Genomic DNA, 66,822 nt, shown 5'->3' on the forward strand with positions numbered 1-66,822 from the left:
AAAAACTCTTCCCTTCCAATTGAGGTCCAACGATATTTATGGATTTTTTTTTTTTAACGTGCGGATGATGGGGGTGGAAATAGTGGGACGTGGTTAGTTACGCTGGGATTGTGGGATATGGGTTGTTACGATAGTATCGTAGGATGTGGGAGTTTTTTTTTTTTTTTTTTTTTGACAATCGTGGGATGACAGGTGGGATTGTAGGATGATGGGTGGTTACGATGGGATTGTAAGAATATTACGAATTAATCCTTTCTCTTTGCTCATATTATATTTTAGTTAAAATAATAAAGTATTATATAATTAAAGCGGAGCATCTTGTAAATACATGAAAGGGAAAGGACTAATATGCTATTTGTAATACACGTTCGCACCTACGAGAGCGTCCCACTTTTTGTAACCTATGCATCTGGTGCATGGGACCACGTTCAAAATTTGAACTTAAATTTTATCCGTACACCTGGTGCATAGATCATCTCATACACCATCTTTTTATTATTATTATTATTATTATTTTTTTTTCTTTCTTCTTCCTCTTTCATTCCTCTCTCTTTTTTTTTTATGCTTCAACACCCGCGTACCGGTACAACCATCACCGCGTACCGGTACAGCCATCAAGCCCGTACCGGTACACTGCCCTCTGAAGGCTACCCGAGAGCTAGCCAAAAATCCAACTTTTTTGATTTTGACGCAAGATTTTAAACCACAATTCTCGAGACTCGAACCATAGGTCGGAACACAGTCAACGACCTACCAGAAAGTCTGGAAAAGTTTAGAACACACTCAATTACTCGAACCCAGCAATTTGTAAGGTCCAGTGCGTTACATTCACCCCTCCTAAAAAGGAGTTTCGTCCGCAAAACTCAAAAAAGGCAAAGTACCTCAAGCCTCCATCTGAAAAAGATGGGGATAACGCTCCAGCAGCGCGCTCTCTAGCTCCCTCGTGGCCTCCCGCTCCCCGTGGTTGCTCCAAAGGACCTTCACATACGAAATATCCCGATTCCGCAGCTTCTTCACCTCGCGAGCCAAAATCTTCACTGGTTGCTCCTCGAAGCTCAAATCCTTGCGCAGCTCCACTGGTACAGCTTCCAAAACATGAGCTGGATCATGAATGTACCTCCGAAGGACCGATACGTGAAAGACGTTGTGCACGTCCGATAGGTTCGGCGGTAGAGCAAGTCTATACGCTACCGGGTCTATACGCTCCAAAACCTCATACGGTTTAATGAAACGGGGACTTAACTTCCCCCGAATCCCAAATTTCTTTATTCCTCTAGTCGGCGAGACCCTTAAGAAAAAACATGGTCTCCAACTTGGAACTCCAAGTCTCGCCGCCGTCGATCAGCATAGCTCCTCTGCCTGCTCTGCGCTACCAAAAGTCGCTCCCGAGCAATGCGAACTTTGTCCTCAGCTTCTCGGAGCACATCGGGGCCTAAAGCCAATCTCTCGCCAACTTCACTCCAATGAAGTGGCGATCTACACTTCCGTCCATAGAGGGCCTCAAACGGTGCCATCTTGATGCTTGCTTGATAATTGTTGTTATAAGCAACCTCCGCCATAGGTAGATGCTGTGACCATCCTCCCTAGAAGTCTATCACGCATGCCCGGAGCATATCCTCTAAGGTTTGTATAGTGCGCTCCGACTGCCCATCGCTCTGCGGGTGGAAAGCAGTGCTGAAGTCCAATCGAGTGCCAAGGGCGTCCTGCAGACTCCTCCAAAAGTGAGACACAAACCGGGTGTCTTGATCTGATACAATCGATGTAGGCACTCCATGAAGCCGCACAATCTCATCAAGGTACACTTGTGCGAGCTTCTGCCCGGTCCAAGTAGTATGAATAGACACGAAGTGCGCCGACTTCGTCAACCTATCCACGATCACCCAAATAGCATCATGCCCTGCTTGAGAGCGAGGCAACCCTGTCACAAAGTCCATGATGATCTTCTCCCATTTCCAGACGGGAATAGGGAACTCTGAAGTTTTCGCGCGGGAACTCGATGCTCAGCCTTTACTTGTTGGCAAGTTAAACAACGAGCTACAAACTCGCCAGCGTCCTTTTTTATCCTGGGCCACCAATAGAGTAATCTTAAATCCTTGCACATCTTGGTGCCTCCCGGATGTATAACATACGGCGCTCGGTGCGCTTCTTGAAGAACATCCTCTTTAATCCCCGAATCCGCGGGTACACAAATCCGCCCACGAAAACGCATTAATCCCTGATCATCCAAAAGGAAGTCGCCGGTGCAACCATCAACCACTTTACCTCAAATCTTTTGCAATTCCAAATCGGAAACTTGTTTCTCTTTGATTCCCTCCAACAAGGTAGGTTGCACTACCAATGTCATCAATCTCAAGGGTGTGTCAGGAGTCACTATCTCCAATTCCAACTGCTTCATCTGCTCGATCAACTGCGGTTGAGTCACAACATGCATCGCTAAGTTTTCCATTGATTTCCTACTTAGCGCATCCGCCACCACGTTAGCCTTGCCCGGGTGGTAAAGGATCGTCAGATCATAGTCCTTGAGTAGCTCCAACCATCGGCGCTGCCTCAAGTTCAACTCCTTCTGAGTGAATAAATATTTTAAGCTCTTGTGATCCGTATATACTTCACATCGCTCGCCATAGAGATAGTGGCACCATAGCTTCAAAGCAAAGACTACGGCTGCAAACTCCAAGTCATGCGTCGGGTAGTTCTTTTCATATTCCTTTAGTTGGCGAGAAGCATACGCGATCACCTTACCATCCTGCATCAATACACAGCCCAATCCATTAAGTGAAGCATCACTATAAACCACATACCCTGCTCCAGCTACTGGTAGGGTCAGGATCGGAGCGGTAGTCAATCGTTGCTTCAACTTTTGGAAGCTTCTCTCGCACGTATCATTCCAAATGAACTTGACTCCTTTATGCGTGAGGCTCGTGAGGGGAGTAGACAGTTTAGCAAATCCCTCGACAAATCTCCGGTAGTATCCGGCCAATCCAAGGAAACTCCGTATCTCCGTGACGCTCGTCGGTCTCGGCCAATCCTTGATTGCTTCAATTTTCTTAGGGTCCACGGCTATACCCGATCCAAAAATCAAGTGTCCAAGGAAGACTACCTCTCGAAGCCAAAATTCACATTTCTTCAACTTGGTATAAAGCTCCTTTTCCCGAAGTACTTGGAGTACAATCCTCAAGTGTTCCTCGTGATCCACATCGCTTCGGGAGTAGACCAAAATGTCGTCGATGAACACTACGACGAACCTGTCTAGATAAGGCTTGAAAACACGGTTCATTAGATCCATAAAAGCTGCCGGGGCATTAGTAAGCCCGAACGGCATGACTGTAAACTCGTAGTGTCCATACCGTGTTCTAAAAGCCGTCTTCGATACATCCTCGGGCTTGATCTTCAATTGGTGGTATCCCGACTGCAAGTCTATCTTGGAATACACACACGATCCCTGAAGTTGATCAAACAAGTCGTCGATCTTCGGTAACGGATACTTATTCTTAATCGTGACCTTATTGAGTTCACGATAATCCACGCAAAGGCGAAGTGATCCATCATTTTTCTTGACGAACAAAACGGGTGCTCCCCAAGGTGAAACGCTCGGTCGAATGAAGCCTTTGTCCAACAAATCCTGTAGCTGTGCCCTCAGCTCCCTCAGCTCTGCCGGTGCCATCCTATAGGGTGCCTTTGAGATTGGGGTAGTCCCAGGGACGAGATCTACCACAAACTCAATCTCCCTATCAGGAGGCATACCCGGTAGCTCAGCTGGAAACACATCCTGAAACTCCCGCACCACCGGGATATCCTCAATCCTAGGGGTGTCATCTTCGCCCCTCAGCACAACACTAGCCAAATAGGCTACACAACCTCTGCTGATCAGCTGCCTAGCTCGAGACGAGCTGATCGTCATCGCAAACAGCGAACTCCGGCATCCACTAAATACCACCTCAGTCTGCCCAGGTTCTCTAAAAGTAACCGTGCGATTCTTGCAATCAATCGTGGCATAATACTTGGTCAACCAATCCATGCCCAAGACCACATCAAAATCCCCCAGCTTGCGCAAAGCTAGCAAATCTATAGGCATGATCCAATCTCCTACCCGAATAGGGCAACTGGGGCTAAACTCTCTAATGTCCAAGATGTGGTCGGGTACTACAACATGTCCCGTATGCAACAAAGAAACCAAAGGGATGCCATGCAACTCGGCAAACAGCCGATCTATAAATGAATGCGATGCACCGGTATCAAATAAAGCACGAACTCTAATGCCATCAAGTAAAATGATACCTGCAACCACATCCTCGGCTGCTGCCGCCTCCTCGGTCTGAGCGGCGTACATGCGCCCACTCGGGGCCTGTCGAGATCCCTCGCTCTGGCGCTGGACGGGTGGCCGCCCAGGCTGGTACTGTGTCGACGGAGTCCCGTGGCTGACGGCTGGTAGAGCCGGTGCCGATGCAGTCGACGGTGCCGGTGAAGAACCTCTCGGGCACTCGGTACGCACGTGGCCCTCCTGGCCACACTGGAAACACCTGCCCGCCCGCTGTGGACACTGCGGTGGGTAATGGGGACCACCGCAGATCACACACGGGGAAGGCCGGCGCCGATCGGATCCTCCTCGATGCGCTGCTGAGCCGCGTCCACGCTGCTGGCTCCTCGGATGCTTCGGCGGCCTCCTAGAGTGCGTCTGGCTCGCACCCTCAGCCGCAGGCCTCTTGGCCTTACCCTTGTCCCTAGCCTCTCGCTGCTCCTGGACCTCTGCCGCGCCGCTCTCCACGATGAGCGCGCGATCCACCACCTCCCGGTAGGTTTGGAGGTTAGAGGATTGCACAAACCGGAAGATCGACGGTCGCAACCCTCGCTCGAAGATGCGGGCCTTGTCCTCGTCGTCCCGCACGACGAAGGGCACGCAATGCAGAAGCCGAGAAAACTCTCTCTCGTACTCGGCTACAGTCCTGTCACCCTGGCGCAAGCTGCGCAGATCCTGCTCCATCTTCCTCTTGACGCTGGTCGGGAAGTAGTGCGCCAAAAGAAGCTCCTTGAACCTCGTCCCAGTGATAGCTGCCAAGTCTGTGTGGGGGTTCTCCTGGAGATCCAACCACCAGCGGTAGGCCTCGCAGTCCAAATGGTGAGTGGCGAGCCAAACTCTATCCCTCTCCTCCACGAAGGTGTCGCGGAAGAGCTTCTCCATATGCATCAACCACTTCTCCACGATCCAGTGGTCGACCTTCTCGCCATCGAAGACTCGGGGACTGCACCTCCTGAACTCATTGAGGCGCTCCATCAGTCTGTCTCGCTCCGCCCCCTCAACCAAAGTAGGGAATGCTGCTCCAACCGGGGGCCTCTGCACAGGTGGTGCCACCAAAACCTCCTCCTGGGGTGCGGCCACAGACGCCGCACGCGAAGAACTAGGCGCGGGGGACAGCGCTCTCGGTGCGACGTCCACAACTAACGCTGGCGGTGTAGGGGCCTGCGTCTCCCTAGAAGCTGCTGCCTGCTACAAGAGTAAGTCCTCCAGGCGCTTCATCCGCGCCTCCTGTCGGTGCGCCACCTCAGTCTGCTGTCGGGCCGCCTCCGCCTGCTGAGTGACTAAATCAGTGAGGGCCGCAAGCTGGCCCCTCAACTCACGGACCTCGCTGGATCCGGAGGTAGCGGAGGTCTCGACCTCCTCAAAGTTCGCCGCATCGTCCGCCCCGGCAGATTGGGAGCGAGTAATCGGCATCGTCGCTACAACATCACAAAAGCGTAAGTTAGTAAAACCCACGCTATCGCATCCCCGCTCAAAATAGACAATACCCAAATCATGCGAAAGTAAGGAAGTGTTATCCACAACTAACTCTCGATGTTACGTTGTCGGCCGCCAACGTAACCCTCCGCGAAGTTAGAAGCCAAACACTCCAATCAACTCTAACTTTTTAGAGTTATCATAATACCCAATCATGATACTTTCGCTCACAAGTCGAATAGACCTCGTCTCTCACGAGCCTATTTCCTATAGTCCAACCGGCCTAAGGTTTGCTAGGTCCACTAAGACTCAACCCTAGGCTCTGATACCAATTTAATCTGTCACGTCCCGAGACGTAGCGGAAGCCCGCCCGGGACGTGCCCAGACCCGCCATACGTCTAAAACATATAAGGCGTCTAAAAACAACAATAAATAAAGCGGTAATAAAAGACAACTAGGGGTATCAGAGTATGATATAATACTAAGTTCTACAATAGAGAAAGGAGCATAAAGCTGGAATCCACTAATAAAAGCATAAAGTAATACAAAGAAAATCCCAAATACAAGTGCTAAAAGTAGGTACATAGGTGGTCTCTATACGTGGCTACAAAATCTTTCGCTCTCTCTCTCAACTACAAAAAGAAAGAGTAAACCACCTAGGCAAAGAACCGCTCCTCGCTAGCTAGCTATGCGATCCCTTTGCCACGATCCCGTGCCTCCGCCGATGCAGAAGGTTCTGAAAGAAACCACGAAAAAGAGGGCGTAAGAACTATTAAAAATAGTTCCCAGTGAGCAATTACTGACTTCAGTGAATGCACCACAAGGCCCAAAGCTACAAAGAAAGTGGTCAGTAGCTATAAAAGCAATAAGGCGTAAGGTAAGTAAAAGTGTACCTTACTATAACCAGATGTCTCTACTTAGCATGATAGGCATAAGAATAAGCAACTATAACATAAATGTACATGGATGTGTATACATGAATACCCATAGGTATGCAACCAATACGATGTCCTCAATGCAATTAGTAAAGATGTCATTGTTTACTATTCTAGTTGATGTCCAGTCAATATACTAAGTCATCATCTGTCCACATGTCATAGTGAATACTCAAAGTCAAATCTGAAGAGACCCATCCGAAGACTGTCTATGGCCCTGAGACCCACCCGTAGGCTGTCTGGCCGATGCCGAGCCTAGTGGCCCCGTGGTAGTCATCATCCCCACCCTATGAATGAGCCTGTCCCACAGCAATCCACTTCGGCGCCCAATCCCGCACGGCGAATATAAATCGCGATGGCCATCTCCGGAGTGCCGGCTTGTAGGGAGCGACCCTCACAAGCATTAGTGCGAATGAGCACAATTGGCAAGTAGTCATATGTCCTATCACAAGTACCAAGTCCTCATGTCTAATAACATGGAATGTAATCGAATGTCCAAAGTCTATCTCTATGTCATCATGTCTCTACATTGGAGTATATAGCAGATGTACAATGGCCTAACATTATATCTCTTTAAGTTGCTTCATAGTTTACTAATTCCAAGTGCCCTTTTTTGCACACTTTGTTCTCTATGTCACAGCATGGCAAACTATGATTCCAAGGTACATGTTCCAAGTCTCATATTTCTAAGAGATTATGTTCTCAACTTGCACAAACAAACACTTTACCGCATGCATGCTGCCCTGACATTTAGCTCTCTATATAGAGTACAATTTTCATGATACATAGCACATGCATTTTAAGTGTTCTAAAATTCACTATAAATTCTATTAGTATAAAATGCATTCAAAAAATACTTTACAATAGAGTATTAGAGCATAGGGGCCATTTTGCCATTTCCACGAAGTCAACCACCAAAATCGCTTTTTTCTTGTTTAGCCGAACGAAGGTATCCAAAGCTTCCTAGTACCCTAGAAACAGCAAAAGTAGGGTCACCGAACGAAAACGAAGACCAGTTTAGCTCAATCATTAAGTTTCTCAAGCTAGGGTTTAAGGAAAACTCAACGATGTGCGAAGCCGAAGCTTATTCGATCTTAAATGGGAGTTACGGTCCTTCCATCTACCATAAACAAGGTTTCTAAACCCATCAATTGGGTTCCAAAGCCCTCAAAACGAAAATCCCCAAATCTAACCCTAATTTTCAAAATCTAGGGTTTCCATCAAAAGAATCACCACAAACTAGATCTAAAGGAAAGGATCTAGTTACTAACCTCTTAGAAGTTTCAAACCAAGCTCCAAAGTCCTCTAGGGTTGGAGGTTGATCCTCAAACAAGCTCCAATCAAGGTCCCAAGCTTCTCCAATGGTGGAAAACCCACAAAAGCAAGAAGGAGAAGGAAAAAGAGATCAAAACCCACAAAGAAAACCATCAAAAATGGAGAAGAATCCAAAGGGGAGGAGTTCTCACCTGTTCTCCACTGGTCTAGGGCTCAAAAGAGCTCACAAGGGGGCTGGAGGTAGTAATATAGGTGTTGTAATAATTGCAAACACCCCCCTGCCCGAACACTGCCCAGACTGCACTGTGTACCGGTACACGGGTTTGTGTACCGGTACACCACCCACGAAAAGCCAACCCGAGCCTCGGGTTTGCTGGGAAAAAGCCTGTGTACCGGTACACGGGCCCGCGTACCGGTACAACCATCACCGCGTACCGGTACGGCCATCAAGCCCGTACCGGTACATTGCCCTCTGAAGGCTACCCGAGAGCTAGCCAAAAATCCAACTTTTTGGATTTTGACGCAAGGTTTTAAACCACAATTCTCGGGACTCGAACCATAGGTCGGAACACAGTCAACGACCTACCAGAAAGTCTGGAAAAGTTCAGAACACACTCAATCACTCGAACCCAGCAATTTGCAAGGTCTAGTGCGTTACACTTGTTTACACAATTACCTCTATGTTAGCACCAAATACAGAGAAAAATTTATACTGGTTCTACCAATCAACACTTAGTGAAGCTGAAGAGAACATATGCCAAGCTGAAAAACACTAAGGGAAGAGTTTTTTTTGCACTTATTATAGACTTGTTGCACTACTTGCAAAAAACCATTGCACTAATTTGGTCAATGTTACACCATTTAGAGTCTGTTTTTTGCAATACTATATTCACGTTTGCACAAAATACAGATAATAATTTGCCATTTTTAGACATGATTGCACCGTTGTCGCCAAAGTTGCACTACTTGCTTGGCCATGTGGTATCTCTTCTAAAAAATAAATTTTAAAAGGAGGTAAAGGCGAAGTTGCAGAGTTGCACTGGTTAGGAACTAATTACACTATTTAGCAAAGAATGCTGCAGTGTTTTTGTTGTGTTACACTATTTACAGACTTTGCACTGCTTATAGACTCGTTATATCATTTGCTTTAAAACATTGCACTAATTAAGTTAATATTAAACCACTTACAGAGTTTTTTTTGTACTGGTTATAGGCTTGTTGCAACATTTGCGTTCAACCATTGTACTAATTAGGTCAATGTTATACCATTTACAGCCTGTTTTGCACTGCTACATTCGCGTTTGCACAAAATACAAATAACAATTTGCTCTTTTTCAGACATGATTGCACCTTTGCCGCCAAAGTTGTACTACTTTCTTGGCCCTGTGGCACTTCTTTGCAGATGAATGACTTGTCCCCCTCTTCCTTCCTCCACTTTCCAACCCTAAAGTCATGCATCTCCCTCCCCTACGCTTCTTCCACTTCTCTGCAAATGCCAAACGCGGTGGAGAGTGCTGGAACAAACTGCCAAGCTTGCATGGAGGAGATTGTTGGAATAAACTATCCTACACTTCTTACGGTTTAGGAAGAAAACTGCCTAACTATCACGGGTCGATCGCTGGGACTCGACCGTGACACCTTTGGAGGCCACATTTGGTAGGCACTTGCGTTGATGAAGTTATGGAGTTGCGGAGTTAAGACGTTCCGTCAGAATGGAGTCGCTGTCAAGTCAACAGAGGCAATTCCCTAGCAATGGCCCGTGCCATGACATGGAAATAGGTGCCGCATGCGGGGGCTCAAAACGTACCCGTCGGTGAGCACGTTTGTTCCCCCGAGGTACCAAAGGGGTGGATGCCTCGTTGGGTATATAGAGAAGGGGTGGACACTTCGTAAGGGGCCGCGACTCCCCCGTCGGCCCATAGGACATGGGTCATCCCTTGGCTAGCGGAGCGGCCAAGCCTAGCGTTCTGTGTGACCGGGTATTGGACGGTTGGAGGGACATGGGCCTAGGGTAATGTCGAGACGCGAGAGGTCGACAACATTACGGAGCGGGGTATACCGGGAGGCTTTCTCCTAGGATCGCTTGCGCTACCTTATGCCGGCTTGGATCTCTGTAGTGGAGCGTACGAGCGGATGAGGGATAGTCTAGAGACAGATGGTCCTCTGTAAAGGACAAGGCTCGTGAAGGCAAGTGTGCTTAGCGGGGATTCGTGGGGCGCGGCACTGTAACACACTAGACCCATGCAATTAGCGAGGTTCGAGTGTTTGGTTGGTGTTCCGAACTTTTCCACACTTGGTGGAAGGTCGTAGACTGTATTCCGACATAAAAAGTTCGAAATTCGGATTTTTGGCTGAGTCCTGAGAGTTTCTACTCTCGGGGACTGGTCCCTCGTGGGAGAGACGGGTTCCCCCCGGAATAGTGATGCGACAGGCTTGAGGCAACCAGTCCCTGGCTGATGAGATCGGCCCCCGAGCACGTCTTCGCGGGAAGAGACCGGTCCCATGCGGAGAGAGACCGGTCCTCGAGAGCCAGTTTTGCGGGATGGTCCTGAGGGACCGGTCCCAGCTGGGAGAGACTGGTCCCTCTGGGCGAAAATTGCCCAGACCCGGACAGTGCACAGATTGCACAGTTGAGGGACCTATGTGGATTTTGTTACCTTAGATGGCTTATAGGCCATTTCCTCTATCTCTTTCCCTCACTTCTCACTCTCTCATACTCTCTAGAAAGAGAAGAGGAAGGAGAAGAAGAAGGAAGGGAAGAAGAAGGAGAGGAGGAAGGAGAGCAACTTAGTGACCTTGAGCATCTTCTCTTCCCCTTTTTTCTCTCCATTGGAGACTTGGAGCTTGGCCTTGGAGCTTTGTGGTGGATCAATCTTCAAACTTTGAGGATTTTGAGCTCAGTTTGGAGCATCATAGAGGTAAGTGGCTAGTTCCCTCCCTCTAGATCCTAATTTTGGAGCTTTAAACTAAATGAAATCCTAGAGTTGGATTTTAGGGTTTATTTTGGGGATTTTCGATTTGAGGGCTTTGGAACCCATTTGATGGGTTTAGAACCTTTGTTTAGATTGGTACGGAAGGACTCTAACTCTCATTTGGAGATCGAGAGAGCTTCCTCCGCATTTGGTGAGTTTTCTCCACCTTAGCCTTTGTTGTTTGTTGTTTGAGCTTAGAGATGATCGTAAGGTTCGTTTAACCCTTGTTCCTACATTTTTACGGTGCTAGGAGAGTAATGGGCAACTTTGTCGGAGGTTACGAAGAGTTGCGACGACTTCGGTGGGTTTCGCTTCATGAAAATGGGGCAAAATGGCCCCTATGCTTTCTATACTTGTCATAAAGTCTTTTCGAATGCAAATTCATGCTAAATAGGATTTATGTGAATTTTAGAGCACTTAAAATGTATGCATTATGTATAATAAAAATTTCGCTCTATATGATAGGGCTCTATGGGTAAGCTGCATGCATATGGAAGTGTTTATTTTTGCGAGTTGGTTATATGTCTCATGCAAGGGAGATTATTAGAATTATGTATTCATGCACATAATTATCATACTTGGACTCGTTGAACAAAAGCGCCATAAAGGGGCACTTGAAACTAGTAAACTATGAAATTTCAATATAGAGACATAGTGATAGGCCATCGGACATCGACTATATTTCATGTTTTAGACATGATGATATAGTGATAGGCCATTGACACAGTTGCTATATATATATTCCATATTTTAGACATGAGGACGTGAGACTTGAGACAGACTTATATGCATGCTTGCCATTGTGCTCATTTGCACATGCTTGTGAGGCTCGCTCCCTACAAGCCGGCACTCCGGAGATGGCCGTCGCGATACTTATTCGCCATGCGGGATTGGGCGGCGAAATGGATTGCCGTGGGAAAGGCTCATTCCTAGAGTGGGGATGTTGACTACCACGGGGCCATTAGGCACGGTACCGGCTAGACAGCCTACGGGTGGGTCTCGCAGGCTAGACAGCCTTCGGGTTGGTCTTCATGCCAGACAGCCTTCGGGTGGGTCTTACAAGATTTAAACTTTAAACAGTTAATGTGACAAGTGGACATTGACTAGAATAGTAAACAATGACATCCTTACAATTTGCATTGTGGACATTGGGTTGGTTGTACATTCATGCTTCTACATGTTAGCTACACTCATGTACATACCTGTTATAGTTGCTTTATTACTTATGTAGATCATGCTAAGTAGAGACACCATAGTTGGGTAGAATTCTTGGTTACATACTTGTTCTTGGGCCTAGTGGTGCATTCACTGAAGCCAGTAATTGCCCACTGGGAACTATTATTTAATAGTTCTCACGCCCCCTGTTTTATGATTTCTTTTCAGAGCCTTCGGCACCGGCGGAGGCACGGGATCGCGGTAAGGGAGTCGCATAGCTAGATAGCGGAGCTTGCTTTTGCTTCTAGGTAGTCTACTCTCTTTATGTTTTTGGTGAGAGAGTGTTTTGGTACCATGTATAGAGAGACCACTCATGTATTCAGTTTAGCACTTGTTATGGGATTCTTATTGTTTTACCTTATGCTTTTGCTTAGTGGATTTACAGTTTTATGTTTATCCCTTTATTGTAGAACTTAGTTGTATTTTGCTCTGAGATCTATAGACTTTGTTGTTCTTCTGCTTTATCCATCATTTTGTTTTAGACGTCCTGTATGTTTTAGACATATGGGTGGGTCTGTGCACGCGCCAAGCGGGCTTCCGCTGGGCCCCGGGGCATGACAGATTAGTTTGGTATCAGAGCCTAGGGTTGAGTCTTACGGGACCTAGCGAACCTTAGGCTGGTTGGACTATAGGAAATAGGCTCGTGAGAGACGAGGTCTATTGGACTTGTAAGCGAAAGTATCATGCTTGGGTCTCCTTGAATAACTCTAGAAAGTGGAGTTAAATTGAAGTGCATAGCTCCTAACTTCGCGGAGGGTTGCGTTGGCGGCCGACAACGTAACATCGGGAGTTAGTAGTGATGCACACTTCTTTACTTTCGCACGATTTGGGTATTATCTTCTTGAGTGGGGCTGCGTTAGCATGGGTTGTCTTAACCCATGCTTGTTATGTTTGCTACAGCTTGTGACGTCGGCGACACCCACGATGGCAGCCGAGGCGACCGAGCCGAGAAGGCCTGCATCCCCCCGATTCGGCGAGATTCGAGAGTTGAGGGAACAATTGGCCACTTTAGTTGGCATGGTGGAGCGACAAACGAGTGTAGTGCTACTTCTGGCCGAAACCTTGCGCCGACAGGACGAGGGATTCAGGCGATTGGAGGGCCTGTTGGTCCAGCAGACAGCTGACCTTAGGGGGCCCCAGGAGGGTTTGGATCAAGCCTTACCCACAGGGAGAGGCATGAAGGTTACCGGAGTGGCAAAGGAGACGTCCAAGAGCGATATGTTGCATGTCGGCGAATCGTCAAGGAAGGTAAAGAAGAACCGATTTCGAGGACGCGGTTCTTTCGCCGGGAGAAGGCCGCCAAGACATTCCAAGAGTCGAAGCGAGTCGCGAGGATGTGGCTCGTCTATACAGCACAGAGGACCGGATCATTACCAGGCCCCGAGCTGTGTGGTCTGCGGTGGACGTCATTACCCACGGCAGTGCTCGCAAAATCGGGGCAGGCGCTACTCGTGTGGCCAGGCGGGCCATTTTCAGCTTGAATGCCCGATGAATGGCGGGACCATTGGGGCATCGGTGCCCACCTCGATCCGAGAGGTACCCAGTGGATGTATGCCTGCGGATTTGCTGGAGCGGGATGTGGCGACTGATAGGGTTACTGCAGGTAGCAAGTTTTGTAGTGCTTTTTGAATTTCTTCATGATTGAGATGATTGCGTCAGTTGCATCCATTCTTTGATCGGCTATTTGCCGAATTGCATGGCACCCCGTTAGTTCACTGTTTGCGACGACGATTGACTCCCCTCCAGCTAGGCGGTTGATTTGTGGGTTGTGGGTAGCATGTTTTGCTGTGATTTATGGGTCTCTCGATGATCGCCTTAGTTGCATCCCTGGGACGGCTGTTTGCCGGATAGTGCTTAGGGACGGCCGTGCCTGGATCGTTGTGGACCGTGGAGCCTGAGCCCTTTGGGCAGGCGTAGACGGCTGTGAGTGACAGCGACTCGGTACCTACGGGTAGGGCAGAGTTTTGGTCGGGACGGTAGTCCGAGTTTAGACCCGGGAGCATGAAATGCCACGTGATGGATCGTGGAATCGAGAATACACCGAGTGTGTAGTGACCCAACCCGAGGATTTGCTAGCGTTGATCTTTTTTGATGCGCGTAGGATGATCGGGTGTGTCGTTTAGAACACCCTACCCTGTGAGGGGGTTTTGCGCGCCAACAAATGGATTGGCCCTACTTGGTGTGGAATTATTGTGGGTACCTGGTACCCTTGGTCTTGCGAGCTGACTTGACTCGCCTTGAGGTTCTGAGCACGAAATAGTACGATTTGAGGATCTAGTTCCGCTCGTTGCAACGACTGTCTCCTTACCCAAAATCGGGTAATTAGGGAAGATTTGGGGCCTAGTTGGTCGTTAGCATCTGTTGATCGAGAATTCTCGTAATAGAGGATATCTCTCGAGCTGTTGTTGTTTTCCCGATTGAGACACGAAGTGTGAGCTCAGTTGGCTGGGAGGTTCTTGTGCCTAGTGATCCACTTCGTGGAGAAGCGCCCTCACTTGTTGTGAGACCGGATGGGTTGCTTCGACTGTATGTCGATTATCGTGATCTAAATTGAACCACGATTAGGCGTTTGGATCGTTGTAGAGGCTGATTGATCTGTTCGATTAGCCTTGAGTTGTGGGGGTACTCGATAAGATTGTGATGCAATCTGAGTAGTGCCGTTTCATGTTGGAGTTGAGGCTGTACCTCAAATGGATTTTGATGCTAGGTTGGGACATCGCAAGAATTATTGTGATGTTGCCTAAGCCTGTGGTACGCTACCAGTGTTAGGGACTTGCGGTATGAGAATTCCAAGCCCTCTAGATGGATTTGTGGAACTGGTTGCGGATAGCCATGAGTATTCCGATGAGGATTTGCGAGGATCTACTGCAGAGGCAGATTGATGTGATCAAGGCGAGAAACTCTCACTGTTGGATCGAGTAGTTGGGAAAACTTGAGAGGGAAAGATACCAAGTTGCCATTTTCCCTTGTCTGATTTATGCACCGAGAATTAAGATATTGAGAATGGGAACTGCGTGAAAGAGTTGTTTGGATGGGCGTTTTGGCTACTGGTCACGTTATGGTGACGTTGATAGAGAGCTATTACTGAATTGTGGATGAACCCTCTCTATCACTTGAGTTAAGCTCGGTGACTGTGGACACCTGGAGCATCCTGTGCTAAGGAAAGCGTTGAGGATGAGAATTTTGAATAATTCTTCAAGAGCAACTGAACGGTTAATGTGTGAGACATTCTATCCAAGATAAGCCCTTGGCTTAGGCTTACGAAGAGTTTATTTGAGGCATCGAGTTGAGACTAAGGGAAGGGCCTTAGTGGATTGAGGATATTACTGAGTGTTGGTCCACGACCATACTTATAGTAGGAGAATTGAGAGTACTTTCCAAGCGGTGAAAGTGAGATTGAAGTGGAGGCATTGTGGTGCAATGCCGATTGAGGAATCGAGTAATCACCTTTGGCGAGCGGTGTGAAGTGTACACGGATCACAAGAGCTTGAAGTATCTGTTCACTCAAAAGGAGTTGAACTTGAGACAGCGCAGATGGTTGGAGCTGCTTAAAGATTATGATCTGATGATTCTCTACCACCCGGGCAAGGCTAACGTGGTGGCGGATGCGCTAAGTAGGAAAACGACGGAAAACTTAGCGATGAATATGGTTACTCAACCGCAGTTGATCGAGCAGATGAAGCGGTTAGAATTGGAGGTAGTGACTCCGGACACACCTTTGTGGTTGATGACTTTGGTAGTGCAACCTACACTTTTGGATAGAATTAAAGAAAAGTAAGCTTCCGATGCGGAGTTGCAAAAGATTAAAGGTAAAATGGTTGACGGTTGCACCGGCGATTTCCTTGTGGATGACCAAGGATCGATGCGATTTCGTGGACGGCTATGTGTGCCAGCGGATTCTGGGATTAAAGAAGATATCCTTCAAGAAGCGCACCGGGCGCCCTATGATATTCATCCGGGTGGCACCAAGATGTATAAGGACTTAAAATTACTTTATTGGTGGCCGGGATGAAAAAGGATGTTGGTGAATTCGTTGCTAGATGTTTGACTTGCCAACAAGTAAAGGCTGAGCACCGAATTTTCGCGGGGAAGCTTCAAAGCCTACCGATTCCAGTGTGGAAGTGGGAGATGATCACCATGGACTTCGTGACAGGATTGCCTCGCTCTCAGGCCGGGCATGCTGTTTTGGTGATCGTGGATAGGTTGTCGAAGTCGGCGCACTTCCTACCTATTCATACGACTTGGACTGGAGAGAAGCTCGCACAAGTGTACCTGGATGAAATTGTGCGACTTCACGGAATGCCTACCTCGATTGTATCTGATAGAGACACCCGGTTTGTGTTTCACTTTTGGAGGAGTCTGCATGACGCCTTAGGCACTCGATTGGATTTAGTACTGCTTTCCACCCTCAGAGTGATGGGCAGTTGGAGCGCACTATTCAGATTTTAGAGGATATGCTTCGAGCATGTGTGATAGACTTTCGGGGAGGATGGGCGCAGCATCTACCTATGGCGGAGTTTACTTATAACAACAGTTATCAAGTAAGCATCAAGATGGCGCTCTTCGAAGCACTTTATGGACGGAAGTGTAGATCGCCACTTCATTGGAGTGAAATTGGCGAGAGGCTGGCTTTAGGCCCTGATGTGCTCCAGGAAGCTGAGGACAAGGTTCGTATTGCTCGGGAGCGACTTTTGACGGCACAGAGTAGACAGAGGAGCTACGCCGATCGACGACGGCGAGACTTGGAGTTCCAAGTTCGAGCTCATGTTTTCTTAAAGGTCTCGCCGACAAGAGGGATCAAGAGATTTGGAATCTGGGGTAAACTAAGCCCCCGGTTTATTGGACCTTATGAGATTTTGGAGCGTGTAAGTCTGGTAGCGTATCGACTTGCTCTACCACCGAACCTATCGGACGTACACAACGTCTTTCATGTATCGGTCCTTCGGAAGTACATATTCGACCCGACTCATGTGCTGGATGCTACGCCTATAGAGTTGCCGGAGGATTTGAGTTTCGAGGAGCAACCCGTGAGGATCTTGGCTCGCGAGGTGTGGAAGCTGCGGAATCGGGATATTCCGTATGTGAAGGTTCATTCGAGCAACTACGGGGAGCGAGAGGCCACGTGGGAGCTGGAGAGCGCTTTGCAGGAGCGCTATCCCGATCTTTTTCAGATGGATTGAGGTATGTTGTTGCTTTCAAGTTTCGCGGACGAAACTCCTTTTTAGGAGGGGTGAATGTAACACACTGGACCCGTGCAATTAGCGAGGTTCGAGTGTTTGGTTGGTGTTCCGAACTTTTCCACACTTGGTGGAAGGTCGTAGACTGTATTCTGACCTAAAAAGTTTGAAATCTTGATTTTTGGCTGAGTCCTGAGAGTTTCTACTCTCGGGGACCGGTCCCTGGTGGGAGAGACCGGTCCCCCTCGGAACAGTGTTGCGGCAGGCTTGAGGCAACCGGTCCCTGGCTGATGAGACCGGTCCCCGAGCACGTCTTCGCGGGGAGAGATTGGTCCCATGCGGAGAGAGACCGGTCCTCGAGAGCCAGTTTTGCGGGATGGTCCTGAGGGACCGGTCCCAGCTGGGAGAGACTGGTCTCTCTGGGCGAAAATTGCCCAGACCCAGGCAGTGCACAGATTGCACAGTTGAGGGACCTATGTGGATTTTGTTACCTTAGATGGCTTATAGGCCATTTCCTCTATCTCTTTCCCTCACTTCTCACTCTTTCACACTCTCTAGAAAAAGAAGAGGAAGGAGAAGAAGTAGGAAGGGAAGAATAAGGAGAGGAGGAAGGAGAGCAACTTGGTGACCTTGAGCATTTCCTCTTCCCCTTTTTGCCCACCATTGGAGACTTGGAGCTTGGCCTTGGAGCTTTGTGGTGGATCAATCTTCAACCTTTGAGGATTTTGAGCTCGGTTTGGAGCATCCTAGAGGTAAGTGGCTAGTTTCCTCCCTCTAGATCCTAGTTTTGGAGCTTTAAACTAAATGAAACCCTAGAGTTGGATTTTAGGGTTTATTTTGGGAGTTTTCGATTTGAGGGCTTTGGAACCCCTTTGATGGGTTTAGAACCTTTGTTTAGGTTGGTTTGGAAGGACTCTAACTCCCATTTGGAGATCGAGAGAGCTTCCTCCGCATTTGGTGAGTTTTCTCCACCTTAGCCTTTGTTGTTTATTGTTTGAGCTTAGGGTTGATCGTAAGGTTCGTTTAACCCTTGTTCCTATATCTTTAGGGTGCTAGGAGAGTAGTGGGCAACTTCGTCGGAGGTTACGAAGAGTTGCGACGACTTCGGTGGGTTTGGCTTCATGAAAACGGGGCAAAATGGCCCCTATGCTTTCTATACTTGTCGTAAAGTTTTTTCGAATGCAAATCCATGCGAAATAGGATTTATGTGAATTTTAGAGCACTTAAAATGCATACGTTATGTATAATAAAAATTTCGCTCTATATGGTAGGGTTCTATGGGTAAGCAACATGCATATGGAAGTGTTTATTTTTGCTAGTTGGTTATTTGTCTCATGCAAGGGAGATGATTAAAATTATGTATTCATGCACATAATTATCATGCTTGGACTCGTTGAACAAAAGCGCCATAAAGGGAAACTTAAAACTAGTAAACTATGAAATTTCAATATAGAGACATAGTGATAGGCCATCGGATATCGACTATATTCCATATTTTAGACATGATGATATAGTAATAGGCCATTGACACAGTTGCTATATATATTCCATGGTTTAGACATGAGGACATGAGATTTGAGACAGACTTATACGCATGCTTGCCATTGTGCTCATTCGCACATGCTTGTGAGGGTCTCTCCTTACAAACCGGTACTCCGGAGATGGCCATCGCGATACTTATTCGTCGTGTGGGATTGGGCGCCGAAGTGGATTGCCGTGGGAAAGGCTCATTCCTAGNGGGGGACCGGTCTCTCCTATCAGGGACCGGTCCCCGAGAGTAAAAACTCTCAGGGCTCTGCCAAAGCTCTCGAGATCGAACTTTTAGGCCGGTATACCATCGACGGCCCTCCACCAAGTGTGGAAAAGTTCGGAATACAAATCGAACACTCGAACCTCGCAATTTGCAAAGGTCCAGTGTGCTACATTCGGGCTGATGTAAATTTGAGTTTTTGAGGGACCTCTCCGAATTTTGTTACACTAGATGGGCTTATTAGCCATTTCCCTCTCTTCCCTCCTCATTTCTCAGCCTCACCCTACACCTTCTTAAGAGAGAAGAAGAAGAAGAAGAAGAAGAAGAAGAAGAAGGAGGAGAAGAAGAAGAGGAGCTTGCTTGAGGGAGCTTGGAGCTCAACCCCTTTCTCCCCTTTCCACCCTTGCTTGGCTTGGATGCTTGCTTGTAGAGCTTGGTGGTGGACCAATCTTCAACCCTAGAAGATTTGGAGCTTGTTTGGACGCATCTTGGGAGGTTAGTACTTGGATTCTATCCTTTGATCCTTGATTTGGTAGGTTTTACCATATGGAACCTTAGAATGGGTGTTAGGGTTGATTTTTGGGGCTTTTTGATCTAGGACTTTTGAGACTAGATTGGTTGGATTTGAACCTTCCTTGGGCTTGGATTAGAAGGGATTTAGCTCTCTTTTGGAGCTTGAGAGAGATTTCCCACACATTAGGTGAGTTTTAGCTCTTTTGCCAAGTTTGTTAAAGTTTAATCTTATAGTTGATCGTAATGCCCGTGTATCTCTTCGCTCGATACTTTTAGGGTATTTTGAGACTCGTGGACAACCTCGTTCGGCGAATCGAGGGAGCACGCGACGGTTCGGTGGGTTTGACCTAGCCTGGCATATGAGAAATTCTCATATCTTATATTTTATGCTTGTAGAGTAAAATTCATGCATTTTCATGATAAATGTATTTATTGTGAATTTTGGGATGCTTAACATGCCTATAATATGTGTAAGAAATTTCGGGCCCCTATATAGTAGAGGGCTACCGTGTGAGACTTGTATATGATGGGCACCCTATTGAGACTTGGAATCATATTTCCTATTGTGAAAGTGAGCATTACCTTCATGCATTTTAAGTTATTCTTACTTGAGACTTAAGGAATCTTAGTAAGCCATAAAGAGGCATATGACAAGATTGACATATAAGATTGTGAGCTAATGTCATAAAGCGGCATTGAGCTCGTGTTTTGTGTGAACCTAGGGAATAGGGCCATTGAGAGAATTGGAATATGTTTGTACATCGAAATGTCTAAGTGTCATAAAGGGGCACAAGACCCAGTGAATGATTGGAGCTTCTCATTGTAACCTAGAACTAGATCATTGAGATGCTAGTGACTATTACCATGTTAGAGTCATGATGATTGAGTACTTGAGACGTTGACTACGCTTGTTTGCCATTTGTGCTCATTCGCACATGCTTGTGAGGGTCGCTCCCTACAAGCCGGCACTCCGGAGTTAGCCTATGCGACTTATGTTCGCNCGGTAAGGGAGTCGCATAGCTAGATAGCGGAGCTCGCTTTTGCTCTTAGGTGGTCTACTCTCTTTATATTTTTGGTGAGAGAGTGTTTTGGTACCATGTATAGAGAGACCACCCATGTATTCAGTTTAGCACTTGTTATGGGATTTTTTTTTATTTTACCTTATACTTTTTCTTAGTGAATTTACAGTTTTATGTTTATCCCTTTATTGTAGAACTTAGTTGCATTTTGCTCTGAGATCTATAGACTTCGTTGTTCTTCTGCTTTATCCATCGTTTTGTTTTAGACGCCTTGCATGTTTTAGACATATGGCGGGTCTGTGCACGCGCCGGGCGGGCTTCCGCTGGGTCCCGGGGCGTGACAGGCGCCCACGAAGGCCAAGGAGGCGGAACTCAATAGGAGCGCTAAAAGGAGGCACGCCGAGGGAGAATTCGGATGACGGGTGGTCTACGAGATTCAAGGGCGGAACCCAATGAGGCAAGCGGTATCGGTATCCGTATAGTGAACCTTGATGGACTGGACCAATGGTGTGAACGGCCCGACGTGGTCAAGCCAAGGAAGGGGCCAGTGGCTAGCGATGCGGAGTGAGGCCGGTTCGTTTGTATGGTGCCTTATGAGGCGAACCTATGGGAGTCGAGGGCGCGGAGCGCCATGGCAAAGCGAGGGTCGTGTGGACAGTTGAGAAGCATGGTTGGACTTGCTGGCTACCTTTCCAGGAGCGATGAGACATGAGAGCCATATGGGTTGGATGCGAAGCACGAAAGTGCGAAGCATGGGCGTGAGGGGTGTCATGGTAAGTCACTGGCATTGGGCGACAGGCGAGCTTGTGGCGCACACTTGGGTGACTTTTCAGAGGTATGCCGTTGGACCAAGCGAGCAGGCCGCATATGCGGTATGGCCATGGACGTTGTCAGGCGCATGAGGCACGATGGTGAGGAACATATGTTTATAAGTGCCCTTCGTGGCATGCGATGTTGCGAAGCCAGGACCTTGATGCTGGAGGCGTGCGGATTAAGTCACGGAAGCGAAACGCGTGGAAGGCGAGACGCTTGGCTAGACTCATAATTGAACAAGTTGGGGAGAACTTGTAATGTCCTTGGGGCTAGTGATGAAGGCAACAAGGCATTCGGTTATGAAGCACTCTTGAGGAGAGATCGGTTGGCAAGACGAGATGCACCTAGCTTGGTGGCCAACCTCGGTATTGGGGTTGTTTGTTGGGAACTCGAGGAGTCTGACGAGGGGTTCGATTACAGGCGAAGGGTTGGGCTGTAAGTCTCGCGGAGGAGCAAGCTTGGCAAAATGCTTGGATTGGTATTCCGCTGTTAAGTCTGGGAGCCTTGTCCGTGGAGAGGACTAGAGAAGGCTGGCTCGGGTGTGCGACACTTGAGTGCCGCACGGGGATGTTCAAGGCGAAAAGCTAACCCCGTGACAAATGGTATCAGAGCTATGTTGAGCTCTTTTGGGATGGAAATTTGGCCGAAAGGTGCAACCTTGGCAGCGAAGTTGGAGTGAGTAGAGTCACTCTAACGAAGGTACTTGGAGCCGACTATGCATCGAGGTAACACTTTGCTTGTGAGAGATGCGGAGTTGAGTTATGATGGATATTGGTGCTACCCACGAATTCTTTGCGATTGGTGAAGCCGGGTGGTTCGGACTTGCACTACGCATGGATGAGAGTCAGATAACAGCGATGAGCTGGGAGGCCCAGACTATTGCGGGCCTTGCGAGGGAGGTGCCTGTTGGTGTGGACTCGTGGTGGGGTGAAAGTCAAGTTCATGTCGGTACCCTGTGAGGATTTCCAAGTCATTCTCAGGATGGAGAAATGGTTAAGACCTTAGTCGTGTGGCAGACGACGGGGCAATGATTATGAAGAATCAGTTTGCAGTCCGTGGTTGGTGTTGCCGTGGAGTTGGGTATTGCGAATGCCCGAGGAACCTGAGTTGTGCAGAGGTGCTTACATCTCAAGGTGGGGGAGTACATAAGGTGGAGATGTATTCTCAAATGTGAATCCTTGACGATGGTGCTTCTTGAAAGGATATGGATTGGGCGGTGTAATACTTGGCGAAAGAGTTTACTTTGTGTATGCTGAGTTTGAAGTCTGACGGGCAGTAGTCTTCGTTGGGACCAGCTTCGACCAAAGTTGCGGGAATACCAAAGGGCTACTCGATGGACCAGTACTTCTCTCTTGGTGAAGGAAGATCGACAGGGAGGTCGATGACTCTTTGGAGTGTGCCCATGAGATGGAAAGAGAAGGCATCCTTGTGCGAAAGTATGGATTGAGGTTGGAACTTTAACTCTCGGAGTGAGGTGATAAGGCTAGCTTCGAGCAAAGCGGTGACAGCGTTGGTGGCTCGAGGTAGCATACATGTACCCATTGGATGGATGACATGGGTTTCGCTTAAGGGAATAGTGAAGGTTGTGGCAGAGCCGGAACTAGCAGAGCGAAATGTGGGGCATTGAGAATGCCGATGGGGTCTGAGTGCGCTTGTTTGTGGGAACGACTTAGAGTGGGGGAGCACATTTGGTCATTAAGTGTTCCCATGTGCAATGACTCGGTGAAGGAGCTCGTCTATGACAGGAAGTGGGATACAACACATGTGGTAAAAGAGTTCGCTTCGTGGAGCTCAATTTGGAAGTCTAGGCAGACGAATCCATGGTAGTAACAACTAGGCGTTGGACTAAGTTGTGAAGGGGACCAAGGATTGCGAGAGAGCTTAGTACTTTTCTTGGTGCGAGAAGGCCGATGTGGAGATCGGTTGCTCTTTATAATGTGCCCACGAGTTGGACGGATGAGACATCCTTAGTCGGGTTGAGCGGTGTGTGGATTCACCCGGGATCATGGTGCTGGTTGGAGTATGGACAGTTCGCAACTGCGAGAAAGGTCGAGGTATCGAAGTTCTGTAAGGGCGGTGCGCGCAGGGTAGCGACATTACTGTAGCAACCAGACTTGCGGTTCAGACTAAGCAGAGAGTGAACTGAATTCCGTTCAGCGATCAATCATAAGGGTGGTTTCCCTAGAGTTGGGATATGGCAAGTTGCGAGCGAAAAGAGACAAGGCGTCATGTAGGCTCGAACTTGGCCGAAGACTTTGATTGCGAATCAAAGTGGAATTCCGCGAGAGCCTAATGAAGAGGGGCTTGAGCGACTTGTGGGACAAGGCTAAAGGTGCCATGCATCAACAAGTAGTCGAAATGCAAAGCAGTCAAGAGGCATGACAAGAGTTCGTGGTAAAGCAAGTAAAGCAGAAAGTAGTCGAGGCCAGTTAGTCCTGACGAAAGACTTGAAAGCTTGAGGAGACCATGGGGGAGCTCGACGTTGTGTGATTGTGGAGGCATTGGGGTGGCAAAAGTTGTTTGCGGAGAAGGCGCAAGAATGGCACTAGTACCCACAAGAGTTGTACCTATAAGATTCAATAAGATGAAAATCTTTAATACTATGCAACGGGAGTTCGAGTGGAGGAACTCGCCGAACACTATGAAGCGGGAGTTCAAGTGCAGGGACTCGCCGTATAAGACTGGGAACGTCGGATCGAGGATCTGTCGTTAGTGCCTAGGGGAGGCATGAAGTCTGATGTTATTAAGGTATGTTAAGGGGCAAAGGCGAAGACGAGCAGCGGGCTGATTCGCGTGTAGAGCTCCAAGACGAGGGGCGTTTGGAGTCTAACCCCTATGTTCCAAGGGAGATGAACACATGACCTTAAATCCCAGAGGAGAAGTTTTAGTCGGAGGACTATTTCCACAAGATGGAGTTAAAAGGTTGGCTACTTGTAACACACTGGACCTTTGCAAATTGCGAGGTTCGAGTGTTTGGATGTATTTCGAGCTTTTCCACACTTGGTGGAGGGTTGTAGAATGTTTTTCGACCTAAAAAATTCGAAAACTAGAATTCTGTACAAGTCTTGAGAGTTTTTACTCTCGGGGACCGGTCCCTGAAAGGAGAGATCGGTCCCCCAATGAGCAGTGTTGCGGCAGCCTTGAGGCAACCGGTCCCTGGCAGGCGAGACCGGTCCCCGAGCGCGCCTACGCAGTGAGAGACCGGTCCCGCGCAGGGAGAGACCGTTTTCCGAACGTTGGTTTTTCGGGTTCGCAGCGAGAGACCGGTCCCTGCTGGGGAGAGATCGGTCCCTCTGGGCGAAAACTGCCCAGTTCGGTGTCACGCCCCGGGACCCAGCGGAAGCCCACCCGGCGCGTGCCCAGACCCNTTGTCTAGTTATGTTTCTTTTACTCTGGTTTAGATGATAGAACTTTACTCGCTCTGATATCATTAGTTGCTATTTATTCTATTTGTTCTATTTCTTGCTTTTACTTCCGCTTTTATTGTAGACGCCTTATATGTGTAGACATATGGCGGGTCTGGGCACGCTACCGGGAGGGCCTCCGTCGGTCCCGGGGCGTGACACTACTGGACTCGAGGAACTTTGGTTAAGTCAGGGCGCAGTGGGCATTGAGGCCGAGTAACTCCGATGGAGAGAACCAAGTATGAAGGAGTGTCAGTAGAACCTTGTAATCCGAGGGATTAGCAGTATTGAATTCTGGTTCCGTGAAGGAGTTAGTGTGGTGCGAGCGAGGCACCAAGGCTGGGGAGCTCTAACTCAGGGAGGGACAGAACATGTATATGAGTGGATGGTCGAGGAGGACCAATGGGCTTTTCAGAAGCGTTGTTGAGCAGACGAACTCGAAGGTAGGTCAGTGTGGCATGTGATGCCAAGGCCGTGGGTGGCTCTAGTCTGGAAGAGTAGTATTGCTAGCAACGGAGTTTGAAGAAGTGGTGGAGCATCGACGAGGACGTTGATGGTTCAAGTGGGGGAGCCTGTCACGGGTCGATCGCTGGGACTCGACCGTGACACCTTTGGGGGCCACATTTGGTAGGCACTTGGGTTGACGAAGTTATGGAGTTGCGGAGTTGAGGCGTTCCATCAGGATGGAGTCGCTGTCAAATCAACAGAGGTAATTCCCTAGCAATGGCCCGTGCCATGACATGAAAATAGGTGCCGCATGCGGGGGCTCAAAACGTACCCGTCGGTGAGCACCTTTGTACCACCGGGGTACCAAAGGGGTGGATGCCTCGTTGGGTATATAGAGGAGGGGTGGACACTTCGTAAGTAGCCCCGACTCCCTCGTCGGCCCATAGGACATGGGTCGTCCCTTGGCTAGCGGAGTGGCCAAGCCTAGCGTTCCGTGTGACCGGGTATTGGACGGTTGGAGGGACACGGGCCTAGTGTAATGTCGGAGATGCGAGAGGTCGACGACATTACGGAGCGGGGTATACCGGGAGGCTTTCTCCTAGGATCGTTTGCGCTACTTTATGCCGATTTGGATCTCTATAGTGGAGCATACGAGCGGATGAGGGATAGTCTAGCGACGGATGGTCCTCTGTAAAGGACAAGGCTCGCGAAGGCAAGTGTGCTTAGCCGGGATTCGTGGGGCGCGGCGCCCACGAAGGCCAATGAGGCGGAACTCAATAGGAGCGCTAAAAGGAGGCACGCCGAGGGAGAATTCGTATGACGGGAGGTCTACGAGATTCGAGGGGCGGAACCTAATGAGACAAGCGGTATCGGTATCCGTATAGTGAACCTTGATGGACTGGACCAATGGTGTGAACGGCCAGGCGTGGTCGAGCCAAGGACGGGGCTAGTGGCTAGCGATGCGGAGTGAGGCCGGTTCGTTTGTATGGGGCCTTATGAGGCGAACCTATGGGAGTCGAGGGCGCGGAGCCCAATGGTAAAGCGAGGGTCGTGTGGACAGTTGAGAAGCACGGTGTGGACTTGCTGGCTACCTTGCCAGGAGCGATGGGACACGAGAGTCGTACCGGTTAGATGCGAAGCACGGAAGTGCGAAGCACGGAAGTGCGGGGTGTCACGCTAAGTCACTAGCATTGGAAGACAGGCGAGCTTGTGGCGCACACTTGGGGGACTTTTTAGAGGTATGCCGTTGGACCGAGCGAGTAGGCCGCGTTTGCGGTATGGCCATGGACGTTGTCAGGTGCATGAGGCACAATGGTGAGGAACATATGTTTATGAGTGCCCTTCGTAGCATGCGATGTTGCGAAGCTTGGACCTTGACGCTGGAGGCGTGCGGATTAAGTCACGGGAGCGAAACGCGTGGGAGGCGAGACGCTTGGCTAGACTCATAATGGAACAAGTTGGGGAGAACTTGTAATGTCCTTGGGGCTAGTGATGAAGGCAACAAGGCATTCGGTTATGAAGCACTCTCGAGGAGAGATCGGTTGGCAAGACGGGATGCACTTAGCTTGGTGGCCAACTTCGGTATTGGGGTTGCTCGTTGGGAACTCGAGGAGTCCGACGAGGGGTTCGATTACAGGCGAAGGGTCGGGCTGTAAGTCTCGCGGAGGAGCAAGCTTGGCAAAATGCTTGGATTGGTATTCTGCTGTTAAGTCTTGGAGACTTGTTCGTGGAGAGGACTCGAGAGGGCTGGCTCGGGTGTGCGACACTTGAGCGCCGCGCGGGGATGTTCAAGGCGAAAAAGCTAACCCCGTGACATAACGGGAGAGTAGAATGTTGCCCTGGTAAGGGAGAAGATTGACCGAGTGCATTGCACTGTGAGCGGTGGAGATTGCATTGGTATGAGGTGCAAGCTACACTGTTAGAAGGGTTGTTGTACTATTTCTCTTCGCTTTGCACCTTCGCTTGGCACTATTATTCTCGTTGTGGCCGTGAAATCTTTCAAATATAGCTTTAATATAATTAATTTCTAAAAACCGAACAGCAAACAAGGGGGCCGGCGAATAACGGGGCCGATTTGGTTTGTATTCCGATGACTGAGAGGTTGTGTAACAACGCGTGGGATGCATTTAATGTCCTCCCAAGTGTCGTACATTAAGATATACGTATCCGAGCGAATACGAGAGAGGTGTATGGAGATAAGGGATATTTTCGTCAAAGGACAGAAAATCCGGCCTAAATCTGTAAAATAAAAAAAAAATAATTTATATTTGCAAAAGTTTAAAATTAGATAAATTTTTTCATATAAAAATTGTAGTAAAAACAAAATGCCTTCACGCACTGACCGATGCAGGCAAATATTTCCTCATCCACTTTTAAAAAGTGTGCGAGAGGACGGACAGTTGTCCTAAAGCCCAGAAATTCAATTTGGAGCCAGGCAGCCGCTGTCCATCCCGGTCAAGCAGAGCAGGGCACGTATTCGCTTCTGTAACTCCACGCGTCTGCTCCGCACGAAACCAAGCTCATCTCAAACGCCGCAGCCATCCCCGGCCGGCAAAAGAAAGACAGAACATTAATAACTGACTATTAATTAAGTAAGAACAACAACAGGATATATATATATATATATATAGATACCAGGATCCGTCGATCTCTGTTGAATATTAATTATGTCGACGAGGAGCAGCCATGCGGAGGTGGCGGTGCCGGGGGAGCCGACGCAGACGGGGACGGCGCTGCTGGAGACGGCGACAGGCACCATCCAGGGTTTCGCCCCCATCAACAGCATACACCAGCACCTCTGCGCCTTCCACTTCTACGCCCACGACATGTCGCGCCAGGTGCTGCTGCTGCATATATACATGCGTCTGTCTCCCTCCTCCTCTATAATTAAGTTCATTCTTCTTCTTCTTCTTCTTATTATTCTTTATCTCATGCATGAAGTATCTCTAATAAGTTATTCCGAAATAATTCATATCTTTGTAATTGCAAGTTATATAGGATCCGGCCGGAGTTCTAAGTCTTCGCCATTTTAATGCTCTTGATAATAATTAGTCATAATTTGTTATTAATTAGAATAGCGTACTTCACTTGTGAGTGATTTATTTTATTGCAAGAAACTTTAGTATGCTCTTTTTAGATCCCCCTTTAATTATAGTCCTAATATGCCAAGGCCTACGAACTTGTGGAGTGAATAAAGTAGATTTGCTAAAACCCACGCTCGGCCTCTTTGCCGATCTTTTGATTTTATATAAATATAATTTGATATGCCTGCGAAAATATTCTTTTTTAAAATTGTTACAGAACTCCGAAATCTTGAAGGTAAGAAAATTATTTTATTTCTGCATCTCGATCTTGTTGGATCCCCCATGATGATCATGGGCTGGATATTTTTTATTGTCGAATAAATACTTTGAATTTAGGCAAATCTATCCTCTTCTCCCACGCTTCCATATATAGAAATTTTATTTAAAGATAAAAGAAAAAACAAGGGCAACGGTACCAAACAAGACCGCTTTCTTAAATAATAAAATGTTTATATATTCAAACAAAATTTAATCAAGGGGCTACCCCTTTCTGGGTTTGAAAGTATTTGATAGCGATCTGAGTTAAATTAGGACTTTATAAGTTGCCATAGATGTTGATCGTTTCAATCATTTATGTTCACTGCTTGTCTTTTACATTTCTCTTCAAAATTTTGTCAAAGTCCTGAGATGTGTATTTAAATATCGGAGGCAATTAATTAAATGAGATAATGGATGCAGTACTGGGCCTTACATTTATTGGGACTTAATTTCTTAATTATTGTTATAGTTTTTACAATTGTTAAGAGCTTTAAATTAATGTGCATATTCAATTCAATATTCAACAAGGTGGAGGCCCACCACTTTTGCGCGCACCTTAATGAGGACGTCCGGCAGTGCCTCATCTTCGACTCGCCTGACGCCAGCGCTCGTCTGATCGGCGTGGAGTACATCGTGACGGAGCCGCTCTTTCTGGCGCTTCCGGACGACGAGAAGCCGCTGTGGCACTCCCACGAGTACGAGGTGCGGGGAGGCTACCTCTTCTTGCCCGGCGTGCCCGGACCCGTGGAGCGCCGCGACCTCGAGAAGGTTGCCAAGACGTACGGCAAGACCATCCACTTCTGGCAAGTCGACCGCGGGGATGCGCTGCCGCTTGGAATCCCCCAACTCATGATGGCACTCACCCGCGACGGCCAGCTTCGCGAAGACCTCGCCGAAGGTGCATGAAGATATATACTTAATTACTTTATTTGTCTATACATACATGTGTATACGCCGCTCATGAAGATATTGATATGGCAACATTAACTAGGAGTCGACTCTTGAGATTACCATACATATTTTGTTCTCAGATGTTGAGAAGCGGTTTGGAGTGTCCTTTGAAAAGGAGAGGAAGAACAGGGAGTACATGAGCGGACCTGACCCCGGCATTCATCCGCTGGCGAATGCTGCTGGGAAGGGCCTGAAGACGGAGCTTAGAGAGACCGAGCTCGCACCACCCGCTTCCATGTCCGGGGTCTTTGTTTAATGAATTGATCAGCAAGTAAAGAGGTGTGATAGTGTGAACAGTACAATCTCGAATAGCGATATATTCTTAGTATATACGTATGGTGTGGTTGTTGTCGATCAGTCTGTTGCGTTTTGTTTTGCAGTCTTAACTATGTAATGTGGTTGTCGGAAGTCGAAGAAGGCACGCCGTCTTTAATCCGGTTTGTGTAACTTGTGATGCCTGTTTATGATATGTATAAAGTTCTGAGACTTGGGAATTGTCAGAATGAGAGATAAGCAGCTTTGGATTTCTATGTTGCGGTTTATTCGAACCAAAAAACGAGATATGCAGAGGTCTTCTTATCTGATCTTTGGCTGGCTGTTGCCTCCTCAAATCTTCCTGATCTTTGGTTGGCAGCTGTCCGGCCTCTTCTTTTCACCTGGAATAGCATGAGTGTACGTGGGCGTCTGATCGATCGGTTATGTGATAATCCATTGCGCCCTAGAATTTACCATTGATCTCGGCTACATTTCCAATTAATCAGTAATCTCCCATACAGATTGTTACCTGCGCTATGTCGCACGAGGAAACAGACTTGAATAGATTCAACAAAAGCTTGGATATCAACAGCATAAATAATAACTACTAACTTTTATTACTAATTAAACTTAAAATGTTAAGCATTTAGATCCAAACATCAACCCTGTAATATACCGAAACTCGGTAGATTATATCGAACTTTAGTCAAATTGACTAAAGTGTGCGAGAGGAACTGTTGGATAAGGTCCATTTAACATTCCAACAATATTGGAAGGGTTAAAGTTGAGTTCCAAGTGAGTTAGAAAGGTTTTAGCATTACTCGGCCCGAATTGGAATCGAAACAATACAAAACTGAAATTCTCGAGCTTTGTAATCGGTTTAACACCAGGGGTGTACCGGTACCAGTAGGCAGACCGAGAGAAGTAGCTCTTGGGTTTGAGGAAAAAAAGGCTGTTGAACCGGTACAAAGTCTGTTACCCGAGATGGCAGCTCTCAGGTTTGGCTGTGCGTAATCGTGTAACCGGTGATAAAATATCTAGTACCAGTACCAAGTGTCCTTCGCAGCAGAATTTGATCTACTGCAAATATGAATATTGGGTGGGTTTATTTGCAAATGTAGCAACCTATAAATACCCCCAACCCCTCTCTCTTATTCACAGCCAGCAGAGAACACCTTTCCCTCTCTCATTTCTTGCTTTCTCTCTCTAGAGAACTCTCCCAAGGTGGATTTGGAGGAGTTGGAGAAGGATTTGGAGGAGATTTTGGAGCTTTTGAAGGCTTGGGAGCTCTCCTACAAGGTGGACTTTGGAAAGCTAGTGGGCTAAGGTAAGATTTCTTGTAAGATTGATGTTAGGGTTTGGTTTTATACCATAAATCTTTGGGATTTGATCTTCTTACAAGTGTAGAAATCTAGTAGAGGCCATGGAACACATGAAAACCATGTTTTCTTCATGTGTACTCATGGTGGATTTCTAGGGTTTGGTCTATATGCCCTAGGGATGGTTTGAATGACCTAGAAATGGTTCTATATGAGTTCCTAGAGGTTGAACAAGCTTGCTATTGCTTCTTTTAGAGATCAAATGGTGTAATCGGCTATATGATATTGTTAAGGCACCAAAATTGGGTCTTTTGCCCTAAGTTGGTTTAAAGGCAAATTGACCTTATAGAAACCAAATTGGAGATATTTCTAACTCGTTTATGGACTCGGTTCACCGATCCGACGAGTCTACATAATGATACTAGGGAAAAAGCCTAATTTGGCTTCGTTTTGCCGCAAGCGAGAGAATAGGCGGCTAAAAATTTCTAGATTTGAACCGTAACACCTTTACAACCATACAAGGTGGGTGGTGCTTTCCGAAATCATTGAATTTTTTCTTATATCTAAAGTGTCATTTTTGAGCATATGTATGTATAGTATTTTCATGCATTGTAGGGTTGATTGAGATATATTATTTGCATACTTGTAGTATAAAGATACATATGAGAATGTTGAACAAAGTGGAAACCCTATGTAGGCATGAATGGTGACAAAGACTTAGATGAGGTAAAGAAAAAAATGACATTATGACATATGGATTGTGTGGCATTAGTAAACACATAGAGTGATACCAAAAAGTTTGAATGCTAGAGTTGAACACTTAGTGTGTGTGGCATTAATGAATGCATGTGAATGAGTATAAAGAACAAGTAGTGTAAGTGACACTAATGAAAGTTAAAGAATGCAAGTAAAATGTCACGCCCCGCGACCAACCGCCTATTTGGACCGGGCCGCGGCGCCGACAACAGACCGCCGAACGGACCGGGGATTCCTTTGTACGCGGACAGAGTCTCCCCAGTACGTCCAAGGCGTCGCAATCCAAACAATATAGATATGTTCCAACCAGGAACGGATATCAATCAAGATTGCATAAGGAAGTATCAAATACATAAACTACTAGCTTTTACAAGCATTCATTCACTTTTACATCACAGTTCCTATTTACATTTTTACTTCCAGATTACAATCTCATCACATTAGGGTTTACAAGTTTAATACATTTTGTTTTTCCNATAGTATCTCATACTATTTTTATTTATTTTCACTTTTATATTTAAAATCCGGTATGTTACATTCCGCCGCAACCTCACCGGAGCCATTTAAATGTACACCGTAACTTCATAGTTTTAGAAGTCCGGTACCTTACATAAAATGAGATAGTTGATATTATGACATAACAACCTTAAAGTTAAAGGTCATATGAGCATTGCATCCTTATAGTGAAGGATTGGATTGAACTTGGTATACTTAAAGTTAAGGATTGATCATACTCGCCTCTTGGCTCTAAGGGCAGTAGCTCTCCCTCGAGAGATGAGCTTCAGAGTTGTTATCACTGGGTTAGTGTTTCCCAGAGGACGGTCCCGTCGGGAGGAAGCTTAGGGCCCGATATAGGGATTTGGTTGGTGAGTCTATTGGTTCAGTCGGGAGGAAGCTTAGGGCCCGATAGTAGGGATCGGAATTGGTAAGTTGTTGGTTGAGGCGAAACCCACGGGTTAGCCAAAAGGACCGGGAATTGGAAAGTAATCTTGCATTCATCATGAGCATTCTATTGAGCATAATCATTGATTATATCTTGTTCAGGTATATTAGCTGCATTTGTTTAGTTTGGCCACTATCTATCTATTCTTTTATTATACTTGATTTAGAACTAGTGGAAAAGTCGGCGAGATCAGCGGCCGAACCCACTGGAAACTTTATTGTAGTTCTCACCTCACTATTTTCACAGAGCCGCGACCGAGTGAGCCGGCCGACGATCGCAATAAAGGTATCGCGCCATTGACAGGGACCACCCGTGTTAGTTATATTTTGTGTAGACTACACCAAAATCCATCTTTGGTGACACTTTTTTAATGGCTCTTGTACAAAATGCCAGTAATAGTTAGTAATTAAGGGCACTTTTAAATAACTACCCTTAATTAAGTAATTATTAAATTTATTTTTAATTTTTTGAGAAGTTGTGAGGTCACATCAAAATTATACCCAAAAAAATCACCGGTAATGGGCAAGTGGGAAATTTTAGCTTCGCGCGCAAGGCAAAAAAAACCCTTACGCCGCGCGCCCTAGGTCTCTCGTCCGCGCGCCCTAGGTCTCTTATCCCATCTTCAGAAAAAACCCAGCCTCCTCCACTCCCCAACCAGAACACCACCATATCCTATATCCCAGCATCACCCTTCGTCTCTGGTTCGTCTATGCTTCAAACCCTTCGTCGTAGTCGACCGGAAGAGCACCATCTCGCTCCTTCCCCTTCCTCCGCGCCGCAACGTCGTGCGCCGCCTCCGCCGTTGCGGCGCGCAGCTCCTCGCCGACCTCGACCCCACCACATCCCCCCCCTAAGGTACCCTCCTCCTCGGCGGCGGCCTCTTCGCTTGTGCGCACTCACTCCTCTCTCTTCCCCTCTCTCTCTCGCCCCCTTCTTGTTTTTCATTTGTTGTGTTTGTTTATTTTGCTCGAGCGATTGATCACTTACCCTGTCAGTTTGTCGTAGATTTGAGATCGGGGAGCAAAGGATCCATTCTCGGAGGACTCTCCGGATCTGCTCTTATGGCTGTGGTAATTAAGTAGCTGTTCTTCTGCTTTTGTGTGTTTTTTTCCCCTTTTCTTTTTTTTTTAATTGACTTTTCCCGCAATATTCTTTGTCTAAACAAAGAGAACGTAAACTTCAAAGATGCATCTGCTATCTATTATTCACTCTTTACTATTGAATCTTAGTAAATTTGGACTGGATTTACAGGACAAGTGTTTTTTTTGCCAGCTGTAGCTGTTATTGATCACATTCTCAGTGAAGCTATCACTGGACGAGATCTCCAAGCTCTTCTCGCTCCCCATCATTGAGGCCACTTCCATCCTCGGCGAAATCCCTTCGCCTCTCTCTTTCTCTCTCTCTCTCTCTCTCTCTCTCTCTCTCTCTCTCTTTCGTTGTGTGTTATTGGAGCGCGCTCTTCCTAAAACCATAAGGAAGAGGCTAACACTTCAGCACCAGATCCCCTCCAAGAGTGATAAGCACAGCAAGGGAGGTTTACCGTTCAAGTTCATCAGGGGGTTCTTGGTTCTGTCTCTGGTCACTCTCACCTTCGAGCTCATTGGAATGGATGGAACTTTCAGAAGTCGAATTTGTATTTGCCGGAGAGCAGGGAGATTCGAGGGTGGACACATTCGGCGTACCTTTCGTGGCTTTCATTTGGCGCCAACTACATTGCGTACCCGATTCAGGTTATGTCGCATATATGCGTCGTTCTCTTCCTCATACAGTCGGCTGATCGGCTCATCTTGTGCCTTGGGTGCTTCTGGATTAAGCTGAAGAGTATCAAACCGAGAATCGAAGGAGATCCTTTCAAAGCAGATGATGGTTCGGAGTACGAATACCCGATGGTGCTAGTTCAGATTCCTATGTGTAATGAAAGAGAGGTAATGAACTAAATTTTACAGTTTCTGCAGTTCAATACAGTTGTTTTGAACAAGTGAGTGTTGATTTAACTGTACCAGGTTTACGAGCAATCGATTTCAGCTGTTTGCCAACTTGATTGGTCGAAAGATTGACTTCTGATTCAAGTTCTTGACGATTCAGACGACGACAGCATCCAGACATTGATCAAGGCTGAAGTTTCCAAATGGAAGCAGTGAGAAATCGACATAATTTATCGGCATACGCTGGTTAGGACCGGTTACAAAGCTGGGAATCTGAAGTCCGCTATGAGCTATGACTACGTTAAGAACCGCAAATTTGTTGCGATATTTGACGCCGACTTCCAACCCAACCCCGACTTCCTGAAGCAAACAATTCTGCATTTTAAGGTAAAATAATCACTTATTCTGCTCATTAATCCCGCAAAAGAGTTATATACTTATATACATATAGCATTATATTCGAGATTATTTGCAGGGAAATCCGGATCTTGGGTTAATTCAAGTGCGGTGGAGCTTCGTAAACAAGGATGAGAACTTGTTAACTCGTCTTCAGTATATAAATCTGTGCTACCACTTCGAAGTGGAGCAACAAGTGAATGGAGTATTCCTAAATTTCTTCGGATTTAACGGAACGACAGGTGTTTGGCGAATCAAAGCATTGGAAGATTCGGGAGGTTGGCTCGAGCGAACCACAGTCGAAGACATGGATATCGTTGTTCGCGCTCATCTCAACGGGTGGAAATTCATCTCCTTAAATGATGTCAAGGTACTCAAAAATTACTACCAGAGCATCCCTTGGCATGAAATTCTTCTGAAATCAGATCAGTTTTGTTGATTAGACACACTTTTTTCCAAAGGTCTTATGCGAAGTTCCGGAATCGTACGAGGCTTATCGGAAGCAGCAGCACCGATGGCACTCGGGTCTGATTCACCTTTTCCGATTATGCCTTCCATCTATCATAACATCAAAGGTATGGAATCCTCGAGTTCGATCGAATTACCCAATCGATACAGCTTGCTGTAAAAATTTGGTAAAAATACATAGAACACTTGATGTTTAGAAGTTTTGATTTACCATTTAACCTTTCAGCATCTTTGATTTGTCATGCTATTAGTGTTTATAACTTTTCTGACAGAATGTTCCGTAATCTTTTTCGACTGTCGAGTTCTGACAAAATTTGACGTAATTTTCTTACAATTCGAATACTGTAAGGTGTTAGGCAGTCAGATCAAATTTATAACATAGTTCCAAGTAAGGTTTGTACATCTTCATCTGAAAATCTTCTGAACAAATTAAACATAATCTGTTTCGTAGATATCTATATGGAAGAAGGCAAACTCGATACTATTATTCTTTCTCCTAAGGAAGTTGATTCTGCCGTTTTATTTGTTCGTATTGTTTTGCGTAGTCCTTCCGTTAACAATGTTCGTGCCGGAGGCCGAATTGCCTGCTTGGGTCATCTGTTACGTGCCAATTCTTATGTCCTTCTTAAACATATTTCCCGGACCGAAATCCTTTCCTTTTGTAGTTCCGTACCTCCTTTTCGAGAACACCATGTCGGTTACTAAATTCAATGCTATGATTTCGGGTTTGTTCAAACTGGGGAGTTCGTATGAGTGGGTTGTCACTAAGAAAACGGGCAGGTCGTCAGAATCAAACCTATTGGATGCGGCAGAGAAGGAAACAAAGAATGAGATGACCAACAACAAAGTGAAGGAACAGGAAAAAGCTGCTCCACCTTCTATAAGAAAAGTTAACAAGATCTACAAGGAGCTGGCTTTGGCACTTCTGCGTCTCACTACAGCACTTCGGAGTCTTTTAACTGCTCAGGGTATTCATTTCTACTTCCTGCTTTTTCAAGGGGTAGTTTTTCTTCTTGGTGATTACTATGGAGTTGTCTGTCATTTGATCAAACATTATTGTATGAAATGTTTGGTGAAATTGAAATCTGATGATGATGTAGTGAGAAATCTAACATAGTTTGTTGTCCGTCGGAGGAATTATCAACCAAAACTACAAATATATGTAAAGCATGAATCAAACTTATGCATACTGTGTTTGCCAAAGTTTATGTACGCATAGGCTAATTAAGAATATTGGCCTTGCATGAACCAAGTAAACAAAAGCATGATTAGGAATTAAAATGTGTAGCAATTTGAACTCTTGGTTTGAGCCATACCTGGAGCAATGTAGCCGCAAGATCCGGCGATTGCCGACATGCACTCCGATGCGCCGGTGTCCCTCAAATACTTATATGAAAAAGCATAACTTCGACATTACACATTGGGAATGAATATGAACTTTAATTAGCATCTGTCCTTAGGATATAAGTAATTAAGATAAACTGTAGTATATATCAACACCAACTTTCGATTGTTTATGAAATATTTTTGCTTGTATCTATGCTTTCTTATATTGTTTATTAAATAAGATATGTAAGTTTCATCGATCTAACTCTTTTTCATGGGTCCTCTTTTTGTCTCGTAAAAAGTTGAAACATATACAGTGGTTATTTATTTATTTATTCTATGTGTTGATTGATAAAATGATTAGCTCCTTTTCGTAGGATTTNATTTATTCTATGTGTTGATTGATAAAATGATTAGCTCCTTTTCGTAGGATTTTATTATCAAGATGTAGGTTGGAGATAGTAAGTATACTATGTTTCATAGGCTAATTATTTTTATTTTTTTTTCTAATGCAGGTTTGGTTATGAGTTAAGAAGATGAAGTAACTTGTTGATCGACTATTTTGAAGACTTCATTTTCTTTATTTTGTCAATGATTAAAATGTGTACTTGGAGAATTGGGACTAAACTAAGTCTTTTTTTGTTTATTATGGATATTGAATATATGATACTTCTTAAAACTTTATGAAGTTACCTTTTTGTATATTCTCGATTATGTTTACTAAAATGTGTACTTCATTTTATTCGATGTCGACGTTTGTATGTGTCTAAATTTTCATGACATTTTGTGTTGACATGATATACTTAATTTGGCTAATTAAATTATCATTTCATTGGTAATGTGTGAATTAATCCATATTCATCTAATTACAATATACGATATGCATCAAAATTTCAACCTTTTGCCGGCACTTTTTCTGTTAGGATAAATTCAATACTTTTGCCGGCACTTTTCTCTGTCAGAATATCTAATTGGGAGTAATAATTTTAAATTTATTGCCGGCATTAGCAAGTGCCCTTAAAGTTTTGCTGGCAGCAAAAATTGCCCCTAAAAGAAAGAAAAGCCGGCACTTGTGAGTGCCGAAAAAGAGAAATTACCTGGCACTTATGAGTGCCACTATATATTTTTATTAGTGGCACTTTAAGGTGCCGGTCATTTAATATTTACCGACAGTTTGTAAGAAGTGCCAGCAAAACAATTACCGACGGAGTTTTAGCCGGCACTTGTGGGTGCAGCAAACAACCGCCGGTAAACTCTTTCTCGGCACTTTTCATATTTTTTCTGGTTGTTTGAATTGCCTCTAAAAGCTCCTTTTGGTGTAGAATTGTATACCCTTTATATATCATCTTTTGTACTTTGATGATTATAGTTGTATAGTTGTATGAACGATGCAAATGTTTAAATGAAAGAATGTAAAGAGTTCTATTTTGGGAATATGTGATGTAAAAATAAATGATTTAAAGGATGAAAAAGAATACAAATGTTGTATGCATGTATGTGGTTAAAAGTTAATCATATTACTTGTATGATGTTTAGTTTAGTACTTTCACTTTGGCTATTGCTTGACCTCGTGCAAGCCAATTATATATATTTCCGCTTGTGCAAATTTCTCTACTTGATTTGTACTTGTTGTTGAGCGTTGGGCGGACAGGGGAGGTGCTGTCCGTTTGGCGTCTGTTCGACGTGCCCGGAGCAGCCAAAGGGATCGGTCCCGGGGCGTGACAGATATAATGGTATCAAAGCCTAAAAGTGAAAGTATAGGATGGACCTAGAAACTCTTAGGAATGGAAAACCTTAAGGATCTAGGAAACGTGAGTGATGTAGAATCAAAGTATAGCGAATGCTTTGTGATTGGGTTAATGTAGTAAGTCTCTAATGTGGTTAGGGGCTAATCCAAGTTGATATTTGTTCTCTATTCCTTGTGTTGTGATCGGCGGCCGACGACATTATGCTTTGGAATGAGAATAAATACACTTGTTTGCTTTCGCCGGATTGGGTAGTATGTTGGTTAAGTAACTAATGTGAATTGCTTCATTTTAGGAAGCAATGCCTCGTGGACGACCCCGAACGAGGTCTATGCCCGAGGAACCGAGTGCGGCTCCTGTGCAATCCGGAGCAAGTGGCGACGGGGAGTTTCGAGAGCAAATGGCCGCGCTTATTGGAGTAGTGCGGCAACCGGCGGAGTCCATTCAACGCCAAGGGGAGCAAATTCAAAGGCTCCAAGAGGCTTTAGAGCGGCAACAGGCTACGGCCCAGGTGGAGGCCGAACACCCTGCGCCCCCTGCAGTGGTGCCGAGTGCAGCTGAGGGAGTAGCGGCGGCAGCGACTGAGCCGGTCGCGGCTGTGCCAATCACGGCGGTGCCGGCCGGTTCGGGAACTTCAAATCCCGATAGTGCGACGGTAGAGGCGGAGCGGGAGCATGCACTTGCGGCTCTCGTTATATTCAAGAAATTCAGCCCGCCTACATTTGACGGGAAGAAAGTGGAGTCGTCGATGGTGGAGTCGTGGATCAACACCATGGAGACGCTCTTCGATGATATTTACACCTTGGAGAAGGACAAGGTGCACCTCGCCACCCATTGCCTACACAAGGCAGCGAAGGTATGGTGGAAGCGAGTGAAGCGAGATCAGCTTTCTGACCTTCCGCCTATGCTATGGGAGGAGTTTAAGAGGGCAATGTTCGCAAATTACTTCTCCGACACGGTGAAGCGGAAGCTATAAGAAAAGTTTCGCAAGTTGAGGCAAGGAGATCGCTCGGTGGCAGATTACAAGCAGGAGTTCTCCCACATCATTGATTGCGTCCCAGATGTTGTTCGAGATGATCGGGACCTGGCCAATTGGTTCTTGCGAGGACTCCATCCGAGGATCTATGAGGCCGTGCAAATCCTCAAGCTTATGACCTTTACGGAGGTCTTTGATCGGGCATTGTGGGCGAAGCATGGCAATGCCTACGTGCGAGAGGAGCGCAAGTCTATGGCGGAGTCGAGAGACCAAGGAAAGAAGCAGGTGGCGGGTGGTGCCGGGGGCCCGCCAAATGCAAAGAAACCCCCTCGATATCCCCGACAGCAGTCAAAGAATTGGAGACCTTCCCGATGTGTTATTTGCGGCGGTGAGCATCGACCGTCGGCTTGCTAGCAACGCGAGGGAAAGTGCTACAGGTGTGGCCAAGCGGGGCATATAGCCCGGGAGTGCCCGAGTGGGGTGTCATCTCCACCGACGGCGGCATCAGTTCTCTCTACCCCGAGACAGCTTGCGGGGTTGCCACCAGCTATGTCGGCTGGACGCTCATTAGCACCGCGTCAGCCGTCGGGATCGCGAGCACCTAGTGGACGGATTTTTACCACTCAGGTGGAGGAGCTTGTAGTTCCTGACGATGTTGTGGCAGGTATTATTCTAATCAAAGGCACTAGAGCTAGAGCTTTTATTTGACACAGATGCATCTCATTCATTGATTAGTGCATCATTTGTAAAAACTCATGGCATAGAGATCATATATAGCCCAGATTATTGGTGGGTCAATGCACCAGAGCATTCATTTAGTGTGCATGAGGAGTGCTTGGCTTGTCCAGTTCAGATAGGAGATTGGATCATGCCGGCAGATTTATTAGTGCTCAAGCAAATGTAGGGCTTTGATGTAATCTTTGGGATCGATTGGCTCTCCAAGTACTATGCGGTTATAGATTGTGAAAGCAAGGTGATCACATTTCGTGAGCCTAACCAAGAGGAGTTAGTATATCGGGCGTGTAAAAGCTCGCGCTTTGCGGCGACCGTATCGGCGGCGAGGGCGAGGAAAATGATCAAAGGTGGATGTGTGGCCTATTTGGCGACAATGGTAGAAGCTCAAAGGGAGCACCCCGAACTTGGTGATATTCGCGTAGCGTGCGAGTTTCCGGATGTATTTACGGCGGAGTTACCGGGATTGCCACCAGACCGGGAGATCGAGTTCGTCATTGATTTGATTCCCGGAGCGGCGCCAATTTCGAAGGCTCCGTATAGAATGGCATCGGTGGAGCTAGTAGAGTTGAAAGCTTAATTGCAAGACTTGCCCGATAAAGGCTTTGTGAGGCTGAGCGTATCACCGTGGGGAGCTCCTGTCATGCCCCGGGACTCGGCATAGGCCTTCCCGGTGCGTGCCCAGACCCGCCATATGCCTGCACATATAAGACGTCTACAAAAAAAGAGATATGGAAGTAAGAAGAAGAGAGTATCTAGAGATATCAGAGCAAGTATACAGTTAAGTTCTAACAACAAGTAGAGAAAAAGGAAACTTATCCACTAAAAATAAAACATGAAGTAGATACAACAACTGTCTCAAAATACAAAAGGGGTGGTCTCTACACATGGTACAACTCTCGACCTCTCCAAAAAAAAAATCAAAAGAGAGGCAGACCACCTATCGACAAATCCCTCGCTAGCTAGCCCGAGGCGATTCCTTTCCCGCGATCCCGAGGCTCTCCCGGAGTGGAAGGCTCTGAAATAAAACATAAAATAGGGGGCATGAGAACTATAATTTATAGTTCTCAGTGGGCAATTACTGACCTTAGCAAAATGCACCACTTGGTCCAAATCATGAGTAGATATAGATAATGCAATAACAACTGCGGAAATAAAAGCATATAATGAAATGCTATACTACTATGCCACAAGTATACAAGATATGAACCATGGAGTACATATACTCTATCATGAATCCAAAATACCAATACATAACAAGTATGCTCTATCATGGCTACCACGTATACTATGATGCAACAAGCAATACTATCAGTATACTACATGTCTAAGTGTCCAAAACATATCTAGTATGCACTATCATAGCGACCAAGTACACTATATGTCCCAATGTCCACTGAATCCAACTACGATATATTATCAAGTAGTGATTATTACAAAAACGGCTCCATGTCGATTTCCATTTCCAATTAAGGACCTACACAAGGTAGTCCAGCTTGTACCGCCTAGCTGCCAGTGGTAGTACTAACATTCCCCCTCGAGGAACGGGACTGTCCCACACGACCCTACAGGCGCCTCGCCGCCTAGCTGCCCGTGGTAGTACATCATCCCAAGCTGGAATAAGGCTGTCCCACGCGACCCTACAGGCGTCTCAATCCCGCACGCGCGAACTGCATAGCAAAAGGCCAACTCCGGAGTACCGTCTTGTAGGAAGCGACCCTCACAAGCATGTGCGAATGAGCACGAATGGTAAGTAACCATAGTCATCATGTCACGGATCTCGTCATCATGTCTCTAACATGGAATAGCCACTAGTAACCCCAAGGGTCTAGTCTATGTCTCAAAGTGAAGTTCCAACATTCACTAAGTCTAGTGCCTCTTTAGGACACTGGAATATTACTATATCCAAGCATGTTCCAATTTTCATGCCTCTTTATGGCATTATTTACTAGGTTCATACATGTCCGAAGCTCAATGTCGCTTTATGACATTAGCTTAATATACCAATTCCAAGCCCAATGCCTCTTTATGACATTAGCTTACCCTATCAATAGTAGGTTAATACGCATGCTCTCTAGCATGATCTCACATTGCTAATATGTACCTAGCATGTATTCCACAATTAAATATTAACATGCATCTATCCACTAACATATGGTTTCAATGCGTACGCATGCAACTATCAACATAGCATAGTTCTCATAATGCTACATGCATACACTTTCCAATGCAACTACCAACTTAGCATAATTCTCATAATATTAACATGCACATACAATTCACATATCATTCAAGTCTAATGCCTCTCTATGGCATTACTTTGCTAGACTCATTCATAGCTCAAGCCCGATGTCGCATTACGACATTAGCTCCCTAACTCACAAGTTACTCAAGTCCAAAGCCACTTTATGGCCTAATATATTCTCTTATGTCCAAATGAGATTTATATCCAAGGCATGTTACATTTGTCATGTCTACTATATGGAGCATGATTCCAAGTCCCAATTAGAATGCTAAATTCATGCATAAGTCTCACATGCAAGCTCTCTACTACATAGAGGTCCGAAAAATGTATTGTATATAACATAAGCATTTCAAGCATTCTAAAATTCACAAATAATGCATCTTTCATGAAAATGCGTGATTTTCCATTTTACGATACTTAAATCCACATAAATAAGATTTTCTCATTTGTAGCGAGGTCAAGCCCACCGAGAGCTCCACGCGACCCTTTGTGCCCCCAACTCTCTTAGCTCCAAGACTTTAGGTGATGTCACGATGCTACGATTCTGATTTCGTGATTTTTGGAAACTTACGCCACGAGCTGCGGCAATCTGTACCGAAATCGGCCTTTTCTTCAATGTCTTCACGTAGCCTCGTCGTATCGCCGAACCGACTTCGCCGGCGCGTTAGAAAACCTAGCAATTAGGTTTATACAGGCTCAATTTAGATCAAACCCCCTTATATAGCAAAACCCCATTTTTTAGCCCTAACATGCTACTATTGCAAGAAATCACCCAATTGATTCATGATTCAAGCAAATAGCATCTATTTAGCACCTAAGGGTTCCTCTAAATCCAATTTTAGAGCCTACAAATCATTCCTTAGCAATCTACCATTGTTGCTATCAAAGCTTACCTCTCAAGTTTCCTCTTAGACCAAGGAAGGAGAAGATGAAGATGAAGCTTCAACTCCAAGCCTTCTTCTCCACCAAGCTTGCTACACCACCAAGCAACTCCAATTTTCTCCTCCAATTAATTCTCTTTGGTAGAGAGAAAGAGAGATCATAGAGACAAAGAGAGAAAGAGAGAAAAAAAACTTGCTCTCCAAGCCTCTCTCGGTTTGGGCACCAAAGAGAAAAGAGTGCAAGTTCACATATATATATAGGCTCCCAAAATACTATTCATCTAGCAGTTAAGCAGTTCGGAACAGTCGGAGCCCTTCTGGACGTTCGATTAAGCTCAAATTTTACAGCCAGGCTCGGTTTTCTTTACTAAGAAAGAATATATCTTAAGTTTTCAGTTTCGACCACGTTTGGATACCGAAAGCTCTACCGAACTGTAATCTTTAGCAGATAGCAGTCGGATTTAATTTCTCACCTTTCGGGTGTCAGAATGTCATGAAACTTTAAATCTAGCCTCATAAAAATAATCCTAATATTTTTCAGATTTTCGAAATTTTCTGACACTGTGCATTTTCTGCTAAAATAACAGCCTCGATTCACATAGAAAATTCAAAGTCTTCTATTCTCGCTCCGATTTCCGCACGAGTCGATCCCGACTTATATTTTATTTCTATAAGTCCAATAAAATTAGTATCTCATACTATTTTTATTTTTACCCTTATTTTAAAATCCGGTATGCTACAGTTCGCCTCGCCCGTCAGAGATTGCTCACGGCGCAGTCTAAACAACAAAGTTATGCGGATAAGCGCCGTCGAGGTCTAGAGTTCGCGGTGAGCGACCGCGTGTTTTTGAAGGTTTCACCGATGAGAGGCGTGAAGCATTTTGGGGTTCGAAAAAAGTTGAGTCCTCGGTATATTGGACCATATAAGGTGTTGGAGTGAGTTGGAGCTGTAGCTTACCGTCTTGCATTGCCGCCGCAACTCGCAGGCGTTCATAATGTATTCCACGTCTCCAACCTTCGCAAGTATATCCATAACCCCGATCATGCAATGCTATATGAATCGTCGGAACTTCAAGAAGACTTGAGTTATGAAGAGTTTCCGATGTCGATTGTCGCATGGGAGGTGCGCAGGTTGCGGAACCGCGGGATTCCCTATGTAAAGGTTTGGTGGAGCAATCACGATGACCGTGAACCCACTTGGGAACTCGAAAGCGAGATGAAATCGCATCATCCTCACCTGTTTGAGGAATAAAGTATAAATCTGAGTTTATGTTGGAATTGGATTAGTTTTGATGACGAAACTCCTTTTTAGGAGGGGAGGATGTAAGGAAGTGAATTCTCAAAATCCGAGAGTTGGACTTCGCTCAGAATCGACTAATTGTCGAGTGTGTATGCTTCGGGAAAGCCGAAGAAGTCAGAAACCCAAAAAGTGCATTGCAACGAACCTCGGAGAGCAAGTTGGTGAAAATCTGCACTTGGCAGATTTTTGCTCTCGGGGACCGGTCCCTCACACGAGGGACCGGTTCCCGTAAGCATGGGGTGCGCAAAGAAGTCTCTGTGCACAAGTGTTGCTCTCGGGGACCGGTCCCTGCGATGAGAGACCGGTCCCCGTACGCACAGCCAGCGAAAAGAAGGAAAAATCGGCTAAGTCCTGAGAATTCTGCTCTCGGGGACCTATCCCTGGCGGGACAGACCGGTCCCCGTACGCGTAGAATCTGCCTGAGAGCCTCTGCCTGCAAGAGTTGCTCTCAAGGACCGGTCCCTCCAGGGACAGACTGGTCCCCGAGCACGAAAGTTGCCTAGTTTGGGCTGTGTGAGAGAATAAGAGTGGAGGGGCTATTGTGCAATTGTTGCATTAGTGAGGGGTATAGAGGGGAGATCACCCTCTCTCCCTCTCATTTTCACACCCAAACACATCTCTCTCTCTCTCTCTAAGCTCTCTCTCCCTCTCTCTTGAAGTGAAGAAGGAGAAGAAGGAAATAAAGGAGAGAAAAAAGGAGAAGAAGGAGAAGCAAGCTAGAGAAAGGCCTTGGACATCCTCTTCTTCCTCTCCTCGCCATTAGAGCAAGCTTGGAGGTAAGCTTTTGAGCTCAACAATGGTAGAGACCTAGGGTTTGGATTTTTACCTTTAGAAATGTTTTGATTATAACCCTAGCATGCATAATAGATGCTTAATGCTTAAAGCTAGAGATTTGATGGAGTATTTTGCATAAATGCAAATCTAGGGCTCCAAATTAGGGCTTTGCTTATTGATGAGGTTTGATCTCAATTGATGGCCTCTAAACCTAATTGCTAGGTGTCTAAACGCGTTGGCGAAGACGGATTGAGCACTCGTCGAGTCATTGAAAAGTTATCTGCAAAACAAGACCGATTGGGCTTCGTTTCCGCCTTGGAGGCCGAGACGACACTGTAGTAAGTGCCGAGAAGTGTTCTTAGAGCCTCGACATTGTCGAAAGGTGAGTGGTGTCATCCTGAAGCAACCAGGTTCCTCTCTATGTCTTAGTATACCATGATTCTTGCATCTCTTGCATATATGCATTGTAGGATTGCATTGTTATTCCATTCCTTATGCTTTCTAATTGATATCATAGTGTGAGTTGAATGCTTGGTATAATGGATAGGTAAGGATTGGGTCTGGACATTGAATCCTATAGTGCCGAGGAAAGAGATGACTCGATGATGGCTTAGTGACATAATGAGTGGCACGTAAATAAGAATAAGAACAAATGAGTGGCATATAATGTAGTGTATAATGACACTAGTGATATATGAATTTAGGGATAGGTGGACTCCCTAGAGATGACTCGTTGAACAAGAACCTAGTGTAGTCAAATGCTTACACATGGACATTGGGATAGATGGATTCCCGAGTGACAGCTAGCCCTAGTGGATAAGGTATCCTCGAGTTTAGAGGATGGATCATACTCACAGTCTGTTTATACTTGTAGTGGTCGCGCCACACAAGTCGTCGTGCACTCCGGAGTTTGGTACGAGAGGGGCAGAGTTGATGTCCCGCAGACGGTCCTGGGTTTGAGAGCGAGGTGAGTCTCCTTACCATACGGGATGGCGAGGTGAGTCGTGGGCAAACCCAAGGGATCGCCAAGGATTGGTTGAACAAGAGAATAGCACTGTTATTGAACATTTGCTCATTGGACATTGTTAGTGGATATAGTGGCATGTTAGTAAACTATTTACTATATGATGCATGCATACGTTACACATGATTTGGGCATAGTAGCATAGTTTTCTTACCGTGTCAATTACAGTTTTCATATCTATCTGCCTATCTATCTGCTTTTGCCCACTCGGACCTAGTGGGGAGATCGGCGGAGTCGGTGGTCGAACCGACTGGGAACTATGGACAATAGTTCTCACCCCACTTTGTTGCAGGGCCTAGTTCGAGCGCGCCGTGTGAGGACCGCGGCAAGGGCATCGCGCTCGAGTAATAGTGCATAGTAGCTTTCCATTCTGCATTAGCATTGCCCTATGTATTGAGAGACTTATGTAGGTGAGAATTGGAGAGCTATTGATGTATTTTGGTGATTATCTAGTAAACATGTATTCATTTTGAAAAAAATGTAAATGTAATTTGAGGTAAATGAATGCAATGTGATGTAATAGTTAGTAGACCTCTCTTTTACTCACTTGTATATACTTGTGCCTCTTGCTCTTAGTTGTTGGCACCTTTTGTGCCCTTCGTGGATTGTGTATGTATAGAATTTTTATTCCTGGGCAAATTCTTGTACACAATCGGGTTGTTTAGTCTTGGGCGGACAGGGAAGGTGATGTCCATTCGGCGTCTGTTCGACGCGCCCGAATCGGACCAAATTGGTAGCGGTCTCGGGGCGTGATAGATCTGCAGCAGCCTCTCTACATTGGGCTGTAAACCGTGCAACGTGTTCAACTGTATTTTCAGTTTCATCGTTTCAAATGCTCACTTCTTTCCCCTCATTGACTCCAAATCTATCTCCTTTTTCCCTCGCGATGCTGCGCTGCAATCCGCGGAACTCTAATTTCAGTCCATATACAATTTAAAAACAAAAAGAGAAAAAAATAAAAAAATTTCAAAATATGAACTTTTCTTATGTGCCAAAAAAAAAAGAGAAAAAAAGAGTACGCAGAAATCTTATTTTACTTATTTTTTCTTATGAAAGCAATTTGTTTATGTGAAATTGGACCTTGTGACCGCATTAATTGGGACGTAAGCAGGTGGAAAGACGAAGCATCGTGTAGAAATAGGTTATCACCACTACAAGAAAATATAGTATTGGTGGCAAAAATAAGATGGCGACAAAATTTATCGCCACTATATAGTTACCTATGGTGGCGATAGCAAAAATCACCACTGATTAATTAGCTTAAAGTGGCGTACTGGTTTCACCACTAAATGACTATTTTGTCGCCACTATTTGGTTATTTATAATGGCTATAAAAAAAATTGCAGCCAATTAATTAATTTAAAGTGGCGATGGTATTTTTACCACTAAATTACTATTTTGTCGCCACTATTTTCTTATTTATGGTGGCGATAAAAAAAATCGCCACCAATTAATTAACTTAAAGTGACGATTCTAGCTTCACCACTAAATTACTAGTTTACCGCCACTATTTAATTATTTATGGTGGCGATAAAATAAATCGCCATTGTTTGGTTAGCTATATGACAATAAGAAAAATTACCACCAATTAATTAAATTTAATTTAATTTACAAATTAAATTAAATTAATATTTTAATTTAATTTTAAAATTACTAATTTAATTTTTTAAAAAGGGCTTTTTTTGTATTTAGCCCCCTGGCAAATTTTTATTTTAAAAGTAGTCCTGTCAGAATTTAATTTGCAAAAATGGCTCTGGGTCTGCCACGCAGGCACCACATCAGCGCCATGCGGGTAGGGTTGGGACCCGTGTGTTAAGTTGAACACTGTGAACCATTCACCATGTTCAAATACGGTGAATTGTTTACAGTGTTTAGTACGTATTTTTTGTATATTGAAAAGAGTAATAGGAAGTAGGGATGTCAATAGGTATAGATATCCGAAATATTATCCGAATCCAAACCCGAATAAATTATATATATATATATATATACATAATTTATTTTTATTTATTTATACAATATATAAAATATATTCATATCCGACCAAAAACTCGAAACCCGAACCTGAAACCAGCGGGTTTTAAAAATCTATACCGTTGGATGAAGATCTAAGGAATAAAAATTATTAAACCCTCTCCTCACCGGCGAGCTCCTCATCGGCGACATAGGCGACAAGTTCCTCGCTGGTGAGCTATGCAACGAGCTCCTCATTGCTAATTTTCTTTCCGACGAGCCCTTCAAAACTAAGCTTCTTCTCGCCGAGCTACTCGCAAGTGAGTCGCTCACCGCCGATCTCCTCGCCGATAAACCCTCTCCTTTCGCTTCTCTCTTCCACTCCAAACCCTCACCGCGGATCTATATGCACTTCACGTTGCTTCTTTGCGGCTTGTTTTGATCTCAGTAATTAGATAGTCTATAATGCAGCGTTGGAGCAACCCTGTATACCAGATTGATCTACTTTTCATCAGGTTTATCAATTACGAAAGGTGAATATTTAAAAGACACTCAGGTAATTAAGGCTAGCTATTAATTCAGCATGTATACTTAACTAATTGAAAGTTTGCTAGTAACTATGAAATTTCTAATTAATCTTTTATTAGAGGCATACAAAATGCCAGATTCAAATTAGTATGTTTTACTTACTACTGAAACTAATCAATGCAATTACCAGTGCTGCATCAGGAGTTCAAACAATGCTATAATACACAACTTACGCTGAATTTGTAAACTTATATTTTGCAATAGCACTATTATGCATGCTATTGGAAGATCGAATTAAAAAGGCGATATATGACTTTTTTGATAATTTGTAGTCTTTTTCTAAATTATGTCAACTTAATGTATATTTATTGATCTAGATTCGTCATTTCTATTCATAGTTCTGATCAGTTAATACATGCTTGTATATGTCCTAATTTCGATTATTAACATATATGATGTAATTTAAATCTCCTACTCCTTTTCTCCTGCGAGCTGGAATTTGGAGCATCAGCAGCAGCGGCAGTGTAGCAGCAACGTAGGGTTTTAGCTAATGTGAGGCTTTCCAATTGCTAAATTGGAACTTGTCCATGGGCTAGTTGATAGAGGAGAGCTTGGGGATCAATTTTTTCTTCTAAATTTCAGATTAGTTTGATTGAAATTGAAGAAATTTGGACTTTGAGCTAAATTCAGCATTTTGTTGGAATTTTGTCCATGGGCTAGTTGAATTGGAGTAGCTCCTAGCTAGATTACTAGTTAGTTAAGCTGAATTTGGGACTTTGGACTTGAAATTGGATTTTTATTGATTTTCATTAGAACTTTGATTCCAAATTCTATACCAGCATAATCCTTGTTTGGGGTGGCTTTTTCTATATTCTTGCTGATTGATTTGGAGCTAAGGAAGAAGCTGGGTTGGTTGATTTAAATCTAGGTGAATGTAAGTAGGTAAGTTTTGGAAGAAATCCAGTTTTGTGCAGCCAAAATGCTATTTTTGTAATCTTTTCGGATTTCGGCTGTCCTAACAGGTACTTGTTATGGTTTTAGGAGATTGATTTGTGTTTTCCCCTAGATTCGTGGGCTATAAGGAAGTTCTCTTCATTCCTGTTGCCAGATTGTGATTCGAGGTGGGTTTGAATTTATCGAAAACATCGGACTCATTATGTCTAGGTATCATAGTTTCATATGCTACGAGAGGTTCACATAGCTAGTTTCCCATTGCTATTGATCTAAGAAACTAGGACAAATCTTATGGTTAATCATTGTTTTAGTATGAACTGAGACTTCAAATCATGTTGAGAATGGTAATTACTGAGACCCGCAAACCAATCTCATCTTAATAGCATTCAAGCAACTACAATCAAAGATAAACAGTTCTAAAAAAACTGGCCCTCCGCATGTGGTGTTCGTTTTCTAATAGATAAGGGTACTATGAGATCCATGAATACAAAGCACCTATGTTGCACAGTTACCTATTCCACATTGTCCAAGCAGGTAATTCCAGAAGAATACTAAATTACACTTGACACATGATTTTACATATGTATTTGTTCTTGGGAAAAAAAATTAAAAGAAAAAAGAAAAGAAAAAAAATGTAATTTACAAGACAAAGTACTAGGAGAGTAAAAAAATATTAATACACTTGTTCCATCTCAAAAGTTTTCAATTAGGACTTAATGATGGGTTTTAAAAAAAAAGGTAAGTCCAAATCATATAGAAACGCTGTCAGGGATATTTAGGAATGAATGATGAAAATTATCCACTTCAATCTGATCCAGGAAACCATAAACAAAGTTATCCATGGGAATGTTTCTAAGAAAATAAGGCATATGCGACAAAAAAATAGGTCATGCACAAGATAGTTAATGATAAAATGGGCTGGCTTCAGGCCCATAGGAGAAGGAAAAAGCAACTTGCTTAAGGAACTAACTGAGAATCAAAGCACCTAAACAGTTTTCTTGCTCACATATAAAGGACCAATCAAATTGGGACATGCACTCTTACAATAAGTTATATCATGCTAATTACCTTGATTTCTTCGGCCATTCTCTCATTAGATGTATTTGGTATGCCGCGCTTTATAGCTATCTTTGCAATAGTACTTTTTTCCCACAACTTCACCATAGCACTAGCTAAGCCTTGGTGCAGCTTGTTTCTTCCTACAACATACAAAAATAGTAATTAGAAAGATCAACAGAAAATAAATAACCAATACATACAAATGTTATTTTTCTCGTTTACCATAATAGTTTTGTTTCTTCACAAGACCTTCACAACATTCAAATTCAACTAGACCCTAAACCAATTTATGCATGAACTAGTGTGCTCACCGTTTGCTAGAGTTATTATTATTAATTTTTTTTCATCATATCCTGTTTGCAAGATTTGATATGCTATATTGATGAAAATTGCCCTCCTGGTGCTATTCTTGTTTTCCTTCCTGTAAACTTTGTGCTTAATTCTTAGCTCTAACAAGAAGGTAGAGATATTATTGCAATATTATATTTGTTAATAATTTATGCTTTTTGTATATTGTGCGACTAATACATTCTTAGCAGGACAATGGGAATAGACAAAAGTTGGATGATCATCAATGTACTCAGCAGCTTATACTTGGTTTATTTTTTAGTGCATGCAGTGGAAGTCTTATACTTGGTTCATCAATGTAAATGTATATTCATTATCTTTAGCTGGGGAGTCATCCAACAATGAATTAGAAATATTATTTTCGTATATATGCATCATGTATACATGCATCGTCGACGGCGTTGCGCACAATCGCCATGGCTATGTGCGCATATCAAATATTGGAGAGTTTATCTGGATGAGAAAATTTTGATCTAGTTGCTTGCGCGCTTGTTTGATATGATTATCTTTTCTGCTCCAAGATTGTGCTTTTTTGAAAGGTTATATCTATCTCTTACATTGCAAAATTATCTGTGCAGCAAAGAGGCATATAGAATTTGTCGATTGCATCATAGAATTGTGTGTCAAGTTGGTTATATGCATTATCTCTCATTTTCACTTGCAGGAAGAATCACTAGCTTGTTTTGAGATCATGGGCATACTATTTTTTTTTTTACTCAATAATAGTAATCTTAAAGTCCAGTAGGATCTTGTTTCATTTATATTACTTTGTTGAACAAGGTGTTTATATGCATCATCTCCTATTTTCACTTGCAGGAAGAACTACTAGCTTGTTAGTCTCTTTGTTCAGATCATGGGCATAATATTTTTTTTTTACCCAATAATAGTAACCTGAAAGTCCAGTTGGACCTTGTTTCATTGATACTATGTTGAGCAAGTTTTTAAAATAATATAGTTCTTACTATATTATCAATTTTATCTAGATTCTACAGTTTCAGAGAAGAGGCATAGACTAACGAAAAATTTGAAGTGGTCAAGAAAGCGTAAGTGGGGGAAAAAGAATGAGGTAGTCATCGATCCAAATTTGAGAAGAGCTGTAGCAGGAGATGTCGTGCCCTTTGTCACGGAGATGGGGGTAGTTCTTCGACAGTATGCAGTGCTGTCAAATAAAAGGTGGAGGGAAGTATCAGATCATATCAAACAAAAAATGTTTGATGATTTAGTCGTAAGTAAACTATAAATAAATATATGTTATATGTTATATGAACTTCTTTAGAAATATTCTAATTTTGGTTGCAACTTTAAATTTGCAACAGGAAAAATATAATGGCATAGGGAATCAAAAAGAGAATGTATTTGATCACCTCAAAAAGATGTATCGAGATTGGCGACATCGTCTCCATCTTTATTATTTGCGTTTTGAAAGTGACGAGGATAGACTGCGTAAGGTTCCAGAATTTGTTGCAGATAGTGATTGGGCCTATTTAGTCGAGTATTTTGGCTCAGAAGAGTTTAAGGTTACTTCATGAAATTCTAATGTTTATATAAGTATTGCTAATTAATTTAAGCATGTATATTAATCAAATATATATATTTTAATGCAGCGCATGTCGGCTCGTAACAAACGAAATCGAGCCAAACAAGGAGCAGCTACCATTAAGGGTAGAACATCATTTGGTAAAATTAGATATGCAATGGTACGAGTTTTGATTATTGTAGTCCTTTCTATAGTGTTTTGAGTGTTTATTTTATTATCAATTGTTTTGATTAATTGCGAGCATTTTACAGAGAGATCCCGTCAGTCAAGCGGAGCCTAAGATGACTGGCGAAATATTTCCTGTACGATTTATCGATATGTGCAAATGAAACTCCAGCATGTAATGCACAGATGGAATACAACTTGCATACAAAATACTCACTGTGAATGACGGATTCATGAATGATCTCTATGTCAAAACCAAGTAAAAACTAAAATTAATGTATACCATATTGCTCTAAAGTACAGTTTGATCATCTAGCTGTTAATCCTAGAGAATCTTTTGGGCTATTTCTTTGTTGAACATCTAAGTAGAAGAGATTGCTATTTAGGCAACACAACTAAAATGTAAATTATGGAATGAAAACCAAATACCTTATTCTTTGATACATGTATTAATAGGTGCTATATACTTAGGGCCGGTAAACGAGCGAGCCGGCTCGCGTTCGACTCGTGTTCGGCTCGATATTCGGCTCGCTCGAGCTCGACTCGAAATTGAATGAGCCGAGCTTGAACAAAATAAAAGGCTCGAAATTCATTTCAAGCCGAGCTTGAGTATTACTCGGCTCGTTCGAATTAGACTCGAAAAGCTCAAAAAGCTCAAATATATATATATATATATATATATATATATATATATAAATATTTGTAAATATAATGTATTTTAATTATATATAGGCTTTAATTTAATTTGGACTATTATTGTTTGCCCATAAAATAAACCCAACAAGTACAACCGTGCAATTGAGCCCAACTCCAAATTTACATAACAGACTCTCTTTTTCAGACTTTCACTGTTGCACATAATCTTAAAACATGATAACATTCAAATTCTCAAATCCCTATTTTTTTTCCCCTCTCTCTCTCTCTCGTTCTCCCTCAGACCCTCACCCAGTCAGGCAGTCACCCTAGCTCACATTTCTTGCAATTATTTTGTATTTTGAACTATTGAACATGTTGCATCAAATTGTAGGTAATGTTATATAAAAATTAAACTATTTATTATATAATGTCGAGAATTTCAATAGGCTCGTTTAGAGCTCGAGCTCGGCTCGACTCGAAATTAGGCTTGTTCGAGCTCGGCTCGAATTAATTTCAAGCCGAGCTTGAGCCTAGATTTAGGCTCGAAATTAATTTCAAGCCGAATTTGAGCTGACATAAGCTCGCTCGAGCTCGGCTCGAATTAATTTCAAGCCGAGCTTGAGCCTAGATTTAGGCTCGAAATTAATTTCAAGCCGAATTTGAGCTAACATAAGCTCGCTCAAGCTCGGATCGTTTCCACCCCTATATATACTAAGACATGCTCTCTTTGAAACATTAGCTTAATCGCATATTTTCCTACATTTTCTGGTTTTAGATCGTTCAAAATTAGCCCCAGGAATTACTTTTCGTCGTCTCTCCGCAATGCTAGAGGAAGCTACAATTCTTCTTCAGATTCATATTACTTTCTAAATTCGACATTAATCTACTGATTTTTGGTTTGGTGAGTCAATGAAAGATGCACATGCTATGGACTTTTAGGAGAGTTCGGTAAAAGAGATATTGGGTTTGGTATTATTCTTGACTTAGGTGTTGTAAAGCAATACTGCATGACTGCTAATTTTATTGGATTTAGTTTTCTTTTCATCAAAGGTAGTGCGCAATTAGTGTGAATGATTAGTGGATCTATGCAAATTAAATCTTTCCTCATGCTATTGCTGGCTTTAGCCTTGTAATGTTTGTCTCTTATTTAAAGTTTACTTAGTTAAAAAGGAGATGATTATAATTTCTTATCGAGGTTTTCTAAATTATCTATATTTTGCAGATTATGATACACTCGGATGCTCCAAGTCTAAGTGAGATGTTTTGAGATGGATCAAAGGGAGATGTTCTATCTACTCGTATCAACTGAGACTTCGAATGCTTTTTTATCTTCCATGACTGACTAGTAGTTTTTAGTTTATTTTCTTCTAAATTGAACTTATGTTGTGAGTTGGCAACTTGTTGGATTTCAGTTTTGTTTTTTTATTTTCGTTGATATTGTTGGAGAAACTAATATATGACATTATTTTGAAGTGATTTGTTATGTTGGAGTTTTGTTTGAATGCGTTTTTGCTTATGATTTTTATTATCTTATTAATATGTATTTGTATATGAACATTTGGTGGTAAAAAATAACACTATCGAAGGTAAATATAATTTGTCGCCACCAAATACTATATTTAGTGGCGACAAATTTTTGCCACCAAATGTTATCTTTAGTGGCGACATATATTTGCCAACAAATGAAACACATTTAGTGGCGACAAATATTTGGCACCAAATAAAACACATTTAGTGGCGACAAGTATTTGCCATTAAATGATATATTTAGTGGCAACTAATATTTGCCATCAATTGTCTTCTTTAGTGGCGACAAATATTTGCCACCTAAAGTTGAACATTGGTGGCAATAAGTAGTTGCCACCAAATCCTAGCAATTGGTGAAGACATTTTGTCGCCACCGAATGATACCCCTTTAGTGGCGACTATTGTCGCCACAAAAAGTTACATTTAAAGTGGTAAAATATATATTTCGCCACTGATTCATTCGCCGGCGGGATCTATTGCGGCAACATGTGGGGACAAAAATTGTCGCCACTATAGACATTTGGCGGCGATATTTTGTATATTCGGTGGCGACTTAAGTCGCCACCGAAAGATAGTTATCTTGTAGTGCACTAAGATACCAACTGTCCCTAGCACAGGTGACAAAGGACTTGGTGGTTGGTATTCGAGGTTTCAAGTTCGAATCATAATTGATTCACGGGCTTTTTTTGCATTTAGTCCTCTGATAAATTTTTATTTTAAAAACAGCCCTGTCAAAATTTAATTTGCAAAAATGGCCTTAGGCCTGCCACGCAGGCACCACGTCAGCACCACGCGGGCGGGGCCAGGGCCAATGTGTTAAGTTAAACACGGTGAACCATTCACCGTGTTTAGACACGGTGACTGGTTCACCGTGTTTACTACGTATATTTTATATGTTGAAAAAAGGAATAGGAAGTAGGGATGTCAATAGATATGGATATCCGAAATATTATTCGAACCCTAACCCGAATAAATTATATATATATATATATATAATATATATATATTAATAATATTATATACCGCGAATAAATTATATATATATATATAATGTATATATATATACCCGCAATAAATTATATATATATATATATATATATATATAATTTAATGATTTATATTTATTATTTATCATAATATATTAAATATTTAACCAGCTGGATTGACAGATTCTAAGGAACGGTTAAATATTTTATATATTGTATAAATAAATAAAATAATTTGATATATTATATATATATATATATATATATATATATATATATATATATATATATAGTATACTATATATTATTTATTCGACTTTGCGGTTCGGATAATATTCGGATATCGCATACCTATTGACATCCGTACTCGCCTATTTCCTCTTTCAATATATAAAATATACCGTAGTAAACAGCTGTAACGCATTCACCAATGTCTAAACAACGAGTGAACTGTTCCCCGTGTTTAAAACTGACAAAATTAGCTGCTGAGCCCCGCCCAATGGCCTGACGTGGCGCCTGCGTGGGCAGGCAGGCCCATTTTTAGCCACAAATTAAATTTTAAGAAGACTATTTTAAAAATACAAAAATTGCCAAAGGGCTATATGCAAAAAAAGTCATTGAATTCAGCAGTTTCCGAACCTAAGTTTAATTTCTGAAAAAAAAAACAAAGCCGGTGAAACATGCTACCTTTCTCGTCTCTCAAAAAAAAAAAAAAAACAAATCTCTAGAATCGTAATAATATGAATGTGCACTAGACATTGATAAATATGTTATAATAATACAGAGGCCATTTGGTTCACATATTTGTAATACTCAAGAATATGTTTGTATTTAATTTTATTTTTTTTTGAGAGATAGGTAGGGAACTCTTAACCCCGTTCAGTTTATTTCATATATAAATAAGACTTAGCCTAGAAATGTAATTAACCTAGATTTCGCAACTTTGGATCTCGAGTACCAATTGGACCAGAGCCCTTTGCCACTTTGAATCTAGGACCAGTGTATTGTGTATTTAATATGGATGAAAAAAATTTTAGCTAGCTTATTAACCCATCTGATGAATTGTTGTTAAAAATTAACTAGAGTTGAAGCTAGAATACTCTTGATAGTAAACGGGCATTTTACTATCGAGTTTTTTCGATGATAGAGCTTCCAAAATGACAGATGGCCTCCGTGAACATGATCTATACCACTTAAAGTGTTTAGAAATCAAATTTCAAATCTTTTCGACATCATTTGCCTAATGATCAAAGGGTTTCAAAATTTGTAATTTTAATGGTGCATAAGAGACATTTTCTCGTTTAACGGTGTAAAGATATCCAAATCAATTGAATTTTTGTTAGAAAATTCTTTAAACTATTTAAAACAAGATCTATACTCTTGATCTTGATTACAAGACTCCTATCATCATTTTTTAAAGAATATTCATTTTCAACCATTCATTTTCTGTTCACTAGATGGATAAAAGAACAATATCGAAAGTGCGTAAAATTTGATTTCTAGATAGTTTAAGTGGTATAGATCATGTTCAACAGAGCTGATCGTAAATTTGGAAGCTCTATCATCGAAAACAACTCGATAGTAAAATGCTCCGTTTACTATCGAGAGTATTCTAGCTCAACTCAAATTAATATATTCTTATCAATAGACTACTGATATTTTAATCAAATATTAAAATGAGAATACCTCTTAATTCATAGAAATATAGTATTTCTTCTATCTGAGAATTCATAATAATTTAAATATTTTTAATAAAAATATAAAAAAATATTAGAATATTACAAACCTTGAAGAAAACATAGCCCAAATCGTAATGCCATGTCAAAATTCTATTCCAAAGGATTCCTTGCTCTGAGACAGGTTTCAGTAACTACAATATTTGAACATGATCCCTGCCGTCCAAATTGATTTGAATATTGCACATTCATACCAACCTAATTAAAATTTAAGTCTACTTCCCGTCTAATTTAATTTTCAAAAAAGACTGCGGAAAATTTTTAAAATTTAAGAGTAACCTAATTAAAATTCAAGTCGACTTCACGCAAGAAATTAAATTTTCAAAAATAATATAGTCGCCTAAGTAAAATTTATTATATTAACTTGCGAAATAACTTAAAATAAAAAATTTTCAATTAAAAATTTGGCAGGGGCCGCGCGGGCGCGTACCCCCTCTTCCACAAATTACAACGTCCATTCTCCCACTTGGGGAGATGGTAGACCAGCGCACCCACCAAGTGCAATGTGGACCGCGGGCCTAAGTCATGGGCCTTCTTGATCACCCATTAACCCCATCCAGGTAAGTATGTTTGACGTTGCCCGAACGCAACCTTTTAAACCCTCCCCACCTCCTCTCTTACAACTTAAGCTTCCGATGTGGGACTAACTTAAGCGAAGCAGGGAACTCTTGCGCGGACCTGATTCACCACATCGTCTCTGGACCGCCCGAAATATTTTAGCTTTTAAGGGAAGTGTTATGTTTTGGTGCCCAAATAAGTTAAGATTGTGTTTTGATTCCACGTAAAACCATAAAAGGAAAAAAAAAGTTTTATATTTTTTAGCGTTTGATTTATACGAAAAAAAAATAGTTTTTCATTACGGCGGTTTCATTGAAAGAAAAAAAGAAAAAGGAAAAAACTATAAATAAAAAGTAATACATGTATTCTTTTTTATTTTATATATTATTGGTATATAATAATTATCATACTATATTTATTATTATTATAATGTATATTTTATTTATAAATATATTTAAAATATATTATATAATACATATTTAATATCATGTATAATAATATACATTTAATATATAAAATAAAATAAATTACTATATATATTTATAACTAATCAAAATATTATATAATATATATATATATATAGAAAATAAAAGTTTATATATATCTATCTATACTCTATACTATACTATATATAAAAGCGTATATTTTTTACGACCATGTATGATCACTTAATTAAAAAAATCTCAAATAAGAATGAACGGTTATGATTAATCTATTAAAAATAGCATTATTATCCATCTATAAATCCAATCTTACGAATGGTTGTGTCAATTAAAAATGAACGGTTCATTCTTATTTGAGATTTTTTTAATTAAGTGATCATACATGGTCGTAAAAAATATAGTTTCAAATAAGAACAAACGGTTATGATTAATCTGTTAAAAAATAGCATTCTTATCCAAAAATTTTAATTATAGTAGATAAAAATTAAATTTTAAATTTTGAAATAAATATGAATTAAATTTTGATGCCTTTTGTTTAAAACACATATTTAAATTTGTGAGACCCCAGATAATCCTATATATGAGATATAATAGGGCTAAACTCTTAACCCGGCTTAAGCATTTTGGGTGGTAGCAAGGCCCAAGAGGTTAAGAGAGTTAAGCGTGCTAGGACGGGAGTAGTCCTAGGATGGGTGACCCCAAGCCCCTGGGCAAGTTGGGGCGTCACAGATGGTATCAGAGCAATTAACGCGCCGAAGTCGGTGAGATGAGTTCTCGGCTTGAGCCAGGGTCTTCGGATGACGCTAGCGAGACGAGTGCTCACATTCGCCTGGTACTTGTGAGTCTAGCTGAGCGAAGGACGTCAGGGCGCTTAACAGGAGAGGAGATTGTTGAGAAAACCGCCAGATAATCCTATATATGAGATATAATAGGGCTTAAAGCGTAACCCGGCTTAGGCATTTTGGGTGCGTGGCAAGGCCCAAGAGGGTTAAAGAGTTAAGCCGTGCTAAGGACGGGAGTAGTCCTAGATGGGTTGACCCCCAGCTGGGGAAAGTTGTGGGCGTACACAGAAACTGACGCACAACACGCAATTCAACAGGTTGTTTTGAAAAGTAATGATTGAACCAAAGAAACTGAACCATTGGTTAGGTTGACCCTTAGGAAGACTTAACGGTTATAGGTCACGTGCGGGTTTGGGGCTTGTCGGTCCGGGTGTGGCATTCGAGTTTGGTTAACTCGAAGTGCTGATTTCTGTATGTGTTTACGGTGTTGCACAAGCTAGTGTCTAAGTCAGGGAGTAGGTGGTGGTGTACTTCTTGGACGATCGAGTGGTGGGGTGAGTTAACCAGGTGTAGCCATTCCTGTCAGGTGGGGCCTTGAAAGACCAATGATCTGGGCCTAGGCGAGTTACTCATGACTGGCCAGACGGCCAGGCCACTCTCTCTACTTAGGACACGAGAGACTACTGGAGATGTCTCTAACGGAGACGGTGCTAATAGACCAGTACGGTTCGACTGTCAGTGGTGCTACGAGGGTGTAGGCCCAGGTTTGGATTGCGGTCGGTTTCAATCGCGCCTGTGGCATGTGTTAGTATTGCTCTGCGCCAGATCCTTGGGGTAGGTTGTGATGCCCTACTACTCATCCTTGGATTGCTGATTGGAATCATCGGTTCGGATCTTTCGACCTTTACCATCGTTCATTCTTCCTCTACCAGAGGGTCGGATTGACACAAGGTTTTGGTGTCAGGTACCTGTTATACATACCATCGGTATGCGATTCGTTCTAACACCGTAAATTGGTGTGTTGTGTTAGAGAACGCCGGGAATTTTGCTGAGGCTGTGGTCGACAGCTTAGATAGTGTCGGGTCAAGTCGGGTCCGCGTTGGCGCGAAGTGGACGCCAAACGGGCCCTTGTGGGAACTGAGAGCAGGCGTGTTATCTTTGAAGATGGTGCGAAATAGCCAAGATTTTCAGTGAGCTGTACGGTACACTTTGACAGGTAATGGTGCTGTTTGACTTTTTTCCTCTCTAGTCTGTCAGCCACTTTCCCTTTAACCTTAGAGCAGGGAGAGAGAGGGGGGAGGGCTTCGTCTCCTCTGGGCTGTGCTTCTTCTCTTCCCGCTGGCTGAGTAGAGGGGTGGAGAGTCAAGGGAGAAGCTCAAGCTTCGTCGACACGCGCCGCGGAGCGGATCGAGGGTGCTTTCAAATTGTGACGCTTGCGAGGAGAGCGGCGCGACTGCTGTGCCCTTACCATCCTCTGACGTGCGTGCTGCTCGCTAGGGCGTTGTACGAGGTGATAGGCCCCGAAATCCCTTCAGTTCTTCAAACTACTCCACTTTATCGAGCCTTCTCTGCTGCTGCTCGCCTGATTCCAGTGTCGACTGTTGGCGTTTCTGGCTTGATGTCTCTTGTGTACGAGCGTCGAATCGCGGTGATTTCTGCGTCATTGGATCCGGGACTGTCGAGCACGAATCAGAGATCCTACTTGCCGATTTGGAGAAGGTTTTGCCCTGGTAGAAACCCTTTTTACTGAGCTGCCTGTTTGCCGAGCAGATTGAATTGCTGAACCGTAGTTTCCAGCGTCACGAGCTCATTTTTGGCTTTCTCTGCGTAGTGGGACTGATCGGAATTCAGGCGATAACTTGATTTATAGATTCGCGGGCTTTCGAGACGAAGAATTCTGAGCGCCAAGATTGATTTTAGATGAGTTTATCTGCTCGAAAACCTAGTCCGTATTGCGCTGCTGTTTTGTCGAGCAGAATCTGAGGGTTGATCCTGCAGATCCTCAGCGTCGGCCTTCGGTACTTCGGCTCGTGCGCGGACGTAGGAAGCGATCGGATCCGCCGACGAATCAGGGTTTGCTGGATTCCTAGAACTGCGGAAGTAATCCACAGAGTCAAGCTGCTGGATTTGGAAAGGTACCGCTTGATTGCGATTTAAAGGTTTCTCAGCCACTTGTTTTTCGGACAGTTTCGTGATTGAGTCATCCCATGGTCTTATTTTTCCGCCACAGGTTGGGATTCCGGTTTTGAAGCGGGACGCGGTGGCGTTTTCGCGCCGGATCGCCACTCTCTCCTCGTGTGCCAGGAGATTTAGCGACTCGACGGTGGTGAATCATCGCTTTTCATCCTAAAGCGCTAATAGTCGACAAGTATAATCCAGCTTTTACTAGTATCATGATAGATCGAATACTCAATGGATGCATAGTAGTTTAAGATCTGAGTTTTGAACTGTTTAGCAAGTATTTAAATTAAAATCTTGGACGTGGACTTGACTTAGGAGAAAACGCAACGCGTTTTGAATCGTCATTTGTATTTACACCTACAGATTTACTCTAGGACGTACTGTGCAGGTATCGTCGCGGTGGGAAGTGTGAACGGATACCCAGGGTAGTGTAGCTTATTTCCGACGCCTCGTGCTGTGGATCCGAGCTTTGTTACACGTAGAGTCAACCCGTTTGTGTTGTCGGGACTCAGTCGCGGGGGTTGACGGTGGGCCAGATTCGTTTTGGTTACAGATTGTGCCAAGGGCACTGAGGTATATGGTGTTAGACCCTGTTTATTTGAATTATTGCCTGTGAGAGCTTGATTGAGCTTCGACAGAGATACGCTTGCTATACTCGGTTGGTTCGCCGCCCACGAGTGGCGCTCCGGAGTTGGCTTAGTGGTTTGCGTTGGTGTCGGCTGTGTCCTAAGTTTTTGGACTCGCTCCTCCCACTAAGCTACCCCAGGGGTAGTTGTTAGTCGTAGTTCGACAGGCGGACGGCGTGTATCACAGTCTCCCACGTAAAATGGGTCAGTTTTTATTGTGTTCTACGAGGGTTGTACTAGAGCAGGATAGCATAGTGGTATCTAGGCCTGTGAGTGTTTCCAGCTTTTCCTCACTTTTCTTCTTACCCTGTAGACTTAGTGGGTTACCGGATGAGGTTTTAGGGCGGCACCCCACTGAGGACTACTTATTTTTAGCATAGTTCTCGACGCCCCTTTCTTCCACCGTGTCGCAGGTCCTTCGGTCCTCGACTGGCTGCTCTTCTGAGGCGGATCCGCGGCAAGGGCGTCGGCGAGCTAGGAGCCCTTTCCCGACTGAGTGTGGCTGAGTTTAGCAGTTTTTCCGCCCTACTGCAGGTAGTGTGCTCGTGTTTTGGGAGCTCATGTTAACATATTTGTGAACTCGTTGGAGCGAGTGCTTTTGTTTATACGAGATTTGTATGTATATGACATAGACTCGTTCTTTCTCTACCTGTTCAGTTTGTTTTAGTTTCTAGCTCTAAACGCACTTGTTTCGTAAGCCCTTGGTGTGTTGTACAGGTACTGCTATGCCATTCGTATACAGGAAAAATTTCTTGTATACGGCGATTTTGTCGGGCGTGCCCGGTGATCGTGCCAATCCGGGCGTGACATTGTGGTTAGTTGTAGTTGGTGAATCAGGTTTCGTCTAGATTCGAGATATTCACACGGTATTGTCGAATTCTCGGAGCTTTGAATTATAGCTCGCTTGAGGTGGCGAAAATCGGTTAGCAGAACCTTTGTTCTAGAGCTGCAGTTGTTACGTGCGCGGCTTAGTTGTCGCTAGAGCTTGCGGATATGTGAAAATTATAGACTCCCGTGAGTCGGTTCAGGGCGTAAGAGGGGGAGATTGTGAGCCCCTGTAGTCCTAAAATAAGATATATATAGGGCAAAACTTTTAACCGGCTTAAAGCATTTTGGTGTGGTGGCTAGACCCAAGGGTTTAAGAGAGTTAAGAGTGTGGCTAGGCGGGAGTAGTCGCTAGGATGGCGTGATCCCCTGGGTAAGTCCGGGGCGTCACAGAAATTTAGATCGATTAGAAAAAAAAATACTATACATTATAAATATTATATATGTAAAAAAATATAGACTATTACAAATTTTCTAATAAAATAATAAACATATGATTTATAATTATAATTTTTAAATAAATATAATGTGCAAATTATATTGATTAAAATAAATTAAAATAATTGTTACGTGCATTTGCCACGTACACTCTAGCTAGTCATATATAGTAGGGTCGACTACTATACTATTATGACTACGATCGCCCTCGTAACTCATAAGTTGTTTTCGATCGATAAAGCTTCCAAATCGACGATCCAACCATTAAACGTTATTTACAGTATATTATAAAACTTCTAGAAATCAATTTTATAATTTTTCGACCATCATTTACCTTACGATCAAGATTCACCTAAATTTGACAATTTTCTACACGGCCGTATGGGATACTTGCTAGTTTAACGGTGTAAAAGAATCGGAAATTTGTTGAATTTTTGATAAGAAAATTCTAATTCACTACATAGAATAAAGATTAATAAAACTCCGATCTTGAATTGAAGGATCCGATCATACGCTTTTAAGAGCGTCGTTCGATTTTTGGACCGTTCATTTTTATGCCACATTAATAGGTACTTTATTATGATTTCGAAAATTTAACGAAATTATTTTTCTAGAAAGTTTCAATATACCCTAATCATATTTAACGGAGTGGATCCGTCGATTCCGGAAGCTCCATCATTGAAAACACTTATGAGTACCGAGGGCTCCATATCATAATAGTATAGTCAAGCTATGTTAATATATATATATATATAGTAAATATATATAGATATATATATACGTATTACCTACGTATTATATTATATTATATACTACAATATATATATATATATATATTATATATAAGCACATATTATCAAATTGTCGGATCCCGTCCACCAGAGCCCATTTTTTAGCGGAAAAATCATTGATCGTCATTTTTCCTTACGTAAAATAAAATGACAGAATAACAAATCTTTTAATTCCTTTTTATCTCTACAACAGAAAAAATTTATGCTTATCTAAAATTTTTTGGCCAACAGAGAATATTTATTGTAAATCTATATTTAATTTAAAATTTATTTAATTCTTCTTTATTTTTAATTCAAAATTTATTTAATTCTTCTTCTAATCTTATATCTATAATTTATATATATAATAATTCTCTATTTTATCTACTAATATTTTTTATTATTATTAACGTTTTTAAATTGAACTTTTATTAAAAATATTTTTAAATTATAAATAAATTAGAATTAAAAAATATAAAAAAGTATTCAATGTATATCGTATACTACACTATATAATAATTTTATAAAATAAAAAAAGAACGTATAATAATGTCTTGACAACAACTATTATAATTTAGATTGTGAATATATGACGAGTATGTTTTAATATTAATATAACTACAATAAATTTATTTTTAAAATATTGTACATTTTTGAATAAATATGATGTAAGTCTATATTAATTGAAATAATTTTAAAATTAATTGTTAACGTCATTTTGTACAAGTAACACTCCTATATATATATAAGCACGTATTTTCAAATTGGATCGCGTCAGACAGACCTCATTTTTTGGTGGGAAAAAATTTCGATATTCCTTTTTTCCTTTACGTAAAATAAATAATGTATGAACAAACTTTAATTTCTGTTTATCTACTAAAATAGAAAAAAAATACACTTATCCCAAATTTTTTTTGCCAACCGAAAGATAATTTACTGTGATCATATATTTTAATTAAACTTTATTTAATTTTTTTATCTGCTACCAAAAAGGAAAAGAATCATAACCAGCTTATCCCAAGATTTTTGTCAGAAATATCTACTGCAAAATCTATAATTTACGGAATTACAAGACATTTAATACATGAATAATTTTATACCTATCAAAATAAATATATTACAAATGGAAATAATTTACAAGATGATTGGTCTGAATAAATTTTGTAAATCATCATTTTTTGAATTAATATGATATACAAAGTTTATGCAATCAATTTGTAAAAATTATAGCACAAAGTAGATTTATATAATTGTTAAAAAAAACATCTCATACCGGCCTATCTATAACTTCTATAACTTCAATCGACGACACGTAGATCAAATTGTTAAAATATTAGAAAATAAAAATAAACTATTGATACCTTCAACTCCTGTTAAAAAGTAGTACTTCCTAGAATACCGCATGTTTATTTATTAACACTTAAAAGTTTAAATTTGAGTTTAAATTGTAAATTAAATTTCAAATTTTTGATTTTGATATCAAATTTAATCCATCAGAGGCCGACCCTATTTATATTAATTTAAATTTAATATGTAAAATTGCTAGCGTAGACAAAATGTCAGTGGCGGGGTAAATGCTAGGAAACATATTGTTGACTTCTAAATAAATTATCTGTTTCTTTTTTCGCTGTTTTATTTTTTTTTCTTTTTGTGTTTTGAATAAATATGGATATTAAGCAACGAAAATTTATTTGATTTTAAAATAAAATTAAATAATCTGTTAGCGTGCAAGTTGCCGTGACGTTCAACGAAAGATCGCCTATCTATACTATAACAACAAGCGACTCGTATTTCAAATTTCGGTCTAAGCTCGATCGACTCACCATTTTTTTGACGCAGAATTGAAAAAAAAAATTGATTCATCTTCTTGTTACATAAAATGAATCAACAGAATTGAAACAAACTTTTAATTTCTCTCTTCGTATTGTCTATCGGAACGAAAAAATTTTATCTTATCATAACAGAATTTTTGATTTCCCGGGGTACAACAGAAAAAAATTATGCGTGATCTAATTCAATTTTTACCCGAACGCCAAGAAACAAAATAAATAAATCTACTAGTAAATCTATATTTTAAGGGCTTTTTTGCAAATACCGCCTCAAATAAATTTTATTTGTAGAAAAAAAAAATAGAGCCCTGTCTAAAATTTTTTGCAAAAATGCCCTGCCTGGGAACGCCCGCCA

At 43.0% G+C, this 66,822-nt stretch overlaps 2 protein-coding genes and 1 pseudogene across 2 annotated transcripts; all 3 read left to right on the top strand.

The window, feature by feature from the left end:
- LOC109718681 (oil body-associated protein 1A-like) lies at positions 27,649 to 29,957 on the top strand. Its single transcript, XM_020245029.1, has 3 exons — positions 27,649 to 28,067; positions 29,100 to 29,469; positions 29,603 to 29,957. Exons 1-3 carry the CDS (start codon positions 27,897 to 27,899, stop codon positions 29,776 to 29,778), a joined length of 717 nt encoding a protein of 238 aa, XP_020100618.1. The 5' UTR covers positions 27,649 to 27,896; the 3' UTR covers positions 29,779 to 29,957.
- On the top strand, positions 33,981 to 39,631 carry LOC109717961 (annotated as a pseudogene).
- Positions 40,181 to 53,294, top strand: LOC109717963. The gene is made up of 5 exons (XM_020243928.1): positions 40,181 to 40,295; positions 52,412 to 52,653; positions 52,745 to 52,945; positions 53,033 to 53,125; positions 53,217 to 53,294. The coding sequence occupies exons 1-5, from the start codon at positions 40,181 to 40,183 to the stop codon at positions 53,292 to 53,294; spliced, it is 729 nt and encodes a 242-aa protein (XP_020099517.1).

The sequence above is a fragment of the Ananas comosus genome, linkage group 12, assembly GCF_001540865.1.
Source record: "Ananas comosus cultivar F153 linkage group 12, ASM154086v1, whole genome shotgun sequence".
Classification (NCBI taxonomy): Eukaryota; Viridiplantae; Streptophyta; class Magnoliopsida; order Poales; family Bromeliaceae; genus Ananas; species Ananas comosus.

Bases quoted from the DNA above. Each gene is read 5' to 3' on its own strand.
- LOC109718681 (XM_020245029.1), top strand. From the start codon at position 27,897: ATGTCGACGAGGAGCAGCCATGCGGAGGTGGCGGTGCCGGGGGAGCCG. The intron at 28,068-29,099 runs GTGCTGCTGCTG...ATATTCAACAAG, and splicing joins CCCACGACATGTCGCGCCAG to GTGGAGGCCCACCACTTTTG. The intron at 29,470-29,602 runs GTGCATGAAGAT...TTTTGTTCTCAG, and splicing joins TCGCGAAGACCTCGCCGAAG to ATGTTGAGAAGCGGTTTGGA.
- LOC109717963 (XM_020243928.1), top strand. From the start codon at position 40,181: ATGTCGGCTGGACGCTCATTAGCACCGCGTCAGCCGTCGGGATCGCGA. The intron at 52,946-53,032 runs GTTACTTCATGA...ATTTTAATGCAG, and splicing joins TTGGCTCAGAAGAGTTTAAG to CGCATGTCGGCTCGTAACAA. The intron at 53,126-53,216 runs GTACGAGTTTTG...AGCATTTTACAG, and splicing joins GTAAAATTAGATATGCAATG to AGAGATCCCGTCAGTCAAGC.